The 72,089-nt window shown below is 36.1% G+C and overlaps 1 protein-coding gene across 1 annotated transcript; it reads right to left on the minus strand.

Annotated features, from left to right (window-relative positions):
- Positions 1-9,948: 9,948 nt before the first annotated feature.
- Positions 9,949-55,724, minus strand: LOC123561034 (high-affinity choline transporter 1-like). The gene is made up of 10 exons (XM_053516544.1): positions 55,612-55,724; positions 42,985-43,162; positions 39,799-39,906; positions 34,857-35,012; positions 32,631-32,779; positions 29,294-29,419; positions 28,232-28,385; positions 24,869-24,976; positions 22,889-22,995; positions 9,949-21,503 (listed from the first exon to the last, which is right to left on the minus strand). The coding sequence occupies exons 2-10, from the start codon at positions 43,157-43,159 to the stop codon at positions 20,898-20,900; spliced, it is 1,689 nt and encodes a 562-aa protein (XP_053372519.1). The 5' UTR covers positions 43,160-43,162; positions 55,612-55,724; the 3' UTR covers positions 9,949-20,897.
- Positions 55,725-72,089: the final 16,365 nt, after the last annotated feature.

Below are 72,089 nucleotides of genomic sequence, written 5' to 3' on the forward strand. Positions count from 1 at the left end.
TTTAATTGATGGCTGTATGTACTTGCATGCAAAAACTTAACCAAGGTGTGACGCCGACGCCGACGCCAGGGTGAGTAGAATAGCTAGACTATTCTTTGAATAGTCGAGCTAAAAATGACATTATGGTAATTATATTACAAAATCACTACTCAACATATCAATCAACATATCAGTAAAGGTCTGTTATTCCATTTTCATGTAATATGTCCCATTATTAACCGTTTAAAGGTATACTAGAATCAAATTTCATGACAACTAGAAAATGCTTTTGTAAAAAAGGGCATGTCTCCCCCAATGCAAAGTCCTATAGGCAAGAAGTCAATAGGGGTCAGGAGCAAAAGTCAAAGAGACACTGATGGTTGGCTGCAATAGGGATCATCTACTTGGCATGTCCAGTCATCCCGCTAAATTTCAACACTCTTGGCCTAGTGGTTCTCAAGTCACTGTTCAGGCTCCTGTGACCTTGACCTTTGATCAAGTGACCTCAAAATAAATAGGGGTCATCTACTCTGCATGTCCAATCATCCTATTAAGTTTCAACATTGTAGGTCAAGTGGTTCTCAAGTTATTTCCAAAAAATGATTTTACATGAACAGGCCACTGTGACCTTGACCTTTAATAGACTGACCCCAAAATCAATAGGGGTCATCTACTCTGCATGTTCAATCATCCTATGAAGTTTCAACATTCTGGGTCAAGTGGTTCTCAAGTTATTGATCGGAGCTGGTTATCAATGTTCAGGCCTCTGTGACCTTGACCTTTAATGGAGTTACCCCAAAAACAATAGGGGTCATTTACTCTGCATGAACAATCATCATATGAAGTTTCAACATTCTGGGTCGAGAGGTTCTCAAGTTATTGATTGGAAATGGTTTTCCATGTTCAGGCCCCTGTGGCCTTGACCTTTAACAGAGTGACCCTAAAATCGTTAGGGGTCATCTACTCTGCATGACCAATCATCCTATGAAGTTTCATCATTCTGGGTCAAGTGGTTCTCAAGTTACTGACTGGAAATGGTTTTCAATGTTCAGGCCCCTGTGACCTTGACCTTTCACAGAGTGACCCCAAAATCGTTAGGGGTCATCTACTCTGCATGAGCAATCATCCTATTAAGTTTCAACATTCTGGGTCAAATGGTTCTCAAGTTACTGACCAGAAATTGTTTTCAATGTTCAGGCCCCTGTGACCTTGACCTTTAATGGAGTGACCCCAAAATCGATAGGGGTCATCTACTTTGCATGTACAATCATCCTATGAAGTTTCAACATTCTGGGTCAAGTGGTTATCTAGTTATTGATCGAAATGGTTTTCCATGTTCAGGCCCCTGTGACCTTGACCTTTGACGGAGTGACCCCAAAATCAATAGGGGTCATCTACTCTTCATGACCAATCACCTTATGAAGTTTCAACATTCTGGGTCAAGTGGTTCTCTAGTTATTGATCGGAAATGATTTTCAATGTTCAGGCCCCTGTGACCTTGAACTTTGACGGAGTGACCTCAAAATCAATAGGGGTCATCTACTCTTCATGGCCAATCATCCTATGAAGTTTCAACGTTCTGGGTCAAGTGGTTCTCTAGTTATTGATCGGAAATGGTTTTCAATGTTCAGGCCCCTGTGACCTTGACCTTTGACGGAGTAACCCCAAAATCAATAGGGGTCATCTACTCTTCATGGCCAATCATCCTATGAAGTTTCAACATTCTGGGTCAAGTGGTTCTCTAGTTATTGAACGGAAATGGTTTTCAATGTTCAGGCCCCTGTGACCTTGACCTTTAACGGAGTGACCCCAAAAACAATAGGGGTCGTCTACTACAGCAGCCCTACAACCCTATGAAGTTTGAAGGTTCTAGGTCAAATGGTTCTCCAGTTATTGCTCGGAAATGAAGTGTGACGTACGGACGGACGGACGGACAGGGCAAAAACAATATGTCTCCTGGGGGAGACATAATTACAGTGAGTGTTTCCTTCACTTTGAGTTTGGCACCATTTCTCAACAAGTCAGTTATGTAACGGCTAGCAGTCGGCCTAACCAGTTTTCCTGGATTTGGTACCAGTACTCATCTGTTCTCTGCAAGTAACAGTTACTTCCCCACATTAATCAGAGACGGAGGACTGAATTGGTTCCAAAAATAATGACTTTCATCATCACAGAGAACATATGCCGTGCCTAGGGATCACCCTCAAAACCACCTGATCCATAATCTGCACTCACCCTAATGAGCTAAGTGGGAGACATGAACAATTACTATATACAGATCATGTAATGTAATTTTCAAGTTTATGTGTAAGAACAGTATCAGGTTTAAAATAGTACACACTAAGTACACATATATGTATAGTTAAACAGTATAAAAGTGTGCTACTACTAAAATGAACCGTCATAAAGACAGTGTGCTTGACTATTCAAGCATGCTTCCTAAGTTAGTGTGAGAAATGTAAAGGGAGGGGGGTATATGTATGTGGGTGTATGAGGGATACTCTAAGAAATCATTAGAAATATATGTAAGCAACAAATGTATAAAAATGCAGCCCGAGTGATATAATAATGTGCATCTGAATGGAGTTGATTTTAATAATGGAGAAATCACCGTTTGAGAAATATCATTTCGATTCTAATCCATTTTCAGAGAATTTAATGTACATCCTTGACGATATCTACCAAATCTACCCTCTTTTGTGTGGGTTTCTTTTCCAGCGCACAGCCTATAACATTTGAGGCTTTGACATAATAATCCTGACATACAAAATGTGAATTATTGTGTAAAAATAAATTATGAATATTTCAGTCTTTTTTCTTTAATAGGAAAACAACTTGGGCCATGTTAGAATATGAGATATAAGTGAAACTGAGAAGTTTGCCATAAAACTTTAACCCAAACTGTTAGAAAATCTTCCCCCAGTGACCTTCACCTATGATGTACCTGGCTTTAACTAAAAGATGTCTGACCCTGTTTAACCTGAATGCAACAGTGTAAGCGAGGCCAATGTTGACCGTGATGCTGTTGCCAAAGCAGTACAAAAGCTCTCTTTACTTTTTTGAATGTCAAGCTGAAAAGTGGACATTTTTTTGACAATCAGCTGTTAATTCATAAAACATATTATAAATGTGCCTTGACATACACAATCAATTTACATTTTTTGTAATGCTGAAAATATCTGAAGAGGTTTTTCTACATTTGAAGTAAACATACTAAGATAAACAAGAGGGCCATGATGGCCCTATATCGCTCACCTGTTATCATTGCACTTGAGGACAAGAAGGTCCTCAGTAAAAATATTTAAGCCCAAAGGACAGGAACAACAAAGGGAAGAAATTTAACCAAAAAGAAAAAACAATTCTTACAAGGTACAGATATGTCAAAATGCACCTAAAAATTGGAGGTACCATCCATGTTGTACCACAGAAAAGTGGTCTCGATTTTTCCCTACGGCCAATAATAAAAAAGTTACTAAAAATGAGCTATTTATAGTAACATAAAAGGGAAGTAATTAAACAAGAGGACCATGATGGTCCTAAATCGCTCACCTGTCCCAACATGACCCAGTTTTGAACTGAGTATGACGTGGTTTTTTTTCTATTATTTGACATAGTGACCTAGTTTTTGAGCTCATGTGACCCAGTTTTGAACCTGACCTAGATATCATAAAGATGAACATTCAGACCAACCTTCATACAGATCCCATGAAAAATATGGCCTCCAGAGAGGTCACAAGGTTTTTTCATTATTTGATCTACTGACCTAGTTATTGATGGCACGTGACCCAGTTTCAAACTTGACCTAGATATCATCAAGGTGAACATTCTGACCAATTTTCATGAAATCCATTCAAAAGTATGGCCACTAGATAGGTCACAAGGTTTTTCTATTTTTAGACCTAATGACCTAGTTTTTGACCGCAGCTGACCCAGTTTCAAACTTGACCTAGATATCATCAAGATGAACATTCAGACCAACTTTCATACAGATCCCATGAAAAATATGGTCTCTAGAGAGGTCACAAGATTTTTCTATTATTTGACCTACTGACCTAGTTATAAAAGGCACATGACCCAGTTTCAAACCTGACCTAGATATCATCAAGGTGAACATTCAGACCAATTTTCATGAAGATCTTGTGAAAAATATGGCCTCTAGAGAGGTAACAAGGTTTTTCTATTTTTAGACCTACTGACCTAGTTTTTAACCACAGTTGACCCAGTTTCGAACTTGGCCTAGTTATCATCAAGATGAACATTCAGACCAATCTTCATACAGATCCCATGGAAAATATGGCCTCTAGAGAGGTCACAAGGTTTTTTTATTATTTGACCTACTGACCTAGTTATTGATGGCACATGACCCAGTTTCGAACCTGACCTAGATATCATCAAGGTGAACATTCTGACCAATTTTCATGAAAATCCATTCAAAAGTATGACCTCTAGAGAGGTCACAAGGTTTTTCTATTTTTAGACCTAATGACCTAGTTTTTGACCGCAGCTGACCCAGTTTCGAACCTGACCTAGATATTATCAAGATGAACATTCTGACCAACTTTCATACAGATCCCATGAAAAATATGGCCTCTAGAGAGGTCAAAAGGTTTTTCTATTATTTGACCTACTGACCTAGTTTTTGACCGCACGTGACCCAGTTTCGAACTTGATCTAGATATCATCAAGGTGAACGTTCTGACCAATTTTCATGAAGATCTTGTGAAATATATGGCCTCTAGAGAGGTCACAAGGTTTTTCTATTTTTAGACCTACTGACCTAGTTTTTGATGGCACGTGACCCAGTTTCGAAGGTAAACATTCTGACCAATTTTCATGAAGATCTTGTGAAAAATATGGCCTCTAGAGAGGTCACAAGGTTTTTCTATTTTTAGACCAACTGACCTAGTTTTTGACCGCACGTGACCCAGTTTCGAACTTGACCTAGATATCATCAAGATGAACATTCAGACCAACTTTCATACAGATCCCATGAAAAATATGGCCTTTAGAGAGGTCACAAGATTTTTCTATTATTTGACCTACTGACCTAGTTTTTGACCGCACGTGACCCAGTTTCGAACTTGATCTAGATATCATCAAGGTGAACGTTCTGACCAATTTTCATGAAGATCTTGTGAAATATATGGCCTCTAGAGAGGTCACAATGTTTTTCTATTTTTAGACCTACTGACCTAGTTTTTGATGGCACGTGACCCAGTTTCGAACTTGACCTAGATATCATCAAGGTAAACATTCTGACTAATTTTCATGAAGATCTTGTGAAAAATATGGCCTCTAGAGAGGTCACAAGGTTTTTCTATTTTTAGACCAACTGACCTAGTTTTTGACCGCACGTGACCCAGTTTCGAACTTGACCTAGATATCATCAAGATGAACATTCTGACCAACTTTCATAAAGATCCCATGAAAAATGTGACCTCTAGAGAGGTCACAAGCAAAAGTTTAAGCACGCACGGACGCACGCACGGACGGACGACGGACGCTGCGCGATCACAAAAGCTCACACTGTCACTTTGTGACATGTGAGCTAAAAAAAATATTGTAAGTGAACAAAAGAAGGCTCTGCCAAATAAATCTGTTGACATAAATGAAATTTCAGATCAGTATCTTCATTAGTTACAGAGATATACCCATTTTAATTTGAAATATAGGGAGGTAATTTGACAAAAAATCAGTCCATAGTTATCGACCCTGATTGTCTCAGTCCAACTAATGACAATAATGAAATTTCAAATAAGTCCTATACTTACTAATATAAATCCATTTTGATTACAATCAGGGGAGGTAATCAGATAAAAAATAACTATGGAACCTACGATTGGATCTGATTTGTCATGGAATCTAAGATTTATTGTTGTTGAAGATATTTTGGAAGTTTGTATCAAATAACACCATAAACGAAGTCTCTATACGGCTGCAAAAGCCAAAATAGCCAATTTTGGACCTTTAAGGGGCCATAACTCTGGAACCCATGATGGAAGTTGGCCAGTTCAAAAAAGGAACCAAGACCTAGTGGTGATACAAGTTGTGTGCAAGTTTGGTTAAAACAAGTGAATGAAGTATTGCCATGCAATACAAAGTCCCCTACTGGAAGGCACCTAATTTTCTCTACTGCAGTATAACATAATGAACTGATATCTGTCAATGATGTATAAACAATGTTGTACTATATATACAATATGTAATAACAAAACACTTGGATTAAAATTTATATATATAAAAACCTATAGTTGTTTTCATATTGAATTTTTTTGGCTGATTATAAAAATGTTATCATGTAAGTTATTTATAGTAACAACAAAGGGAAATTAATCTTTAAAAAAAAAAAAAAAAAAAAAAAAAAAATCTATATAATATAAGTCCACAAGAAACTCTTTACCAGGTAGAGATAGGTCAAAATACACCTAAAAATTGGATGTAACATGCATGCTGTACCACAGAAAAGTGGTCACGATTTTTCTCTACCGCCAGTAATAAAAAAGTTACAATAAAATCTATTTATAGTAACAACAAAGGGACGTAATTCTAAAAACAAGGGTGCCTCATGGTGGTGAACATTTGGTCCAAGTTACATCAAAATCCCTCCATGCATGAAGAAGAAATGTTCCGTACAAAGTCATTCTTGAATTTGACCTTTGACCTCTAAATATGACCTTGACCTTAGACCTAGGGACCTGGTTCTTGCGCATGACATGTTGTCTCATCCAGGGGAATATTTGTGCCAACTGATATCTAAATCCTGCTTTGCATGACAAAGTTATAGACCGGACAGGAAAAAAATCCTCTTGACCTTTGATCTCAAAGTGTGACCTTGACCTTTAAGCTAGGGTACTGGGTGTTGCGCATGACACGTCGTCTCATCATGGGAAACATTTATGCCAAGTAATATTGTAACCCCTTGATGGATGACAGAGTTCTGGATCGGACAGGGAAAAAACCTTATTGACCTTTGACCTCCAATTGTGACCTTGACCTTTAAGCTAGGGGTCTGGGATTTGCGCACGACACGTCGTCTCATCATGGGGAACACTTGTGCTAAGTGATATTAAAATTCCTTAATGAATGTCAGAGTTATGGACCGGACACGAAACAGACCCTGTTCATGCTATGTTAACATTTGACTGCTAAGTGTGACCTTGACCTTTGAGCAAGGGGTTTGAAAGTTGTGCACGACACATCGTCTTATTATGAGGTACATTTGTGCCAAGTAATATTAAAATCCCTTCATAGATGGGAGAGTTATGGACCGGACAGGAAAAAAGCCTTGTTGACCTTTGACCTCAAATTGTGACCTTGACCTTTAAGCTAGGTGTCTAGGTTTTGCGCATGACACGTCGTCTTCTCATGGGGAACATTTGTGCCAAGTAATATTAAAATCCCTTCATGGATGGGAGAGTTATGGACCGGACAGGAAAAAAGCCCTGTTGACCTTTGATCTCAAAGTGTGACCTTGACCTTTAAGCTAGGGTACTGGGTGTTGCGCATGACACGTCGTCTCATCATGGGAAACATTTATGTCAAGTAATACTGTAATCCCTTGATGGATGACAGAGTTCTGGATCGGACAGGGAAAAAACCTTATTGACCTTTGACCCCCAATTGTGACCTTGACCTTTGAGCTAGGGGTCCGGGTTTTGCGCATGACACGTTGTCTCATCATGGGGAACATTTATGCCAAGTAATATTAAAATCCCTTCATGGATGGGAGAGTTATGGACCGGACAGGAAAAAAGCCCTGTTGACCTTTGACCTCCAATTGTGACCTTGACCTTTGAGCTAGGGGTCCGGGTTTTGCGCATGACACGTCGTCTCATCATGGGGAACATTTGTGCCAAGTAATATTAAAATCCCTTCATGGATGACAGAGTTATGGACCGGACACGAAATTGCGGACGGACGGACGGACGGACGGACAGACGGACGGACGGACGGACGGAATGACGGAAAAGCGCATTCCTCTAGTCCCCGAAACTGGTTTTCAACCAGTAGGGGACTAATAAAATCATAAATGAAGCTGCTTTTGTACAGACAAGGTCAAAATAGCTAATTTTGGCCCTTTCAGGGGCCATAACTCTGAAACCCATTATGGGATCTAGCCCGTTCAAGAAAGGAACTGAGATCTTACAGTGACACAAGTTTTGTGCAAGTTTGATTAAATTCAAATCATAAATGAAGCTGCTATTGTGCAGACAAGGTCAAAATAGCTAATTTTGGCCCTTTCAGGGGCCATAACTCTAGAACCCATAAAGGAATCTCGCCAGTTCAAGAAAGGAACCAAGATCTTATGGTGATACAAGTTGTGTGCAAGTTTGGTTAAAATAAAATTATAAATGAAGCTGCTATTGTGCAGACAAGGTCAAAATAGCTAATTCTGGCCCTTTCAGAGGCCATAACTCTGGAACCCGTAATGGAATCTGGCCAGTTCAAGACAGGAACCAAGATCTTATGGTGATACAAGTTGTGTGCAAGTTTGGTAAAAATCAAATCATAAATAAAGCTGCTATTGTGCAGACAAGGTCAAAATAGCTAATTTTGGCCTTTTCAGGGGCCATAACTCTGAAATCCATAATGGGACCTGGCCAGTTCAAGAAAGGAACCAAGATCTTATGGTAATACAAGTTGTGTGCAAGTTTGGTTAAAACTAGAAAATGCTTTTGTAAAAAAGCACATGTCTCCCCCAATGCAAAGTCCTATAGGCAAGAAGTCAATAGAGGTCAGGAGCGAAAGTCAAAGAGACACTGATGGTTGGCTGCAATAGGGATCATCTACTTGGCATGTCCAGTCATCCCGCTAAATTTCGACACTCTTGGCCTAGTGGTTCTCAAGTCACTGTTCAGGCTCCTGTGACCTTGACCTTTGATCAAGTGACCTCAAAATAAATAGGGGTCATCTACTCTGCATGTCCAATCATCCTATTAAGGTTCAACATTGTAGGTCAATTGGTTCTCAAGTAATTTCCAAACAATGATTTTACATGAATAGGCCACTGTGACCTTGACTTTTAATAGAATGACCCCAAAATCAATAGGGGTCATCTACTCTGCATGTTCAATCATCCTATGAAGTTTCAACATTCTGGGTCAAGTGGTTCTCAAGTTATTGATCGGAACTGGTTATCAATGTTCAGGCCCCTGTGACCTTGACCTTTAATGGAGTGACCCCAAAAACAATAGGGGTCATTTACTCTGCATGAACAATCATCCTATGAAGTTTCAACATTCTGGGTCGAGAGGTTCTCAAGTTATTGATTGGAAATGGTTTTCCATGTTCAGGCCCCTGTGGCCTTGACCTTTAACAGAGTGACCCTAAAATCGCTAGGGGTCATCTACCCTGCATGAACAATCATCCTATGAAGTTTCATCATTCTGGGTCAAGTGGTTCTCAAGTTACTGACTGGAAATGGTTTTCAATGTTCAGGCCCCTGTGACCTTGACCTTTCACAGAGTGACCCCAAAATCGTTAGGGGTCATCTACTCTGCATGACCAATTATCCTATTAAGTTTCAACATTCTGGGTCAAGTGGTTCTCAAGTTACTGACCGGAAATGGTTTTCAATGTTCAGGACCCTGTGACCTTGACCTTTGATGGAGTGACCCCAAAATCGATAGGGGTCATCTACTTTGCATGTACAATCACCCTATGAAGTTTCAACATTCTGGGTCAAGTGGTTCTCTAGTTATTGATCGGAAATGGTTTTCAATGTTCAGGCCCCTGTGACCTTGACCTTTGATGGAGTGACCCAAAAATCAATAGGGGTCATCTATTCTTTATGACCAATCATCCTATGAAGTTTCAAGATTCTGGGTCAAGTGGTTCTCTAGTTATTGATCGGAAATTGTTTTCAATGTTCAGACCCCTGTGACCTTGACCTTTGACCGAGTGACCCTAAAATCAATAGGGGTCATCTACTCTTCATGACCAATCATCCTATGAAGTTTCAACATTCTGGGTCAAGTGGTTCTCTAGTTATTGATCGGAAATGGTTTTCAATGTTTAGGCCCCTGTGACCTTGACCTTTGACGGAGTGACCCCAAAATCAATAGGGGTCATCTACTCTTCATGACTAATCATCGTATGAAGTTTCAACATTCTGGGTCAAGTGGTTCTCTAGTTATTGATCGGAAATGGTTTTCAATTTTCAGGCCCCTGTGACCTTGACCTTTGACGGAGTGACCCCAAAAACAATAGGGGTCGTCTACTCCAGCACCCCTACAACCCTATGAAGTTTGAAGGTTCTAGGTCAAATGGTTCTCCAGTTATTGCTCGGAAATGAAGTGTGACGTACGGACGGACAGACGGAAGGACGGACGGACGGACGGACAGGGCAAAAACAATATGTCTCCTGGGGGAGACATAATAAAATCATAAATGAAACCACTATCGTGCAGACAAGAGATTGTTAACACACGCACGGACGCACAGACGACGGACGAAGGGTGATCACAAAAGCTCACCTTGTCGCTATGTGACAGGTGAGCTAAAAACGTTAGTGAAAGATAGGCAATAGGATACCTTCAAATGAAGAGTACACTGACTTCTTAATACTTTACTGTGATAGCAGTAACACAATCTAAACAAACTTTCTAACCATAAATCATATACATGCGTCGGTACCAAACATGAATGTACAAGAGATATTTTACAAAATGAAACTTTTATCAGCATCAGGTTTTAACAAAATATAAATAGGAACCAGTTTCTTGCTAAATACATGTACTGAATATGTACCACAAACTTCAAACAGATAACAGATTTTAACTTAATTCATCAATGAAGGACAATTTCTTGCAGTATACATAAATGGTTACTAACTTAACTGAGATACTATTTCAAAAGATAGGTTTTTGACAAAATATACTAAAAATTGTTACATTACAATGCCCAAATCAAATGAACACATTAAATAAATACTGGTCATTTATGTTGCTGAATGAAAAATGAAACAAGCAAAAACAAAAGAAACTTCTTGTTGCTTTAAATCAATCTAGCCATACTGTGACTATGAATAGAAAATATAACAAGTATTATTAACAAATAAAGCAACATTAATAATAAACAAGAGGGTCATTGACCCTAAAGTGCTCACCTGAGTACAAGGCTTCAAGTGTGTTTGTATAAGTACAGAGTTAGGTTTCTTCTATGTTAGCCTATATTATATACATGTCACACACACTTTTGAACCTAGGGCAATAATTTGAACAATTATGGTAGACATTACAAATCTGATATCACATGCCAAATATCAAGGCTCTAGTTATTACTGATTCTGAGAAGAAAAGTGACCACACACCCTGGCAGCCATGTTTTTGACGAATAATTTGAATAATCTTGGTAGAGGGCCACACAAGACCCACTTGTGCAAAATTATTCTAATATCGGGCCAGCAGTGTCACACAATAAAGATTTTTAAAGTTTCCACTATATACATATAGGGAAAAGTGACCACGCCCTCTGGCGGCCATGGTTTTTGACGAATCAAAATAATTTGAATAATCTTGGTAGAGGGCCACACAAGAACCATTTGTGCAAAATTATTCTAATATCGGGCCAGCAGTGTCACACAATAAAGATTTTTAAAGTTTCCACTATATACATATAGGGAAAAGTGACCACGCCCTCTGGCGGCCATGGTTTTTGACGAATCAAAATAATTTGAATAATCTTGGTAGTGGGCCACACAAGAACCATTTGTGCAAAATTATTCTAATATCGGGCCAGCAGTGTCACACAATAAAGATTTTTAAAGTTTCCACTATATACATATAGGGAAAAGTGACCACGCCCTCTGGCGGCCATGGTTTTTGACGAATCAAAATAATTTGAATAATCTTGGTAGAGGGTCACACAAGAACCATTTGTGCAAAATTATTCTAAAATTGGGCCAGCAGTTTCACAAAAAAAAAAGATTTTTAAAGTTTCCACTATATACATACATGGAAAAGTGACCACGCCCTCCGGCGGCCACATTTTTTGACGAATCAAAATAATTTGAACAATCTTGGTCGAGGGCCACACAAGGACCATTTGTGTAAAATTTTTCTAAAATCAGGCTAACAGTTTCACACAATAAGACTTTTAAAGTTTCTACTATATATATATAGGGAAAAGTGACCACGCCCTCTGGCGGCCATGTTTTTTGACAAATCAAAATATTTTGAACAATCTTGGTAGAGGGCCATACAAGGACCATTTATGTAAAATTATTCTAAAATCAGGCCAGCAGTTTCACACAGAAGGTTTTTAAAGTTTCCACTATATACATATAGGGAAAAGTGACCACACCCTCTGGCGGCCATGTTCTTTGACGAATCAAAATAATTTGAACAATCTTAGTAGAGGGCCACACAAGGACCATTTGTGTAAAAGTATTCTAAAATCAGGCAAGCAGTTTCATAACACAAGATTTTTAAAGTTTCCACTATATACATATAGGGAAAAGTGACCACGCACTCTAGTGGCCATGTTTACAATTTGAAAATCTTGGTTGAGGATGACATAAGGAACATTTGTGTGAAATTATTTCAAAATCGGACCATCGGCTTAGGAGGAGATGTCGTTTTTTGTAGACATTTTTCTATTTTTAGCTCTGGCAGCCCCTATGTGCAATCAATCGGACCCGTCTGAACAACTTTGGTAGAGGACCACCCAAGCAACATCACGGCCAAGTTTCATCAAAATCCATTCAGTGGTTTTGGAGGAGATGTCATTTAAACACAATGGTTGACGATGGACAACTTGACGCACTCACGGACGACGGACACAGCCTGATCACAATACCTCACCATGAGCACTTTGTGCTCAGGTGAGCTAAAAAGTGTAAGTTTTGCCCCATGCAAAGCCAGAACTATGAGAATACTCAAAATATAGCATGCTGATATATAAAGATAATGTAGTTTCACAAGATGCTAGGCTATTTGAGATTCTTCCATATGATACTATTTCAAACAAAAAATTTCAAACCTCATAAAAGGCAATACTTTCGTAAACTGTCAGAGATATCAAACCTAACTTAGAATGGTCATTTCATGATCCCGAAGACTTATGAAGAGTCTGAAAGCATTCTGAAAAACATGCTGCAAAACTTCCAGAACTTGTCCTGTGATTATCTCATTATGCCAAAGATGTGAAAAATTCAAGAGAATTTGATATAGTATGTTTTAAGAAAGCTGCTTAAACTACATGTATAACCAAATGTTAAAAAGATGCAAAACTGTGATGAAATACAGTTTAGAGTTATGTTATTTATTTATAAAGCTTAACACCTGACAAGAAAAGTGACCTAAAATCTCTTATTTCTAAGTGCTACATCAGAATTATGAGCGAAGGTCTAGGTCACATGTTTAATACTTCATCTCTTTATGAGCAGCACTTCTGCTTTGATGGATGAAATATTTATGAAGTAGACACAAAACAGACCCTGTTGACCTCTGACTTCACGTGTGACCTCGGTCTGTAAGCTAGGGTTCTTGAAGTTGCATACAACATATCTCATTGCAGTAAATGTTTGTGTCAAGTTATTTAACATGTATCCATCTCTGCATGTTAAAGTTACCTAAAATCTTTGGACTCTAAGTCTGACTGTGACCTTTCAGGCTTCGAGTTAAGGACCTGGCTTTGCGCACTTTTCCTTGACTTAATCTGCGGAACATTTGTGCCAAGTAGTGTCAAAATCCCTTGACGGATGGCAGAGTTATTGACATGAAAAAGACCTAGTTATTACCATGTTAAATCTTTAAACTCCAAGTTTGACATTCACCTTTAAGCTAGGGGTCTTGGTATTGTACACAACATGTTGTCCTATTATGGGAAACATTTGTGCCAAACAATATCAATATCTCATTAGGCTGACATTAGGGACTGGACACAAAAATATGGGCAGGACAGACAAAACAAGAACTACTCTCGAAGAATTGATTGAAGAATGGGATCAAAATATTACCACAGATTTTATGACAAAAGAAACAAGAGCTGTCGCTAAAGGTGACAAATGCCCACGCAGCGCCTTGACGTTGGCTCCTGTGACCTTGACCTTTGACCTGGTGACCCCAATGTCAGTAGGGGTCGTGTACTTGATGAGTACTATCAGCATGTGAAGTTTGAAGGTCCTGGGTGCAGTGGTTCGCGAGTAAAGTGCCTTCATGCAAAAAGTTAACGTTGGCCCCTGTGACCTTGACCTTTGACCTGGTGACCCCAAAGTCAGTAAGGTTTGTGTACTCAATGAGTACTATCAGCATGTGAAGTTTGAAGGTCCTGGGTGCAGTGGTTCACGAGTAAAGTGCCTTCATGCAAAAAGTTAACGTTGTGACTATCGAACAAACGGACAGTTGAAAACTAATATGCCTCCCTTCGGGGGCATAAAAAATAGATTAGACAAACCATGTTCCTGTATTTGTGAATTTCATTAAGTCTTGCACTAAATGGCAATGTGTGACCATGTTGTAATGAAGTGTTCAACGTTTCAAAGTAAACAGTTTAAACAAAATATGGAATGGTATGAAAAATTTAACTGATTTCCAAGTCCAAAAAGGGCCATAATTCAGCCAAAATAGTTATCAGAATTATGTACTCTTGCCTACAGATGGAAATCATGATGATAAACAAGTGTTCAAAGTTTAAAAGCCGTATGTCAAATAATTTTGACAAAACGTGGACTTGTACGAAAACAGAACCAATTTCCAAGTCCAAAAAGGGCCTTAATTCAGCCAAAATAGATGACAGAGTTATGTACTCCTGCCTACAGATAGAGACTATAATACTGAACAAGTGATAAAAGTTTCAAAGCCATAAGTCAAACACTTAACACAAAATATGAACTGGTACAAAAAACTTAACCAAGATTTCTAAGTCAAAAGGGGCCATAATTCAGCCAAATTCCTTGATGGAGTTATGTACTCTTGCCTATAACTGGACATGGTGATGGAAAACAAGTGTTGAAAGTTTCAAAGCTTTATCTCAAAAGACTTTGTCAAAATGTGGACTGGTACGAAAAACTTAACCAAAATTTCTAAGTCAAAAGTGGCCATAATTCAGCCAAAATCCTTAATGGAGTTATGTACTCTTGCCTATAACTGGACATGGTGATGGTAAACAAGTGTTGAAAGTTTCAAAGCTTTATCTCAAAGATTTTGTCAAAATATGAACTGGTACGAAAAACTTAACCTTGATTTCTAAGTCAAAAGGGGCCATAATTCAGCCAAAATCCTTGATGGAGTTATGTGCTCTTGCTTATAACTGGACATGGTGATGGTAAACAAGTGTTGAAAGTTTCAAAGCTTTATCTTAAAAGACTTTGTCAAAATGTGGACTGGTACAAAAAACTGAACCAAGGTCTGACGCCGACGCCGTGGTGAGTAGGATAGCTCTACTTATTCTTCAAATAGTCGAGCTAAAAAGCACAACCTAGTCACCTCAGCCAGTCTTGAGTTAGTAAAGGACTGATAACAGAAAGAGTGAAACACTGTAAATCAGGAGTTATCCACCTTGTCTTATATATAATGAGGAACAAATGTTCTAAGTTTTGAAACAAATCCATGTGGTAATAACAAGACTTAGTGAAAAAATGACAAACAAGAGGGCCATGATGGCCCTATATCGCTCACCTGAGTAGAGTTGCTAGCTTGAACAAATTTCTTAGCTAAAGCTTTAAGATCTAGGCCTTCTGGTTTATTTTTAGCAAATTTATGAAGATTTCCCTATGCACAATCAAGTAACCCTGGGGCTGGGTCAATTTGACCCTCGGGGGTCAAGATTTGAACAAATTTTGTAGAGGTCCACTAGGCAATGCTACATGTCAAATATCTAAGCTCTAGGCCTTCTGGGGTTTTTTTTTAGAAAATTTTGAAGATTTTTCTATGTACAATCAAGTAACTCCATGGGGCGGAGCCAATTTGACCGCGGGGGTCATGATTTGAACAAATTTTGTAGAAGTCTACTAGGCAATGCTACATGTCAAATATCTAAGATCTAGGCCTTCTGGTTTATTTTTAGAAAATTTTTGAAGATTTTCATATGTAAAATCAAGTGACCCCTGGGGCGGGTCAATTTTGACCCGGGGGACATGATTTGAACAAATGTTGTAGAAGTCCACTCGGCAATGCTACATGTGAAATATCTAAGCTCTAGGCCTTCTGGTTTATTTTTAGAAAAATTTTGAAGATTTTCATATGTAAAATCAAGTGACCCCTAGGGCGGGGTCAATTTTGACCCCGGGGTCATGATTTGAACAACTTTAGTAGAGGTCCACTAGGCAATGCTACATGTCAAATATCTAAGCTCTAGGGCTTCTGGTTTTTGAGAAGAAGATTTTTTAAGATTTTCCTATGTAAAATCAAGTGACGCCAGCGGCAGGGCCAATTTGACTCAGAGGGTCATGATTTAAATAAATTCTGTAGAGGTCCACTAGGCAATGCTACATGTCAAATATCTAAGCTCTAGGCCTTCTGGTTTATTTTAAGAATTTTTTTTGAAGATTTTCATATGTAAAATCAAGTGACCCCTGGGGCAGGGTCAATTTTGACCAGGGGGTCATGATTTGAACAAATGTTGTAGAGGTCCACAAGGCAATGCTACATGTCAAATATCTAAGATCTAGGCCTTCTGGTTTATTTTTAGAAAATTTTTGAAGATTTTTATATGTAAAATCAAGTGACCCCTGGGGCGGGGTCAATTTTGACCCGGGGATCATGATTTGAACAAATGTTGTAGAGGTCCACTAGGCCATGCTACATGTGAAATATCTAAGCTCTAGGCCTTCTGGTTTATTTTTAGAAAAATTTTGAAGATTTTCATATGTAAAATCAAGTGACCCCTAGGGCGGGGTCAATTTTGACCCCGGGGTCATGATTTGAACAACTTTAGTAGAGGTCCACTAGGCAATGCTACATGTCAAATATCTAAGCTCTAGGGCTTCTGGTTTTTGAGAAGAAGATTTTTTAAGATTTTCCTATGTAAAATCAAGTGACGCCAGCGGCAGGGCCAATTTGACTCCGAGGGTCATGATTTAAATAAATTCTGTAGAGGTCCACTAGGCAATGCTACATGTCAAATATCTAAGCTCTAGGCCTTCTGGTTTATTTTAAGAATTTTTTTTAAGATTTTCATATGTAAAATCAAGTGACCCCTGGGGCGGGGTCAATTTTGACCCGGAGGTCATGATTTGAACAACTTTAGTAGAGGTCCACTAGGCAATGCTACATGTCAAATATCTATGCTCTATAGCTTCTGCTTTTTGAGAAGAAGATTTTTTAAGATTTTCCTATGTAAAATCAAGAGACTCCTGGGGCGGGGTCAATTTTGATCCCGGGGTCATGATTTGAATAAACTTGGTAGAGGTCCACTAGGCAATGCTTCACACCAAATATCTAAGAGAAGAAGATTTTTAAAGTTTTTCCTTTCGGTTGCCATGGCAACCAGAGTGCTCCATGGAATTCAATTCTTTGAATAATTTTGAAAGGGGGCCACCCAAGGATCATTCCTGTGAAGTTTGGTGTAATTCTGCCCAGTGGTTTTCAAGAAGATTTTTTTACAAATTGTTGACGCACGACAGACGACGGACATCAAGCGGTCACAATAACTCACCTTGTCACTTCGTGACAGGTGAGCTAAAAAGTATCAATACTTGAACCAACTAGAGATGCTTTTGAGAAAAGCGCATGTCTCCCACAACTGCCCATATGAAAAATGTTAGTTTCTCTAGATGTTTTAGACGAGTGGATCCAATTAGATGGTCTGGATGGGTGGATCCAATCAGTAATTAAAGGGCCATAAATCAAAAGTGCCTGGGCGGATTTGGCTAGTTATCGAACTTGGGTAAGGTCTTATGGCCAAACACATTTTGTTCAAGTTTGGTTGAAGATCAGATGAGAAATGTTTGACTTAGAGTGCGGACAAGAGTAAAAAGGCCGATTTTTCGATAATTCAAGGGCCGTAACTCCAAAATGCCTGGACCGATTTGGCTAGTTATCGAACTTGGCCAAGGTCTCATGGTCAAACACATTTTGTTCAAGTTTGGTGAAGATCGGATGAGAAATGTTTGATTAAGAGTGCAGACATGAGTAAAAAGGCCGATTTTTTGATAATTCAAGGGCCGTAACTCCAAAATGCCTGGACTGATTTGGCTAGTTTTCAAACTTGGCCGAGGTCTCATGGTCAAACACATTTTGTTTAAGTTTGGTGAAGATTGGATGAGAAATATTCGAATTAGAGTGCGAACAAGAGTAAAAAGACCGATTTTTGGTAATTCAAGGGCCATAACTCCAAGACGCCTGGACCGATTCGGCTAGTTATCAAACTTGGCCGAGGTCTTATGGTCAAACACATTTTGTTCAAGTTCGGTGAAAATCGGATGAGAAATGTTTGACTTAGAGTGCGGACAAGCTTTGTGACAGACACACACACAGACTGGAGTAAATCAATATGTCTCCCACACCACTGTGTGGTGGGAGACATAATTATCTGGACATGGATGAAGACACTGGATCCAGGGCAAGAAGGATAGCTCTCCTTACTTTTTGTATAGTCAACTTAAAACTGAGATCTTTCGTTTCATAATAATTATTATGCTGCTTCTGTTGTATACTTTGTAAGGTAATACTGACAAAAATTTAGACAATATGGCAACTTTTCAGCTTTTGACAGTACTAGAAGATTCCAGGTGCTTATTTGGGCATTACGTCAGGCAGACAGGCACCCGAGTAGAAAAAACAAACTTTTGTAAACCAGGTGACTGATATCCTCACATGAACTGTACAGCCAAAGCTAGGGGGTGAAGTACAAGTGATTAAAATTCAACAGCCTTAACTCTCCTTTTATTGAAATGAGAATCTGATTCTGCAGCTGTACCAGTCGTTAAGGATGTATCAGTAAAATAAACATTTATTGTCAGCACTTGTGGCTAAAGATTCAAGTCTGCAAAACTTTTCTATGCTATGTAAATATCTAGAATTCAGCTAGAATTCTGAAATAATACTTTGTTTTAAATTTGATACATGAATAGGTATTACAAACTTTTAACAGAAAACAGATTTTAACTTGATTCATAAACAATAAACTATGGCCAATTTCTTGCCGTATACATAAATGGGTACTAACATTTCAAAAGATTGGTTTTAGACAAAATTATACAAAAATTGTTAATACAATACAATGCCTAAATTAAATGAACACATTAACGATGATCATTTATGTTGCTGAATGAAAAATGAAACAAGCAAAAACTAGAGCTATCACTAAAGGTGATGAATGTACCCCCCGCATGCACTGACACAGTATATTGCAATTTGACGCACACAAGATTGCATAATTATGTAGACTGTATGTATACAGACTGTATGTATACAGTATAGTAACAAAAAACAAAGTCCCTTAACTATGCAGAATATTTATCTAAAAGAATGTAACATGCACCATGCACAACTAGGGTTTGTACTGATCACTTGTGTGAAGTTTCATTAAATTGTGTGAAAGGGTTTGGTAGATTAGGCACGCACAAGATTGCATATGCAGACTGTATGTACATAGTATGTTAACAAGAAACAAAGTCCCATAACTCTGCAATTTTTGTCGCTGAAAGAACCTAACATGCCCCATGCACAACTACTGTTGTTACTGATCACTTGTGTGAAGTTTCATTAAATTGTGTCAAGGGGATGAGGAGAGATGGTGCGCACAAGATTGTGTCTATGTATATAGTATAGTAACAAAAAAACAAAGTCCCATAACTCTGCAAATTTTTTTTCTGAAAGAACCTAACATGCCCCATGCACAACTACTGTTGTTACTGATCACTTGTGTGAAGTTTCATTAAATTGTGTCAAGGGGATGAGGAGAGATGGTGCGCACAAGATTGTGTCTATGTATATAGTATAGTAACAAAAAAACAAAGTCCCATAACTCTGCAAATTTTTTTTCTGAAAGAACCTAACATGCCCCATGCACAACTACTGTTGGTACTGATCACTTGTGTGAAGTTTCATTAAATTGTGTCAAGGGGATGAGGAGAGATGGTGCGCACAAGATTGTGTCTATGTATATAGTATAGTAACAAAAAAACAAAGTCCCATAACTCTGCAAATTTTTTTTCTGAAAGAACCTAACATGCCCCATGCACAACTACTGTTGTTACTGATCACTTGTGTGAAGTTTCATTAAATTGTGTCAAGGGGATGAGGAGAGATGGTGCGCACAAGATTGTGTCTAAGTATATAGTATAGTAACAAAAAAACAAAGTCCCATAACTCTGCAAATATTTTTTCTAAAAGAACCTAACATGCCCCATGCACAACTACAGTAACTGTTGGTACTGATCACTTGTGTGAAGTTTCATTAAATTCTGTCAAGGGGATAAGGAGAGATGGTGCGCACAAGATTGCGTCTACGGACAGACGGCCAGACGGACAGACAGACAGACAACCTGAAACCAGTATACCCCCCCTTACAACTTTGTTGTCGGGGGGTACAATAAAAGAAACTTCTAATATTAATCTAGCCATACTGTGACTATGAATAGAAAATAGCGCAAATATAATCAATATATAAATCAACATTAATAATAAGTGCAAGTTTTACCCCATGCAAAGCCAGAACTATGAGAATACTCAAAATACAGCATGTTGATATATAAAGGTAATGTAGTGTCACAAGAGCTGTCTACTGACAGCAAGCTGGGCTATTTGAGATTCTTCCATATAATATAGTTCAAACCTGAAAAAAGGCTACATTTACATAAACTGTTGGAGATATGGTACTGTTCTTTTTGAAATGTCTAATAATAAATCAGGCACATATTTAAAACGATGTTGGTGAAATACTAGGGTAGCTTTTTAAACTGCAGAAAATAGCTTAATGGCAGTAAAATACTTTAAATAAAGTAGTTCAAATCTTGTCAACAATGAGAAATTTCACAATACTGATACATGATCACCATGATGTCTGAATATATCTTTTTGTATTCTCCCTTCACTTTGATCATGTGTGGCATCTTCCTCTTCTTTCTGATCACATGTCAAGTCATGTGACCTTTCTGTAGTGTCAAATGGTAAATCATCTGATGCAGCACTGTAAGTATAACTTTGTCGACTTTTAATGCCCAAAACATCAAATTGCTCTGGTAAAATATGTTTACTGAATATAAAGTTTGTCAAAAGAGACACTAATAAAATTGTAAAGAATGAACACAACATTGAGAACGTCCGGAATGGAAATACTTGGCCCATTTCATCACTGTACCATGGGTAATGTATAAAACTGTCAAATTTTAAATAATATTCTCCGGCACCTAAACGGCAAATAAAACCGACTAGAAAACCGCATAATGCCCCATACGAGTTTGAAAACTTGACGAAAAGTGCACATGTCAACTGTGGTAAAACAATAACAAACACAATATCGGCAGCCAGTATAAACATGCCATATATAATTGGAACAAATATTGATATCATTGTAGCTATAACTCCAACCACAAATATAGCAGTACGCTGTATCCATAGTAACTCTTTTTCTGAAGCCTGAAATGGAAAGTAGAATTCTGATCCAAAGGCATAAACAACATACTGGGGAATGTTGAATCTCTAAGATCCACTTCCACAACAGCAGATGTAAATCATTTTATACATCTAATTTTAATCAAAATTTAAGTTATTTGTAAATTAATGAAATTATCAAAAGGAAACATTCACTACTGCAGTCACTGCAGCTTCAAATCTGTATAGCTCTAACAAGAGGGCGGTGGTAGCTCTAACTCACCTAACCTTGACTGTTTAACCTTGAATATATATCATGAACTGTAACAATAGTGTTAATTATAAACTAGTGGCTCCTAAAAGGGGCCACATGCCACCATTTGAATAAATTTGGGAGAGGACTTTAAAATGATGCTATAGAACAAGTCTTATAAAGATCCACCAAGCAGTTTATGAGAAAAAGTAATTTAAAGGCATTTCTACTTTTAGCTTTAGCTACACCTGAAAAGGTCCAAGTGCCTCATCTGAACAAATCTGGAAGGGGACCTTATACTGATGCTACTGACAAAGTTTTATTAAGATTCATCAAGCATTTCATGAGAGAGTGTTTCAAGGTATTTCTAATTTTAGCTCCAGCAGCCCCTGAAATGGGCCAAGCATCCCCATTCTGAATAAATTAAGATGAGGACTAAAAACAATGCTACAAAGCTCCATCATGGGGATCATAAGAAAAAGCTGTTAGAGGTATTTCTAATTTAAGCTATAGCAGCTCCCCAAAGGGGTCCAGTGCAACTAAATGAACAAAATTGGAAGAGGACCTTATAATAATGCTACAGACCAAGATCCATCAATGGGTTTATAAGAAGAAGTCATTCAAAGGCTTTTCTACTATAAGCTCATGTGGCCCCCTAAAAGGGCCTGAGCATCCCAATATGAACAAATTTTGGAGGGGACCTCTTAATGATGCTTTAGACCAAGTTTTTATGGATATCCACCAAGCGGTTCATGAGAAAAATTTGTTTAAAAGTATTTCTATTTTTAGCTAAATTGGCCCCTAAAAAGAGGACCACACCATTATGCTACAGACAAAGTGTGATTAAGATCCAACAAACGGTTCACAAGAAGAAGTTGTTTTAACGTTTTTCTAGTTTTAGTTCCATAGGCCTAAAACGAGTCAAGTTGAACCTGTTGAACAAATGTGAGAGAGGAGCATGTAACGATGCTACAGACCAAGTATGATCATTTTTTTCAGAGGTGAAAATATTTATGTAATATTTTTGATGACGGATGCAAGACAATGGTCGATGGGACTTTTCTAAAAATAAAGTAGTTTTACTGAAAATCTCTGTTTGTTTAAATGTTGCCTTAAAATTTTGCCATACAAATTTCTGAGTCCCTGCAAGGAACTTCAAATTAAAATATGCAAGTACCTTGTGTCTAAAGATATGTTTATAAATATTGTAAGTAAACATGGAGCTTGATCCCAGTACAGCACTATCCATCGATGACATCACAGCCGCTGATATAGCTCCTAAACCTGCAAAAACAGAAATGATAAACTCTAATTCTGCAAGTATTCACAGTCTATGCATATAAAAGTGGAGGACAAAGTCTATATATACACATTAGCCCGTGACAAAGTCAATGTATATATAAGCCACGGACCAAGTCTATGTATATACAGGCTGATGATACAGTCATTGTAAGCCAAGAGATCAAAGTACAGTAAACCTCACTTATAAGGAACAACTTGGTACCTCTAAAAAATTTTCCTTATAACAGAGGTTCCTTATATCTGTATAGCGGACTAGTTCCTTGTAACCGAGGTTTGTATGACAAACATAATTTGTATAGCGTACACTATTTGACTGACGTTTGAAAAAGGCTATGTGTTCACACTCCGGGCCGACCATGAATCTTTATGTGAGAAAGTAGCGTATCTCTGTCCATTTTTATATTCATCTTGCACAAAGAAATTCAATACTTAAAATGACCAAATGATAGCAGCCAAGGGAATATATTTCGTATCGCATCCATTTGAAAACAATGTGAACCAATATTGTTTAATTAATTCGGGATCGTCTATGAATGAAAATCAACACAATCAAGTCCTGTGACTGTCCGGCAACATTCTGATTTCAATCATCATTAATCCAATTATCGCGATTAGCGGCAAATTCAAAACTCCTAAGTACGCTGCATGTTAAAAACAGAATTATTTGTGATTTGTCTCGTGTTGATTAGATTACGTAAACATACAATAATACCTTAATCCACCATGCATCTATTGGAAAACGTGCATCACTGATTGGCCAGGAGCACAAACAGTCATCGTAAACTCTGCCTTTAGGTTGACAGGTGTTTTCCATTGTGTATTGAGCACCCGTCACGGGAAATCAAGCTTGGGATTTTCTAGCGTCCTTTTTTCATAAAGTATGCGTCTAAATATGCAGAATTAAGCGTGTAGTATTATTTGGTTACTTTTTGTATCTACATATGTAGGAATATAACTAAATAAATAGTGTGCTATCTATTTTAAAGACTGAAGCATAATACACAATCGTCTAGTATTTAATAAATGTTAATGATGATATTATATATTTTTTTTTTATCATATCCGTTAATTAACAAACTAAAGATCACAGAAATGAAATAATTTGTGTTTTAGTGCATGCGACATTACTTTGACGTCATCAGCGTTATTTTCGGTTTTTAATAATTTTTATTCTTTATGTCTGTTCGCTATAACCGAGGGTTTTTCCACTGAATTTCATACTTTGGGACAGGAAAAAGTGTTCCTTATAACTGAGTGTTCCTTATAACCGAGTTCCCTATAACCGTGGATTTTTACATTGAACAAAGAAGGAATTAGAACGGGGAATTGAAAACTGTTCCTTATAACCGAGTGTTCCTTATATCCGAGTTCCTTATAAGTGAGGTTTACTGTATAGCAAAACACCAGCCACTCAAACCTGCATGAAGATGAGCAAAATGTTAGGAGTTATCCAGGGCTCCAAGTGATTCAACAATATGAAATAGACCAAGTTGGAAGGAAATTCACTTTCACTGTCAACACACCTTTGAATAAATTGTCAAAGTACCCTTGCAGCCTATTGACAGGTTACACTAGAAAAAAAACTACCAAAACTATGGAAGTTGGTCTGATTACTGTTCAAATGATAACCTTTACAATTTTGAGAACCTGATGAAGTGAGTGAGCATCAACTAATAAATTCACATTATATAGCTTACACTAAATTCAGTACACTCATTATGGTCTGTTTCTGCAGTATTTTTATAATCAGAGGATAATAAAGTAGAGTTATCTCTCAACAATGTTCCTTATCTCAAACCATACTTCTCAACTGTAAGAGGCAAGACAATGGGACAGGTCATAAATTTAAACCTACCTAATACAGAGACAGTCTGTGGTGTGAATTCATACAAAACATATGGTAAAATCATGCTTCCTTTACCAATCTCCATTGGTGAAACACCCAACCTTGTTGTATTCCAATCTGCAAAAATTGAAAAACTGAGATATATTTTCATTGTATCAACTGTTGATATAGTATCAACTACCGGTATAACCAAAGTTGTTTACCATCAGTACAGCAGGAGTCTCCCTCACTGCTGTAGTATGTGGTATCATATTTAAGTTAAGTTTATCATTTAATTTCAACAATATTTCAGCATAATAAAATCAATTTATTATATGAGCACAGCTGTACAAAACCAACTTCTAAGCTTCAAGAGCAGCAAGTATCCAGATCAGTGTACATTCCATACTATTCGTTTATCCCCTAAATGCTTCCTGTTTGTTTATCAATTTCAGCACTGGCATGTAACTGATAAGCAACAGTATTGATCCAGATCAGACCACACTGGATGTGCGCATGGATGTACCGTACTGTCGCAAAGCCCAACTGTTGGCTTTCATATAGCAACGCTCACAACTTCTATTAACTTGTTTTTGTTCCTTGATATCTGACAGATACAGGGTACTCACGGATAGGTTCTTATGTGTCAATCAGGTATGTACACACAGTTATACATACACATGATATACTTAATCATAACACACTGAAAGACATATGAATACTGAGAGACAATAAAGATTGTAAGGTGACTAATTCTCATGAGTTCCATGGTTGCATAAATCCATGACATTAAGTCCTAAAATGAAATATAAAATTCCTATTCATTTGATCTTTGAAACTGAAATTCATATTCAAAGTAAGCATTTCATGCCCATAAAATAAAATGGTTTCACAATACCCTGAAATCCCGAAAATAAGCCGCAGCTTATTTTAAATTTTCGTAAGGATTTGGTGGCTTATTCTCGAGACAGGCTTATTTTTGAGTCCGGCGAACTTTCGAGTGTATAATTTTATATCCGGTAACGATTTAAAAACCGGCATATTTTCGAGTGCCATTTTTTTCATACCGGTATTTGATTTTTAGTAAAAACATTGATGTCGGTAAATACTTATACTTCTGACATAATTACCCATAGAAAAAGTTTTGTCTGGCCTAACAAACAAATACACCTATGTTTCAATCGCCAAACCGTGAACGGGTATGAATAACTTACACAATACGTGACAAACACAGCATTGTGTTATCAATTTAACAGTTTTATAGGCTTTCTTATATAGCGGTATAATTACATGTACAATGATGTTTTACAAGTTGTAAAATATGGAAACGCCAAAGCAGAATCGTAGGAGCTATATGAGGTAATCCAAACTGAAACTTGTGTCTCATTACAAAACGTTGTCAGTTGGAAATGTTAAAAATAAAGTAATAGACACAGCCCGACATTTTAACATAGAAGAAACTAATGTTAGACGTTGGCTGAAAGCTCAGGCGGACATTAAAAACTCCCTAAAGGGTTCTAAAAGTACCAGTTCGGGACGGAGAGCTTTATTTCCAGACATGGAATCTCAGTTACATCATGAATTTCTTGAAATTATACAAGAAGGACTGAAAACTAAAGCTTGGTGGTTCAAATCCCGGGGAAAGGAACTTTGATACAAAAAGGTGAACGGCTTATTTTTGAGTACGGCTTATTTATGAGCCCTTTTTGCCTGTAGTGAAATGGTGGCTTATTTTCGAGACCGGCTTATTATCGAAACCGGCTTATTTTCGGGATTTCCGGGTATTTCAAGTATGTAAGAATGTATTCATATTTACATTTAATGTTTCAACTTTGGAAAAATTATGTTTCTTACCATCTTTTGTCTCTATTTATCAATACTGACTTGACCAACAAGGACCATCCTCATATTTAAAAGACAGCATGGAAGTAATTTTGTATCTTTATACAGTATATTCAATATTCTACTTTGGAATTTGCCCTAATGTCTGTGTAACCTTATTGCCGTATATCTGAATGATCTCCCTTGAAACACACATTAAAGAAACTCTGACAGAGACAACTTAAATATGTATGTAGTTGACACATCCTATATATGTATGTAGTTGACACATCCTATATTTGCATGTAGTTTACACATCCTATTTGTGTATTTAGTTGACACATCCTATATATATGTATGTAGTTCACACATCCTAGTTGTGTATTTTGTTTACACAACCTGTACGTGTATTTAGTTTACACAATCTATATGCGCATTTAGTTTACACTTGTATGTTTAACATATCAAGCAGCCAGTTTCACTCTCAATAAATAAACTCAGCTTATACAGATATAAACACAACAGCAAAATGCTCATTATTTCTTAAGTCCACTTCAACCTAATAAAATATTTTTGAAAACAAACTCTCTGGATGTTACAACTGTTTTTTACATATAGGTAAAGTCCTTTATTTCTGTATTCCATACAATCAAAGTTGACTGCGTAAATTTAAAACTAACTAGATGTGTGTCCATATGACATAGGTGTCACAACTTCTTGTCAGTATATGGTTTCGTGACTCTAGGTGAAATATCTTTATATATGCAACAAAATCTTTTAAGCACTTTTTGTCTATTTTTCACAAAAGGAAAGAATCAAAACTCTGCTCTGGCTGAGTGAAATCCCAAACAGAACACCAGGTGCACAACTTTACATCCTATATGACAATCTCCTAATGTTTTAGGACTCTAATTCAAATATTTTTAAGATACATTCAATACAAACTTGTATGCTATTTATGCATATATTTTACTTAATCAAGGATCATTACTTTGGTCTGATGGGCAGAAAGTCCAATAAAAATCCAGGTGCACAATTCAATTGCTGAATTATATTCCTATTATATTTCATGACCCCAAGTCAAATATATTTTAAGATACTTTAATGTCCTTTTATTCATATTTTTGACTTAGTCAATGGCCATCACTCTGGTTTGGCTGGATAAAATCTTGTAACAAAATACCAGGTGCAAAACCTCACAATCATGCTGAATAATATTCCTGTAATGTTTCATAATCCTAGGTCAAATACTTTTTGAGATACATGCAAAACAAACTAAGGTTCTTTTTATGCATATTTTGACAAAGTCAACGGCCATTTTTAAACTCTTGTCTGGCTGGGTGATATCTCTATTAACACTAGGTGCACAACTTAATATGCTAAATAACAATCCCGTGAGGTCTGATGACTGGGTCAAATACTTTTTCAGATATGCATGACACAAATATGCAAGGACAGACAGATGGACAAGGGCAACTGTAAGCGCCCACCAAAAAATGATACTTTGCAAAGACTCAATGCACAGGACCAACTTATAGCAGAAATTGAAAGAATACAACATTGTTACAATACCTGCAGCTTTTCCGGCTGCCCCTATCAGCACAGATGGTATAACCAGAATCAGTGCCGATAATCCACCAGCCATCGACAGAATCTGGGCCTGTTTGCCAGTTTTCACCGACAAAACACGCTGAAAGTATGCTTGCCAGGGTATTGTCCCAAATGTCTGAAACACAGTCCATAAAACATTAAATGCACCGACCTCCAGATCTTACGACAACAAAGAAAAGATTTCTTTTTAGATATTTGGATATTACTGCTCTATTTTTTAAGGCTTTGAAACTTAGTTACTTCCAGGTTACATGTTATGAAAACACATAAGAGTTAAGTTGTTTTTACTAATGTTTACAAATTTCTCTGTGGTGTATTGGTCAAGAAAGTAGGACATTTTTTATTGCTGAGGCAGTCTGGGTTCGATTCCTGACTCGTATGTATTTATTTCTTGACTTTGCATCTTTTAAGATAGTTTGAAAAAAAAAACAATGTTCTAATGTTCATAATATGACCAAACTTCAATTTTAAAGAAAATCATTTTTAGCCCAAATCTGGAGTTCAGTCCCTTTAACTCAATACGTGGTTGTTAGATTTAACACAATTTTCTTTCTTTCATTTAAATTTCACCGTTTTGCTGGATTTAAATTTGAAAACGGTATTTCAGTAAAGAAAGGAAGTCAATGCTTTTAGATTTCTAACCAATATAAACTTGCTCTCTATATGCAAGACACAACTTTCCCATATAAAAGTAGTTGTGGAAAGTTCAATTTTTATTTCAATTTTGTACAATTTGTACTCTTATTGTCGTTTATTTAAAATGTCATTTAAAAGAATGAGATGACAGGAGTACTTGATCTGGCTTATCTGTCCTACACCTGCAGTCTATGGCTAATTCAACACACCTACGATCTATTACATCATCAAAACCCATGTTCATAAACATTATAAAATACTTTGTTACTAAAACAAATTCAATCAGCTGTGCTCTGAATACACTGTCTATCTGGGCAGACAAATCTATTTTATTTGATAATATATGATCTAAAAGCTGATCAAAGGATACACAGTACATGACCTTACCATAGCAATGAGAAGGTCAATCCATTGTGCTGTAAGCCCACTGTCCACTTGGCCAAACCATTGTGCAGTATCTGGTGAAATACTACCCACATTGTCATTGGTGAGAACAAATGGCACACTCAATACCTGAAAATATATATTTAGTTTCAGGAGTTGAACAGGAACTCTGTGGCCAAATGGCCAAGGTCTCCAGACTTCAAGCTAATGACCCTTCACCACTTCTGGTTTAAAGCTTGCAGTAACTAAGAATTCTTTCATGAGAGAATCTTGCTGGCTTGCTGAATCTGTCATTCAAGCCATGTTCATATTCATTCCTGCAATAATGTCTGGAGGGGCGCTAGCAATCTTCCTCTACCAGTAACCATTAAAGCCAGAAAGTAGTTGTCTGATCTACAGAACACATGTCAAACAAGAACTGTCCATAAGCCAGCCACTGCTCAACTATTCGAATTGTTGTCCCAGAAGCAGGAATAGTACCCTAAATGTTAAAATGTATATAGAGTTTCAATCCAGTATCTGCTTTAGTTTTGGAGACACTAACTTGCATGCAAAATTTTAAACAGAAGTTTTTAAGTTCAAAAGGGGATATAATTTTGCACAATACATGTCAGAGTTATAGGACTTAATGCTATGACCTAGTTTTATAAATTCAAAGAAACATGTGAAGTTTCAATTCAATACCCTGAAATCCCGAAAATAAGCCGCGGCTTATTTTAAATTTTCGTAAGGATTTGGTGGCTTATTTTCGAGACCGGCTTATTTTTGAGTCCGGCGAACTTTCGAGTACATATATCCGGTAACGATTTAAAAACAGGCGTATTTTCCAGTGCCATTTTTTTTCATACCGGTATTTAATTTTTAGTAAAAACATCGATGTCGGTAAATACTTATACTTCTGACATAAATACCCAAAGAAAAAGTTTTGTCTGGCCTAACAAACAAATACACCTAGGTTTCAACTGCAAAACCATGAGCGGGTATGAATAACTTACACAATATGTGACAAACACAGCATTGTGTTATCAATTTAACAGTTTTATAGGCTTTCTTATATAGCGGTATAATTACATGTTCTATGGTGTTTTACAAGTTGTAAAAAATGGAAACGCCAAAACAAAATCGTAGGAGCTATACGAGGCAATTTAAACTGAAAGTTTTGTCTCATTACAAAACATTGTCAGTTGGGAATGTTAAAAATATTTTTAACATCATAGAAGAAACTAATGTTAGAGGTTGGCTGAAAGCTCAGGCGGACATAAAAAAACTCGCCAAAAGGTTCTAAAAGTACTGGTTTGGGACGTAGAGCTTTATTTCCAGACATGGAATCTCAGTTACATCAAGAATTTCTTGAAATTAGACAAGAAGGGCTGAAAACAAGCTTGGTGGTTCAAATCCCGTTGAAAGGAACTTTGATACAAAAAGGTGAATGGCTTATTTTTGAGTACGGCTTATTAATGAGCCCTTTTTGCCTGTAGTGAAATGGTGGCTTATTTTCGAGACCGGCTTATTATCGAAACCGGCTTATTTTCGGGATTTCAGGGTATCTGGATTAGTTTTTGAGATAGTAACTTGCATGCAAAACTTTAACCAGGATTTTCAAAGTCCAAAAGGGGACATAATTTGCCCAAAATACATGTCAGAGTTATGGGACTTGATCCTGTGAGGTTGGTTGTTGACCTAGAAAAAAGTTTCAAAGCTATATGCCTTTAAATAATAGCTATATGTACTTGCATGCAAAACTTTAACCAGGATTTTGTAAGTCCAAAAGGAGGCATAATTTGGCCAATACATGTCAAGAGTTATGGTACTTGACCAAGAGAGGTTTGTTATTGATGTAGAAAAAGAAAAAAATACTTTCAAAACTATATGCCTTTAAATGATAGCTATATGTACTCACATGCAAAACTTTAACCAAGGTGAGATGCCTACCCAGACACCAGGGTGAGTACAATAGCTCAGACTATTCTTTGAATAGTCGAGGTAACAAACAAAATGAGAAAGTTAAGGTTACAGCGTATTTGCTTACAATAATTATGTCCTGCTAATATGGTGTAACTTTAATATACCAGAAATGTGATATATTTTAGAGAACGTATGGCTGTAAAGATATACCCGGTACAATAAATGGTATATAGAACATAGCTGTCGTTTTGCTATACAGTTTACAGCAGGAAATTATCATCTTGACAAATGTTACAGTTAAGCAGAGACAGGTACAATAATAGTCAAATTTATTCATAAAGATTATTTCAGTGCACTGCTTGCAGTCACCATACAGTGGTGTTTGTGGTTTAACCACTGTTTCCATATATAGATTTGTTGATTAATAACCAAGAGCCTAAGAATGACAAATTCATTCTGTATGTTAATGCACTGTAATAGCCAAAATTATTTTATAGCTGTATCATTTCTGTAACACATTTAAGACACAAACCAATACCAAGACATCACAAAGCCACAACTTACAGAATAACATCACATGAAATTCATCATTCACATGACCCTATGGTTTATTACAGCTTGTGGTTTCACTGTGGTTAGCTAGTACTATAGACACTGGCACACATTTACACCATTGAAATACAAATGTAAAAACATCTGGTGCATTCCAAGCATGAACATGTAGAGTTGTTTCCCCTTTCATTTTGCAATATTTAATTTTACCAACATCTTTTATATGAAACACTACTTTCAAGATGGAATGGTGATGTTCCAAGTTCTATATGCAGTAGCATGAGCCCCTAAATTACTTACAACATTACTGCTGTTCATAAGGAGAAGACATGTAGCTAAACTGAATTGACCTTTTCATTAACCTTTACCCTGCTAAATTTGTAAAATGGACTGGTTCATCATTCTATTTGGGCAGTACCACTTATTATTCAAAGGGGCTGTTCACTGAAAATTTACTGACTGAATAGCGAACAGTGCATAGATGTGCAGGCAGATCTTGGTCTGCACTGGTTGCAAAGGCAAAACCACTTGCCGCCAGCAGGCTAAAGGTTAAACAGCTTAAACAGGTTAAACTGAATGATTGGCCATTCCATTTTAGAAATTTAGCTGGGTGAAGGTTAATGACAGCACACTCCGTTAGCCTTCAACATAATTCCAGCTTACATACAGAAACTAAACCAAATTTGAGTCTGAATGCTTCAGTCACAGAGTGTTTGAGAAACATACTTCCATGCAATACTTCCACAGAAGTTATAATAACAGACTCAGAATGCAGTTTGTCATTGGTCTATTTCAAGATAGACCTCAAAATCAACAAATCAGATACTGCAAAAATGACACTGGTCTCGTAACTTAGATATATAACCTTAGACCCAGACCTTACCAGTCCAAACGTGATGAAAGCCAGTTGTACTATATCAGTATAGGCCACGCTGATCATCTGCCCAACCATCGTGTAAGCCACGGTAACTCCAGCTGATGCTACTATGGCAACAGTAAGGTCAAGGTTAACTATCACACTTAAGCTTGTTCCTTCAAAATACAAAAGTAATGTCTTAGCTGACTGAATTATAAAACATAAATATCAACAAGAGATGTCAGAGCACAGCAACACTCGACTATTCAACAGCCTTGTCAATTGAATTTATCACATGTTTGACGTTGCGGGAGTGAAATAAAGCCGTTATATAACAAGAGCACCACCTTGCAGGTGCAGACGCTCATCTGATTTTTTGTCTCTGTATAATGGAAATATTGTCCTCCTCATGATTATCTTAGTCCAAAAGGGGCTATAATTCTTGCAAAAAATGCAATGTAGAGTTATGGTACTTGCTGTGCAGAATCAGCTTTTAATGGCAAATAACTGCTTCAAGTTTTAAAGCAATAGCTTAGACCGTAAAGGAGAAAAGTTGACCTAAACTCAAAACTTAACCAAGAAATCTGATATTTTCTAAGTCCTAAAGGGGCCATAATTCTTGCAAAAAGCAGGATGGAGTTATGTTTCTTGCTGTACAGAGTCAGCTTTTGATGGTGAACAAGTGTTGCAAGTTTCAAAGCAATAGTTTTAATAGTTTAGGAGAAAAGTTGACCTAAACATAAATTTAAACTTAACCATGAAATCTGATATTTTCTAAGACCAAAAGGGGCCATAATTCTTGCAAAAAGCAGGATGGAGTTATGTTTCTTGCTGTACAGAGCCAGCTAATGATCGTGAGCAAGTGTTGCAAGTTTTAAAGCAATAGCTTTGACAGTTTAGAGGAAAAGCTGACCTAAACATAAAACTTAACCAGGCAATGCCGATGCCGGCCAAGTGATGACAATAACTCATTTTTTTTTTTTAAAAATCAAATGAGCTAAAAATGATAATACACTTATGTAATAAAGCTTTGATGTCAACATCGTTTAAAGAATAGGAGACGTTGGTCAAACTGCCTTGTTTATAATAGTTAAAGAAAGTAGATTCTTTTTATGTTTCAGCTGGAAAAGCTAACATGTGATAAAAAGAATGTTACATTTGTGATTTTCCACATTGAATTTATTAAACAAGGTGAATAAAATGCTCGGCAGAACCTTGCATTTTATCATTTTATTCAACTCGTTTAATAAATTCAATATGAAAAGACACTCGTGATATCCTCTATGAATATAAAAGTTGAAAAAGGGGCATAATTTTGTAAAAATGCAAAACAGGGTTACGGAACATGTACAGTGCATATCAGCTCATGGCAGTGGACAAGTGTGTGAAGTTTCAATCCTTTCCCACAAGTGGTTACTGAGATACCAGCTTACATACAAATAATTAACCAAATCGGGACGCTGACGCATGGGTGAGTCCAATAGTTCAACCTATTCTTTGAATAGTAGAGCTAAAAATTATTAAATATCAAAAATCAAAATTAACAGATTAAATATTCACATACTTCAGAATCAGGGGTTGATTATCAATCTTCTGATTTATTCCATTCAGTAGATCAGACAAGCTCTCTTCCTGTATATATATATAAAGCTTTGCCTACTTTTGTGCAGGTCAAAAAAGCACCTGTACAGAAAACTTACAAAATGTCAAGATAACCATCACAGACTGGGGGCCTCCTAGAGGGCTGAGTGGTTAAGGTCGCTGATTTAGAATCACTTGCCCCTCATCGATGTGGGTTCGTGCCTCACTAGGGGCATTGAATTCTTCAGGTGAGAAAGCAATCCAGCTGGCTTACTGAAGGTCGGTGGTTATACCAAGGTGCCCACTCATGATGAGAAAATGCACGGAGGGGCATCTGGTGTCTTCCTCCATCATCAAAGGAGACAGCATACAACCCTAATCTACCAGTATAGAAAGTATACAACCCTGGCTTATAGCCCAGTGCTGACAATAAACAACCAGGTCCCAGGTCTTACCCAGTGCAGACCATATACAACCCTGACTTACCCAGTGCTGACAGTGTACACCCCTGACTTACCTAATGCTGACAGTGTACACCCCTGACTTACCCACTGCAGACCATATACAACCCTGACTTACCCAGTGCTGACAGTATTCAACCCTGACTTGCCCAGTGCAGACCATATACAACCCTGACTCAACCAGTGCTGACAGTATTCACCCCTGACTTACCCAGTGCAGAAAGAATGGATGCTGTCCAGAAGAGATCACCACACAGTGAAGCTAAGTACACCAACATCACAATGACATTTCCAAATCTCTCATGGAACGGATCCAACATTGTCATGTAGCATTTATCCCTCATTGGCTTCGCATATATAAGACCACCTATATGTGTGTAAATAAAAATCACAAATATGCAAAATTTATATTACAATAATCATTTTCACTAATGGCAGACAAGTGAGAACTATGTTTTTGACAAAGGTTGGCAGGAATAGAGAAAATCTAGGTGTATGATATCAGGTTTCTCAAGCTTGAGGAAGCGCAATAAGTTATTACTGCATACTCAACACAGGGTTACAACCTTTATGCCACTGCTGCTTCATGAACTGTCTATCTATAATGGTCATATGCAGGGTTTTCCCTGACGCACAAATCCTGCGTCATAGTCGCACTTTTCTGATAAATGACCCGTAAAAATAAAATCTGTGCGTCACAGTGGACGCAATTTCTTGAAAATCTAAATCAGGCCAATTGTTTACAAATAGCGATTTTCTGAAAATGTACTTTCAGTTTCATAATTATATGCAGACTGTGTCACCAATTTTCTACATTTGTGTCGATTCACATTTCACAAATTTAATACCCAGTCTGATACTTTGACTGATTAACACTTTGTAACACTTGTTTTCGCTGCTCCCTAATACTACCAGTAGTACCAGTGTGCTGTTTACTAAAAAAAATGGCTCAAAAGCAATATGCAAGCTGACGATGTTTATGATGTCATCGGCAGCAAGTACAGTAAGACCAAGTGGTTCAAATCAACTGTTTCTACTGTAATACTGCCTGGTAAAAAGTAGCCCTGTTGCCGGTAATATGGCGCACCTAAGAATTAACTTAACTCTATTACACAAAATACGCAAACAGTAATTAAAATACATCTCTTACAACAAAGAACATCCTTTACTTTATACGTCTGCACGTTTGCAAAGAAAAATACGTTCAAACGTACTTGTAAAAACGTCTGGGAACACACCACCCTCCGATCTGCATCTATGTTTACTTTGACGGTAATATGGCGCATATGACATCACTGTGTGAAGTAATCAACTGATTCTGCTATTGGCGCGTGTACCGGTATTTTAAGTTTCCATATGCAATAGTGGAACCCCGTTATGTAATGATGAGTCAACTGAACTAACATTTATACATATCGTATATTATGTATATGTAAAAATTACATCTAATATTTGAAATAGAAAACAGCTAAAATTATAGTTACTTCCCCACTATATGTCTAGGCGTTTTGCTTATATACGCGGTTGCGAGTATCGATAGAAGTTTGACATGTATGACGTAAAAACATTTCGTCATTTGTTGAGTACATGCATAAATATGGCCGATATTGGAGGAAGGTTCTGGATTTCTGCAGTTTAAATGACTGATAGTGCAACAAATAGGCCTACTTACCAAGGAATGTTGTTTTATAGTTAATATATTTTATATTTTCCAAAATTGTTATACACGTTGTGCAAGGTTAGTCGATTTTTATGACTTCTTGACTGCGCAGTTAAGACTTGCTCACATAGCTGAACGTGTTTTTGTTCAGCAGGTGCGTTGAAAACGACTACGTCCCACGCATTTTACACGTATTTTTAACGGCGACGTTATTTGCACCGTATTACCGGCTGCGCCATATTATTAGCTTTCACTGTACTAAAACCTATTTTAGCAATTATATAAATAGAAGTCAAACATCAGCTGTTTTTTGTCATTTTATTCAGAGACAATTATGAGGAAAGACTTAAATCTGTATAATCACTAATATAAGTAAAACAAAGTTTTATTCAAAATACTTAAAGTATATCTGTATGACCCCCAAAATTTGGAAATGACCCCCAGATGTGAAACGTTGGGGGTCACAATGACCCTCATTTTCAAAAGTCAAGGGAAAACACTGCATATGTGAATCACTGTAAATATGTAAGGTATATCCTTTCTTTTCTCTTTTGCACAGTTTAATGCCATTTTTGACATATTAAAGGCAATTGTTCAGTGTTCACTTAACTGCACAAACAGACATCATCACCATCTGTGCAAAACTCACAACCTTTGGCCTGGAAGTCTTTGGCTACTGCATGCCCAAAAAGGCAAGTGGAACAGAAAAGAACTGAATTGTTTTATGGGCAAACATTTTCTAACACACCTTCAGTACTGCAGTTCTGATGTCAGTACTACAGTTCAAATTAACATATCAAGATATTTGCAACAGACTGATAGAACTGAGAAACAAGAGGACCATGATGGTCCTGAATCGCTCACCTGTCTCCACATGACCCAATTTTCATGAAGATCCATTGAAAAATATAGCTTCTAGAGAGGTCACAAGGTTTTTCTATTATTTGACCTAATGACCTAGCTTTTGAAGGCACATGACCCAGTTTTGAACTTGACCTAGATATTATCAAGGTGAACATTCTCACCAATTTTCATGAAGATCTCTTGAAGAGTATGGCCTCTAGAGAGGTCACAAAGTTTTTATACCTACTGACCTAGTTTTGACCACACGTGACCCAGTTTCGAACTTGACCTAGATATCATCAAGATGAATATTCAGTCCAACTTTCATACAGATCCCATGAAAAGGTGAACATTCAGACAAATTTTCATGAAGATCCATTGAAAAATATGGCCTCTAGAGTGGTCAAAAGGTTTTAATAATTTTAGACCTACTGACCTAGTTTTTGACCGCAGTTGACCCAGTTTCGAACTTGACCTAGATATCATCAAGATGAATATTCAGACCAACTTTCATACAGATACCATGAAAAATATGGCCTCTAGAAAGGTCATAAGGGTTTTTTATTATTTGACCTACTGACCTAGTTTTTGATGGCACGTGACCCAGTTTCAAACCTGACCTAGATATCATCAAGGTGAACATTCTGACCAATTTTCATGAAGATCCGTTGAAAAGTATGGCCTCTAGAGAGGTCACAAGGTTTTCCTTTTTTTAGACCTGACCTAGTTTTTGACCGCAGTTGACCCAGTTTCAAACTTGACCTAGATATCAACAAGATGAACATTCAGACCAACTTTCATACAGATCCCATGAAAAATATGGCCTCTAGAGAGGTCACAAGGTTTTTCTATTATTTGACCTACTGACCTAGTTTTTGATGACACGTGACCCAGTTTCGAACTTGACCTAGGTATTAACAAGGTGAACATTCTGATCAATATTCATGAAGATCCATTAAAAAGTACGGCCTCTAGAGAGGTCACAAGGTTTTTCTATTTTTAGACCTACTGACCTAGTTTTTGACCCCAGCTTACCCAGTTTCGAACTTTACCTAGATATCATTAAGATGAACATTCAAACCAACTTTCATATAGATCCCATAAAAAATATGGCCTCTAGAGAGGTCACAAGGTTTTTCTATTATTTGACCTACTGACCTAGTTTTTGATGGCACATGACCCAGTTTCAAACTTGACCTAGATATCATCAAGTAAACATTCTGACCAATTTTCATGAAGATCCATTGAAAAGTATGGTCTCTAGAGAGGTCACAAGGTTTTTCTATTTTTAGACCTACTGACTTAGTTTTCGACCGCACATGACCCAGTTTCGAACTTGACCTAGATATCATCAAGATAAACATTCTGACCAAAGTTCATAAAGATCCCATGAAAAATGTGACCTCTAGAGTGGTCACAAGCAAAAGTTTACGGACGGACACACGCACGCGGACGGACGACGGACGCCGCACGATCACAAAAGCTCACCTTGTCTCTTTGTGACAGGAAAAAATGAATAAATTAATTAAATTTGGCTAATTATCCAAGGTAGTGGCTGAAAACTTGAATAAATGCAATGCTTGACACTTCAAAGTATTAACGAATCTAATAAAACTACTTTGATAACTACAAAATGAAACTGGTTTCAAATTTGCAATGTAAGTAATGTAAGGACAGAAAGTAGGACAAAATCTAGATTTTAATCATACACCAGTAAAGAACCAGTACATCTAATTACACAAACAGAATATACTTAACATATATTAACCCTTGAAAAAAGCAATGAAATATTACTATTTAAGTATGTTAAATTATCTTTAACTGTATCATGTAAATCAGCAGTAGTTTATCAGGTGTCTCAAGTCCATAAAGAGAGAAACACAACCTTACAACCTTATCATCTTTGAAGCGATCTAGAGCTGCTAATATTTATCAAGCAATTATCACCATGTTATACAAGAGATATATGATATTTAATCTTCATAATTTTCACACCTCATGAAAATTACATTTTTTATCGCCTCAACTCTTTATACATGTGAAAATATACATGGGTAATAAGTCAATGATCTTTACTTGGATTACATCTCCAGGTCAAGTCATCTAAAAAATTTACATGTATTCTGTAGTGTTCTCTTTTCTGAGTTCTGTCCCTTGAACAAATGTGTTCATCAAAAACTGGTGTGCTTTTTCCAGTTTGTTCTTTTCCATTGTGATATAAAAATATATATTTTGTGCCTGCATCAGTCATCTTTCCACCTTCTAATGGTGTACCAGTACCTGGAAGGGGAAGACCCCAGGTGCCCCTCCAGCCAAAGTCAGAATAAAGGCTGACTAATGACAACAACAGCAAGGCCTGAACCCACATAGATGAAGGGTCCATTGTTTTATATAAGAGGGATATCTGAAAGGAATTATCAAGACATTCTAACCAAGTTTCATAAAGATCGGGTCATAAATGTGGCCTCTAGAGTGTTAACAAGGCAAATGTTGACGCACGACGACAGACGTCGGACAATGACCTGTCACAATAGCTCACCTTCAGCACTTTGTGGTCTGGTGAGTTAAAAATCCCTGTAACACTTTTTCATATCATTACAAACCTAAAATCAAAGAAATAAAATGAAATTCTGCTCAAGCTAGATCATACCTGTCATCAGGCCTATAAATATGCCTAGCGGAGCTAGGGTCCAGACCAGACCATCTGTTGCTATGGATTCAGCTGTTCCATTGATGTAACCCCCTCCAACAGTTGTGGCTAAAATAAATAAACAATACCAACAATCTTTTAAAGCAAAACTATAAAACTGCTGCAAAACACATCAGTTAATTTTGTGTCTTGGTTAAAATTTATAATGTAGAATGTCTTGGAAATATACTGGTCAAGCATGGCGATTGGTAAAACAAATGGATGCACCCTGAAATTACTGTAGCGTAAGGGCCTTTTCAGTCACGGATGTTGTCTTAAGGAGAAAATTAATGTACCCGTGAGGTCGGAATATAACAAATTAAGAACATGTTACGTATTTCATTTGAAAATGAATTTAATTAGTGCAGTGCTAAATGATATATTATTTCTTAAACTAGAGATACTTTTGCGAAAAGCACATGTCTCCCACAGCTGCCCCTATGAAAAATGTTTAGTTTCTCTAGATGGTTTATATGAGTGGATCCAATTAGATGGTCTGGATGAGTGGATCCAATCAGTAATTCAAGGGCCATAATTCAAAAAGGCCTGGGCAGATTTTGCTAGTTATGGAACTTGACTAAGGTCTTATGGCCAAACACATTTTGTTCAAGTTTGGTGAAGATCGGATGAGAAATGTGCGACGTAGAGAGCAGACAAGAGTAAAAAGGCGGATTTTTCGGTAATTCAAGGGCCGTAACTCCAAAATGCCTGGACAAATTTGGCTAGTTCTAGAACTTGGCTGAGGTCTCATGGTCAAACACATTTTGTTTAAGTTTGGTGAAGATCGGATGAGTGTGGACAAGAATAAACAAGAGGGCCATGATGGCCCTATATCACTCACCTGAGTACCATTCAAGTTTGGACATTGAGCACATAGGCATACACATTAAATATCATCAGGATAAACATTTTCTAGTAACGGTCCCTTTTGACCTAGTCAGGGCCAATTTCCATATCAAGTTTAAGGGTCCTAGGCTCAAATACTGCATTTTTGTACTAACATTGAATAACATTTAAAACCAATCTCATTAGATGCTGCTGATATACATTCATTTACATAAAATAAAGGGAGGTAATTTGTCATCAATTCAGTCAAAAGTTATCTACCCTGATTGTCCAAGTCCATCTGATGGCACAATGACATTTCAAATCAGTATCTTCATTGGATACTGAGATATACCCACTTTAATTTGAAACAAAGTGAGTTAATTTGACATAAAATCATTCCATACCATCTACCCTGATTGCCTCAGTCCAACTAAAGACAGTAATGAAATTTCAAATGAGTTCTATAAACATTTACCAAGATAAATCCATTTTTATTAAAATCAGGGCAGGTAATCATGCATTGGTATATGCATGTAGAAGATACAAAGTACAAGCCTATACAACAATATATTAGTAAAGTATTCATATCGAAAACTGTTCAGATAAGAGTTATCTAATATGACTATTATAGTATTTCTTACCATGAAAGACATAAATGATATTTCAAACCAATCACTTTAGAAGCTGCTAAGGTGTATGAATTCATTTAGATAAAAAATAAAGGGAGGTAATTTGTCATAAATTCAGTCAATGTGTTGACATAAATGAAATTTCAGATCAGTATCTTCATTAGTTACGGATATATACCCATTTTAATTTGAAATAAAGGGAGATAATCTGAAATAAAACCAGTCCATAGTTATCTACCCTGATTGTCTCAGTCCAATTAATGACAATAATGAAATTTCAAATAAGTCCTATAAGTACTTCCTGATATAAATCCATTTTGATTACAATCAGGGGAGGTAATCAGATATAAAATAACTCTGGAACCTACGATTGGAGCTGACAGATTTGTCATGGAATCAAAGATTTATTGTTGTTGAAGATATTTTGGAAGTTTGTATCAAATCAAACCATAAATGAAGTCTCTATTTGGTCGCAAAAGCCAAAATAGCAAATTTTAGACCTTTAAGGGGCCAAAACTCTAGAACCCATGATGGAATATAGCCAATTCAAGAAAGGAACCAATATCATGTGGTGATACAAGTTGTGTGCAAGTTTGGTTAAAATCAAATCATAAATGAAGCTGCTGTTGTACAGACAAGGTCAAAATAGCTAATTTTGGGCCTTTCAGGGGCCATAACTCTTGAACCCATTATGGGATCTGGCCAGTTCAAGAAAGGAAATGAGATCTTATGGTGACACAAGTTTTGTGCAAGTTTGATTAAATTCAAATCATAAATGAAGCTGCTATTGTGCAGACAAGGTCAAAATAGCTAATTCTGGCCCTTTCAGGGGCCATAACTCTGGAACCCATAAAGGAATCTGGCCAGTTCAAGAAAGGAACCAAGATCTTATGGTGATTCAAGTTGTGTGCAAGTTTGGTTAAAATAAAATCATAAATGAAACCTCTATCGTGCAGACAAGAAATTGTAGACAGACTGACGGACGCACAGACGACGGGTGATCACAAAAGCTCACCTTGTCACTATGTGACAGGTGAGCTAAAAAGCTGATTTTTCGGTAATTCAAGGGCCGTAACTCCAAAATGCATAAACTGATTTGGCTAGTTGTCAAACTTGGCCGAGTTCTTATGTTCAAACACATTTTGTTCAAGTTTGGTGAAGATCGGATGAGAAATGTTCGACTTAGAGTGCAAACAAGAGAAAAAAGGCCGATTTTTGGTAATTCAAGGGTCATAACTCCAATACGTCTAGACCGCTATGGCTAGTTATTAAACTTGGCCGAGGTCTCATGGTCAAACACCTTTTGTTTAAGTTTGGTGAAAATCGGATGAGAAATGTTCGACTTAGAGTGCGGACAAGCTTTGTGACAGACAGACACACAGACAGACACACACACACACAGACTGGAGTAAATCAATATGTCTCCCACACCACTGTGTGGTGGGAGACATAATTAGTTCTGTTGCCATGGAGGACTATTCATAATGAGAATTGGGTTTAAATCATTGAAGAAAACATGCAGTAAAAGTATTTTCTTTCATTAAAACATGTTTAACATATCAAAATATCTTTCTCTGGCAATACCAAATCTTAAATTTCAATAAATGCTACACCATACATGAAAATATTGCATCTTGGGTCACCTCGTAAGCGATACTTCCATTGAAACAAACAAATACCTTCTATTTACCTGTCATTGTGAAAATTCCAACAACCGTGCTGATATTTCTGTCAGCAACAATGGACGATTCCATCTGACTGGTTCCATCATTCTGTTTCTTCCTCCTGGCTGCAAGCACTCCAACGACAAAGATCACAAGATAAAACACCACCAGGACAACCAGTCCAGCTACATTAACACCCATTACCTGAATTCAGTAATGTAAATAGCATATAATTTTTTATTGACAATGGCATCACCTGTTGTCTTCCTCATACTTCGTACAGCATATCTGATACAAAATTCAAGTATTTTTCAAGAAATTTTCAAGAACTTTTTTCCATCTTTTCTGTTAGGAAATTGCAAATGAAATCGGTTGGGAACATTTTCTGGTACATGTACCAAGTATTTGTTATGATTACATCTCTGATAATGAATTTATGTTGACATTAAAGCATAAACTTGCTATGCTGACATTTTATGAATGTATATTTTGTGTTTTGTTTCTGCAATTTAGAGTCATTGGCAGTCTGCTGTGTATTGAAACAGGTGTCACGGTAAATACCTCCTCAGGGTTTCAGAAATCTGCAAATTTATTGGTAGCCCATTGGGCTACCAAAATTTTCATCTGGTAGCCCGATCATTTAGGTTTATTTGGCAATGGCCATTTCGGTTTATATACTATGTGCTTCTATACTACAGTGGATGGAATGATTAAATTATTAGAGGTTTCATAATTTTAACCATACGCACATTGTTATAAATAAATTTTGTTCTCTTAAATAGCAATTATCATTACTCCTTTTTCTCCCTTTTATCATTTTAAAAGATAAAACTACATGTATATAAACTGAGAAATATTACCAGGAGTACTCATGATAGTTATTGCAACATGACAATATAAAAGGAATGCAAATCAATTTTTATAAACTTGCAAATTCCTTAAGAGCTGTACGACTATGAATTGTAATTTATCTCAGAATTATTTAAAGTTGACATAATAATTCTGTCTGATTCTAAACATCTGTCTGGTTTAATAAACGGACTAGAACCTTGTATATATCGTCTCTCAGTTTCTTGGCACTGTATATTCACTTATCCGAAATTATGTTTGTCCAAAATTCTGTATACCTTCTGATATTTTGCTAAATCAAGGTCGATTTTTTTGCATGTTAGACAAGTATTTAAATGGAAAAGCATAAACAGTCAGTGTAGGCACTAAACTGTCTCAAAATCAAACATCTGTTCTTTCTGATCGCTCGATAAATATTGAGGTCAACGAAACCGAAACTACACTTTGGCAGGTGGCGCTAAAATGACATAATTTTAAGACTGGTTTGCATATTGTTTTAAACAATACCGATCAGCGACCTTGACGTTATTGGATCAGTCTAAAATCACTCGTGCACATGATTTTGTAAACATCTGCCTGCAGGTACGATTATACGGTTAATTGTTTGCCGATTGTGACAGTAGGTAGTAAGATAATTAAAGCCCCGGGCATGTATCTCTTGATAAACAAGGGGATTATAGACAATTATCAAAATTGTATTTGAAGACTAAATGATTGATTTTCGGGCTACTCGATACGGAGTTTCAAGGTAGCCCGGCGGGCATGCTCTGAAAAAAATTAGTAGCCCGACAGAATTTTCTGGTAGCCCCCGGGCTGCGGACATGGGATTTCTGAAACCTCCGGTATATATCCCTAGTGAAAAAATCAATGGAATTCCAGTGGAATGCTACATAAATTCCACTAGAATCTGCTATGTTACTGGAATACCAGTGGAATTACCAAATATACCACTGGAACTGGAATTTGAAATACCAGTAGAGGTGGAACTCCACTGGAACTGGAATTTGAAATACCAGTAGAGGCGGAACTCCACTGGAATTTGAATTTGAAATACCAGTACAGGTGGAATTCCACTGGAATTTGAATTTGGAATACCAATACAAGTGGAATTCCACTCAACTGAATTTCATGATTTTGTGAATAAAATAGCACCAGTTTTGGCGGAAAATTAATGGTTTTTATATAGTTTGAAATTCTGGACCAGATTTATGTGAATAGCATGGTATCAGCTACAGTAAGTTCCTTATATATGTTGAAAACAAAAGAAGTTTAAATCAATTATAAAATGTGATATTTTTTCTGTTTCTTTTATTCATATAATTCTAGTCAGATGCAGTCATATTTTTGTCATTGGTTTTCATGACTTTTATTCTTATACATGTAAATATTTTGATCAGTTCTTGATTCAATGCTTCTTACTTTGTCAAAATATGTGTTTTTGTGCCCCCACTATGAGTGGTGGGGGCATATAATTTTAGTCTAGTGTCGTCCTTGCATCTCCATCCCTTTGTGTGTATGTGTGTAGGGAAAAAAAATGTGACGCGCCTAGCTTTAAAAGTATTTAATAAAAATTGATGAAATATTGCATAAGTCTTTAACATGATATGAACGTGTGCACCTCCTATTTTTCGTCTGTCTCTGCTCCCTATGTCTAGAGTTATGGCCCCTGGCGCACCAAGCTCAAAAAGTATCTGATATAAATTGATGAGTCTAAATTATTATGATATGACCTTGTGCACCTCCTATTTCTATTTTCCAGCTGGCAATGCACCCCTCTCCCAAATTCCAGAGTTATGGCCCCTGAAATAGTGAAAAATGCACATTTTCATCTTGTGATGATGCACCTACCTCAAAAGGAATTTCATATAGATTAATGAAACCTTGCATGAGTCTATAACATGATATGAACTTCCGGGCACCTCCTAGTTTCGTGGCCACCGCCTATTTCTAGAGCTATGGTCCCCTAAAATAGTGACAAAATGCACATTTTCACCTAGTGTGTCACCTGGCTCATAATCTATTTGATATAAATTGATAAAAACTAGCATGAGTCTTTATCATGATGTAAACGTGCACATCTATTTTACACATGATGATGACACCAACATCCAATTAAAAGCAACACTGCAAGATATATATTTACCTAACGCAATGATTTAAGTTACATGATAAATGTATATCCACTCACAGACAGCGCCATCTGTCAGAATCATCATCTGTCCAGTGTCCCTTGAATGCCCGCCAGTTGCAGTGGGAAAAATGCTGTCAATGCAGTGCATTGTTTACCATTGAATTTCATTAGATATCATTAGTACCATTTATATTCATTGATTTACCATCGATTTTCATTAGATATCATTAAAGTACCATTTTTTTCATTGACTTACCATTGAAAAACAATTTATTTTCCATTAGAATTCTTCCAGGTGAGAGTTGTGGATGTAATTTAACTAGAACAAAAAGGCTTTCCACTGCCTTTAGGGGTGGGGGTCATCAGCATTTCACTGGAATTGAGATGATATTCTGCTTGTATTCAGATGGAATTCCACTGGAAACTTGATGGAATTCTACTGGAGTCTTGATGGTATACCACTGATATCTTAAGTGGAATTCCACTGGAATCCTGATGGAATTCTACTGGAATCTTGATGGTATACCACTAGTATTTCAAATGGAATTCCACTGGAAACTTGATGGAATTCAACTGGAATCTTGATGGTATACCCCTGGTATTTTACGTGGAATTCCAGTGGAAACTTGATGGAATTCAACTGGAATCTTGATGGTATACCACTGGTATTCTAAGTGGAATTCCACTGGTATTCTGGTGGAATTCCACTGGTATTTTTCAACGGTATTTTGGTGGGATTCCACTGGTATTCCAAATGAATTCCACTGGAAAATAATCGCTATTCCAGTGGAATACCAACACTATTCCGTTGAAAAATACCAGTGGAACTGAGATGGAATTCCAGTTGATGTTCCAGTTGTATTCCAGATGTTCATTTTCACTAGGGTATGACTTTTTTGGATTTTTTAATATCTTCATTTTCCTAACAGTAAAATGCAGATACAGGGTAAAGCTTAGAGGGATGACAACTATAAAATATCAGATCATAAAATAAGTCATCCTGATAGGCCAAATGAGTAAGGCTAGGATGAGTAGGATAGCTCTCCATATACTTCGTATAGTCGAGCTAAAAACGTGAATATTCCAAAAATGAAATACGAGGAAAGAGGATATCTTATTTTTTGTCTTTTTCAGGCAGCAGTGTCTAGGTAGCCTAAAGGTCTAGGTAGCAGTCTCTATATCTACATATCGTATATGAACATGTAAGTCAAGGTAGCCTGCTTTTTAATAAACTGTATTATATAGGATCATTATATTACATGAATAAATTACATTTCTTGTGATTTATTTACTATTTGTGATTTACCTGTTTATTTTGCCATATTTACGCACTCATATCATATCAGCCGACATTTTGTTATGTCATCAACAAATGATCAGAGTGTCGTTACCGTCACCGGCATGTTGAAATGGCGTGTTTATAAGTTCTTAGAATAAAGTTTTTAATGATTTTTTGTTGACTGTTATATATTGAACAAGAGCTGTCTCCATAGGATGACATATGCCCCCGATGGCACTTTGAATGAATAGTTATGGCCGATGTTAGAGTTTAGGACCTTTGACCTACGGAGCTGGGTCTTGCGCGCGACACGTCGTCTTACTGTGCCACACATTCATGCGTAGTTATTTTAAAATCCATGCATGAATGACAAAGATATGGACCGGACACGCCCATCAATGCACTATCATGAAAAATGACCTTTAACGTCTAAGAGTGACCTTGACCTTTGAGCTACGGACCTGGGTCTTGCGCGCGACATGTCGTCTTACTGTGGTACACATTCATGCCAAGTTATTTGAAAATCCATCCATGGTTGACAAAGATATGGACCGGACATGCCCATCAATGCACTATCCTTTAATGTCTAAGTGTGACCTTGACCTTTGAGCTACGGACCTGGGTCTTGCGCGCGACACGTCGTCTTACTGTGGTACACATTCATGCCAAGTTATTTGAAAATCCATCCATCGATGACAAAGATATGGACCGGACACGCCCATCAATGCACTATCCTTTAATGTCTAAGTGTGACCTTGACCTTTGAGCTACGGACCTGGGTCTTGCGCGCGACACGTCGTCTTACTATGGTACACATTCATGACAAGTTATTTGAAAATCCATCCATCGATGACAAAGATATGGACCGGACACGCCCATCAATGCACTCTCCTTTAATGTCTAAGTGTGACCTTGACCTTTGAGCTACGGACCTGGTTCTTGCGCGCGACACGTCGTCTTACTGTGGTACACATTCATGCCAAGTTATTTGAAAATCCATCCATCGATGACAAAGATATGGACCGGACACGAAAATTGCGGACAGACTGACAGACCGACAGACTGACAGACGGACAGACGGTTTAAAAACTATATGCCTCCCTTCGGGGGCATAAAAACATTTTTGATAGATGATGTCAGATAGATGATGTCAACTGTCGGCGATCCTTTAGAATTAGATCTTTTGATACGTAATTATCTTTCACATTTAGTATGCGCTGCCTTAAAATAAAGAGCTCATATGATCAAACAAACTATTAGAACCAATCAAGATTACTGACTAACAGGGCTTTTCATCCTTATATAACAGAGGCCTATAAAAGGCCTCTTCCCAATCCAAAAAATTACTATTTTTTCCCAACTGTGGCAGAGATATTTCCCAAAATGCAAGGTAAGATTTCCCAAAATCATGCAACAGATGGTTAAGATTTTGTTTAAATTTTATTATTTCCAGAAGGTGTTTGTCTGGTATCAACTTTCTGTCACACTATAGCCTAACAGTGCACAGAACCACATGTGAGGCATTACCATTCTAATCTGTTATGTTCCATGGCCTGGATTTTATTCAGTGTTTCAGGGGAGATAAATTTTATTCGTCTTTCGGTGTTTACTTCCGGTTGATTATTTTACCCAAAATGGACAATTATCTCGCATAAATTTCCCAAGTTGAAAGGCCAAGGCCTCTTCCCAATTTCCTGATGAAAAGCCCTGACTAATAAACAAATTGGCGGAGAAATTATGTAGTAGTTAATTAATTAAAGATGCACATAGAGGTGCGAAAGTGACGATCACTTAAATTTATCACTTAAAAAAAGGCGCACGAAAGGATCAAACACTGGTATGTTCAGTAGAGCCGCATCATTTAATGTACTTTGATGCTCTTTGTTTTGCCCTTTTCGTTGTTTTTAACTGTTTTTGTTTTGTTTTAAGAATAAATCATGGTATCTCAAATATGTATCAAGTACTTTTTAGAAGGTATAAAAACTCACGTTAGCAGTTCACATGTCATTTGTGTTAAATAAAACAAGAAAATTTCAACTGCCAAACTTTGATAAAACACAGCTCGCAAGCGTAAAATTTACAGTTCATTATTTAGGGCCAATTATTTAGGATAAGATACAATGTCTTTTTCTTTCTGTCCGTTCGTCCGTCTGTCTGTGTGTCAACAAAAAACAAGAAACCTTTAATAAATCATGTCTGCATTGATCATGCTCGCAAGAGTAAGATCATTTAGGGCCTTTTCTTTAAAGATAAAATGTCATGTCTGTCTGTTTCGATAACGGCACTCTGATCATTTGTTGATAACATAACAAAATGTCGGCCGATATGATATGAGTGCGTAAATATGTCGAAATAAACAGGTAAATCAGAAATAGTAAATAATAAATCACAAGAAATGTAATTTATTTAACTAATGTAACGATCCTTTACAATACAGTTTATTAAAGCCGACTACCTTGACTTACATGTTCATATAATTATGATATGTATATATAAAGCCGGCTACCTAGGCCTTTCGTCTAGGTAGCTGGAACCGGCTACGTAGATCTTTGGTCTAGGTAGCTAGCCTTTTCAGGCAAGTCAGTAAAGAAATCATAACTGACATTTTTTAAGCAAAACAGTTAATTTCAAGCTGCGACTGAGAAGACAAATGGTATGTTGTACACTAAAATGCAAATTTATTGATCCAAACGTCTATATAATTCACAGAGACAGGTAGTTCTGTTAAAATTCCACACGGTCAAATGTTATTGTTTGACGGCTTCGGATTGGTTGAAAAAAGTGTAGGGAAACCCATAGCATTCAATGAGACATCAGCTGATTGGTTAAAAATGCTGCCTTGAATCATGAAAATATCCTTAAAATCTTGAAATCTGTGCATTTTGAAGCATTTTTTAGCTGCCTGGTTATATATTTAACTCTGAAATTAGCAATTTAGTGAAGTAAGTACTAGTCGGAAATTCACCACTAAATTCCATGCACAGCTGTGGGTTGTTGTCTTTGAATGGAAATAGAAAAAAAAAGGAGGTGTCTATCGGCACGACCATCGTGCCGATTATTTTTCTTATTCCCACGACGGTCGTGCTGATTAGTATTCTTATCCGCACTACAGGTGTTTCGGTAGCATTTCTATTTTTTTGGCGTAGTATTTTAGTTTTAACAAGAGGACCATGATGGTCCTGAATCGCTCACCTCTTCCCACATGACCCAGTTTTGAGTATGACGTCGTTTTTTCTATTATTTGACATAGTGACCTAGTTTCTGAGCTCATGTGACCCAGTTTTGAACTTGAATTAGATATTATCAAGATAAAAATTCTGACCAACTTTCATGAAGATCCATTGAAAAATATGGTCTCTAGAGGGGTCACAAGGTTTTTCTATTATTTGACCTATTGACCTAGTTTTCGAAGGTACGTGACTCTGTTTTGAACATTATCTAGATATCATCAAGGTGAAAATTCAGATCAATTTTCATGAAGATCCATTGAAAAATATGGCCTCTAGAGAGGTCAAAAGATTTTAATAATTTTAGATCTACTGACCTAGTTTTTGACCGCAGTTGACCCAGTTTCAAACTTGACCTAGATATCATCAAGAAGAACATTCAGACCAACTTTCATACAGATCCCATGAAAAATATGGCCTCTAGAGATGTCACAAGGTTTTTTTTATTATTTGACCTACTGACCTAGTTTTTTATGGCATGTGACCCAGTTTCAAACTTGACCTAGATATCATCAAGGTGAACATTCTGACTAATTTTTATGGAGATCCATTCACAAGTATGGCCTCTAGAGGTCACAAGGTTTTTCTATTTTTAGACCTACTGACCTAGTTTTTGACCGCACATGATCCTGTTTCGAACTTGATCTAGATATCATCAAGATGAACATTCAGACCAATTTTCATACAGATCCCTTGAAAAATATGGCCTCTAGAGAGGTCACAAGGTTTTTCTATTATTTGACCTACTGACCTAGTTTTTGATGGCACATGACCCACTTTCAATGTTGACCTAAATATCATCAAGGTGAACATTCTGACCAATTTTCATGAAGATCTCATGAAATATATGGCCTCTAGAGAGGTCACAAGGTTTTTCTATTTTTAGACCTACTGACCTAGTTTTTGACCGCACATGACCCTGTTTTGAACTTGACCTAGATATCATCAAGATGAACATTAAGACCAATTTTCATACAGATCCCATGAAAATTATGGCCTCTAGAGAGGTCACAAGGTTATTCTATTATTTTACCTACTGACCTAGTTTTTGATGGCATGTGACCCACTTTCGAACTTGACCTAGATATCATCAAGATGAACATTCTGACCAATTTTCATGAAAATCTCATGAAATATATGGCCTCTAGAGAGGTCAAAAGGTTTTTCTTTTTTATGACCTACTGACCTAGTTTTTGACTGCACGTGACCCAGTTTCCAACTTGACCTAGATATCATCAAGATGAACATTCCGACCAACTTTCATACAGATCCCATGAAAAATATGGCCTTGAGAGAGGTCACAAGGTTTTTCTATTATTTGACCTACTGACCTACTTTTTGGTGGCACGTGACCCAGTTTCAAACTGGACCTAGATATCATCAAGTTGAACGTTCTGACTAATTTTCATGAAGATCTCGTGAAATATATGGCCTCTAGAGAGGTCACAAGGTTTTTCTTTTTTTTGACCTACTGACCTAGTTTTTGAGGGCACTTGACCCAGTTTCAATGTTGACCTAAATATCATCAAGGTGAACATTCTGACCAATTTTCATGAAGATCTCATGAAATATATGGCCTCTAGAGAGGTCACAAGGTTTTTCTATTTTTAGACCTACTGACCTAGTTTTTGACCGCACATGACCCTGTTTTGAACTTGACCTAGATATCATCAAGATGAACATTAAGACCAATTTTCATACAGATCCCATGAAAATTATGGCCTCTAGAGAGGTCACAAGGTTATTCTATTATTTTACCTACTGACCTAGTTTTTGATGGCATGTGACCCACTTTCAAACTTGACCTAGATATCATCAAGATGAACATTCTGACCAATTTTCATGAAAATCTCATGAAATATATGGCCTCTAGAGAGGTCACAAGGTTTTTCTTTTTTATGACCTACTGACCTAGTTTTTGACTGCACGTGACCCAGTTTCCAACTTTACCTAGATATCATCAAGATGAACATTCCGACCAACTTTCATACAGATCCCATGAAAAATATGGCCTTGAGAGAGGTCACAAGGTTTTTCTATTATTTGACCTACTGACCTACTTTTTGGTGGCACGTGACCCAGTTTCAAACTGGACCTAGATATCATCAAGTTGAACGTTCTGACTAATTTTCATGAAGATCTCGTGAAATATATGGCCTCTAGAGAGGTCACAAGGTTTTTCTTTTTTTTGACCTACTGACCTAGTTTTTGAGGGCACGTGACCCAGTTTTCGAACTTGACCTAGATATCATCAAGGTGAACATTCTGACCAATTTTCATGAAGATCTTGTGAAATATATGGCCTCTAGGGAGGTCACAAGGTTTTTCTATTTTTAGACCTACTGACCTAGTTTTTGACGGCATGTGACCCAGTTTCGAACTTGACCTAGATATCATCAAGATGAACATTCTGACCAACTTTCATAAAGATCCCATGAAAAATGTGACCTCTAGAGTGGTCACAAGCAAAAGTTTATGGACGGACGCACGGACTGACGGACGGACGGACGACGGACACCGCGCGATCACAAAAGCTCACCTTGTCACTTTGTGACAGGTGAGCTAAAAACTAGCTATTAAAGCACCATGTTCATTGTTTAAGATATTAAATCAATAGACTTTAAATTTAAAGTTTAATTAGATATTAAAACAACACTGCAACAAATGTATAACATTATTATATTAGTAAAATTAATTGAATAATTCATCAATTGCAAATAAATCAAAAGAATGCACAGAAAACATATTCTTGCATTCATTAATAATAGTTAGTTATCATACTTGAATGCTGTGATATTACTTTTTTACTAGGTTTTAATTCAATAAATCGTGCGTACGTGATTCAACATAATGCGGGTAAGTCCATGCTAAAATTGTCAAATAATTTAATCGGCACTAATTATGTAGATGTGATTAGCATGAAAAACTTCAGAAAAGATTGAAATGCTACATATGTTTACAGTACTTTTAGTTGTATCAATAACAAAAATAATTGACATGACTTTTCAGACACGATCATACGAGTAACGAAAATAATCTCCACTACCGTCGTGTGAATAACCAGGGTTCAAATTTAGACAAGCATACAAGCTAAATGCTAGTGCAATTTGAGAATAGCTAGCGGGCTTGGAATGTACTAGCTAATTTCAGCTAGTCAATAATATACCAAGTAAATGTCTTCAAAGCTTGAATAAAGTTTGTTCTGCGGGTATACATTTTTCTGCATGAAAGGAATGTTATCATTTATGGTTATAAATGATATTTCATTGTTCAACAAAACTCTGATATATTGCATGATTGCAGCTTGCATCAAGTTAACATGGAAGGATTCGACTTTAGCTTGTAAGTGGATAAAAATGGCACTAGCTATTTTAAGCTAACAGAATTTTTTTTTGTGATCGGCTACTAACAGAGATTAATCAGTAGGTTTTGGCCAGTAAAATATTATTTTGTTTGTTTGTTTTGGGTTTAACGCCGTTTTTAAACAACGTTAAACCCAAAACAAACAAAATATTAATAAAGTAATTAAATATTATTGTTTAACATTAGCTGGTATCTTTTCGTTTTACCTAGTGAACAAAAAAAGGGCACTAGCTACTTCTAGCTAGTAGAAAATGTTGCTAAATTTGACCCCTGATAACGAAAATAATCGGCATGACGGTCGTGTGGATAAGGAAAATTATCGGCATGACTGTCATGCGGATAGCCTCGGCAAAAAAAAAATGGATCGGGCATGCCCATATAACAAGAGCTGTCAGTTGACAGCGCGCTCGACTATTCTCAGTGCTTGATAGTATAATATAAGCTATGAGTAAAACTTTAACATTACAATAAACATATTCTAAGTCGGAAAGGGGCCATAATTCAGTCAAAATGCTTGACAGAGTTGCCTCCTCCTTTTTACAGACTGGGGTCATGATGGTAAACAAGTATGCAAAATATGTAGTCTAAATAATGAGACCTAGGGCAGACCGATTTTACATTTTGATATTTTACGTTGTCTACCTAGAGGTCTCAACCAGAAACAATCAAAACTGTGGTGGAAACTGTGGTCAATTGAAATTACGATTTATCAGTAGTCACGATTTTTCTTTAGCCCAAACTGCTTACCTGTTGTTTTAAATCATAAATAGTAAATAAAAAACATAAGAACAGGACATATTTATCAAGAATTTCTGTTGTAAAAAATTTAAACCTCTAACGTTTCAATGTCTTCATGTAATGGCGGTCGGAGGCGTGACCAATGAAAACGCTTCGTGTAGTAATGTGTTTTACCGTGATCGCCATTTTCCAATATGTAGTACACTCGTGTTAAACCTTGGCATTTTTTAACTGCCATAGTTTGAATTTTTCTCAAGAAATCTCGGTAATATATACATCATTGAAAAGGAAAAATTACAGGCTTTCTATGTATGTATTTCTTTTTTTTATCCATTGCATTATTATAACATAATTCCTGCCCAACGGATTCCATTGGGTGTTACTAGCAAAGAAGAGGACAGTGCTACCACATTCTTTACCTTTTCTGGTTTGTACTCGGAGGCGGATAACGACAAGTCAAAATAATATAACAATATTCAACTCTCGAGTACAATTATTTGGACTAGCAAAATATGAAAACAATAGCTCAATGGACTTTGAAAATATTTGGGGTGGTATGCAAACTTTAACATTACAATAAGCATATTCTAAGTCGAAAAGGGGCCATAATTCAGTCAAAATGCTTGATAGAGTTGCCTCCTCCTTTTAACAGACTGGTGTCAAAATGGTAAACAAGTATGCAAAATATCAAAGCAATATCTCAATGGACTTTGAAAATATTTGGGGTGGTACGCAAACTTTAACATTTGTGTGACGCCACGCCCACGCCAGGGCGAGTAGGATAGCTCCCCTATAATTTCTTCGAATAGTTGTGCTAAAAATGGTAATTTTTTGTGTCTGGAAGACTATTTGACAGGGTAAATGACACCTCATGTGTCAACAAAAGTTTTGAGGGGGTCCTTCAGAGTTATCTCTTACAATGTAAGCGTATGGAAAAATTAATAACAGAGTCTGACCACAAATAAATTATATTCAGGTCACGAAAACTAATGATAATTTGAAATGTAGTTGCAATTAGCGAATAAAATAAATTCATATTTCACTGAGATTAATCAGGCATTCATACAATATGGTGTTTTGAGTTGTCATGGTATGAGCTTCCTTTTTTCCTCCAGAAACGTCAGATATTTCATAAATTTTGACACATGTTGCGTGCACATAAATTAATCCAACGACAGCAAATCAAACTAAAGTAACGAAACTAATCTACCAAAAAGGACGTTTTTTACACCATGTAGTATGTTTTAATGAGAGATGTGTAAAACTTGGTATTTTAAAGTGTTCAATTCCATGTCTCACTGCTTGTACCATATCTGCATCTTGTCAAGGTTTGCAGCAAGGACTAGGAATCTGCGAGTAAGTAAATAGGAAGGTAGATATTTCTGGAGTTAGTTCTTCGCTTTATCTATTTCTATTATATAATAATAATTTTATTTGTGCACTTCATGTCAATACAAAATATATAGTCTAGCATATTACATAATCACAGTATTTCTCAGATATCACAGTTGTAACAAACAAATGTCATCTATCACATAATAATGATAATAATTTATCACAGGATGTTATTGTTGTTCTGATAACATATAGTGACTGAAACAAAATGTAAATGATATCGATATCACAGAATGTAATACTTATTTCAGTACATATAATTATAAATAGCAGACAGTGCACAGGATTGCCCGTAAAGCTTCGGCATTTACATGCAAAAAAAAACTTATTTCCAACGGGGTCCCTGTTGTCACATTTAGATCGTAAGTGACTTATTACTCTAACAAAACTGTGTCACATGATGGTATAAAAGATAATAGGTAAGGGTAGATTTCTCGGAAGCACAGAGCATCAAAAACACAGCCCCAGAGCCACGCATTTGCCAACAACAAAAAGAAGCTGTAATGGAAAAATATTTCAGACGGGTTGCTTCAAACATCCAACAAGTACATATATTAATTCATGCAAAATATTGATGGAGGGAAAGGAAATAGTAAAGGGCGAAATGGGGTCGGTGTGTGTAGGGGTGGGGGAGGAACCCGAAGGGGAAAGTTGAACAAGGACGAATATACAAGGGAATGTCATGTTCTTTAGAAACAGTCGCACTACAACGTAAACCACAATAGCGCAGACACTCATGTACCAAAGATAAACATACAACTACGATCTACTGAATAACATAGAAAAACGAACAAGCAACACATAAGAAAACAGTAGGGCACCGTTATAGACTCACAAGCATACAAACGCACCCACACAAGTAGGAAAAAAAACAATCAAGTAACGTCTTAGGATTCGGCTGCCAAAACAAAGGGGAGCCACGAAAACTTACTAAAAGTAACGGGGGAGAGGATGCAAAAAGTAGCGTAAATGCAAGGGAAAGGAGCGGGCAATAAGGGGAGTGAGACGGAGGAAAAACGCTTACAACAAACAAGAAAACATACGCAACAGACAATACCAGACAGACAAAACAACCAGTTGAAATTAGGGGCACCACGAAAAGTGACAATGAAATCACAAGACAAAGATCTTACGTTGTTATAATACATATCATAGAGTGGTTGATACATTCCATTTTAAAACAGTATACCTTTTTGAATACAAAGATTTTAACACGCCATGATCTTAGTGTGACGTTACAATTTAGGTGTTTGTGTCATTAGCATATTATCAGGAATAATGTATATCTATTTATGTCCCTGATATTATATAGGCCTACAAAATCTATATATATATATAAAGATTTCTCATCTCTTTACATTTCTGTTGATAGATGTTTCTTTAAAAGTTTCTTAAAAGTAGCCTTGGACATTTTTATGTCAGCTAGTAACTTATTCCAGTCATTGATTCCATTGTGATAAAATGAATTTGCTCTAAACCCATCGATTTTAGATTAGATCTGCTCTCGTAAGAGTGGATATCACTGCATTTGGTAAAGTGTTCTAGCATGCAACTGGGAGACTTGTTATGGAAAATCTTGTAGACATGATTCAGTCTCAAGTGTCAACACCTGTATTCAATATTCAAAAAAAAAAACAAGATCTTTAAAATCTGCGATGCAAAGAGATGTTCTACGATGATAGTTATGAATAGTTTAACTTGGAATTTTGAGGCAGAGGAAGGGAGTTGGCTTATATAAATGAGACAGGGGAGGAGCCCAAAAACGGCTTTGGGGACCATGGAAGTTTTAGTTTAATCATATTTTATTGTAATCATCACACAAGACATTATGGTAATGTACATCAAGACACTATTATACAGATACATATGTAAATATATATATACAATAGCAAACTATCATTATACAAGACATATATATTACTACTGTACATTAGGAAGTATTCAGTAACTTTGCGAATGTGCGATAATACAAAAGGGTTGGACCACAAGTTTTACCAACATTAGAAATCGGTCCGTCCCTGGCTGTCAAATTAATGTTAGATTAAACTAAATGGCGGATTTTTTGTTTGGTCTGGAATGGAAAAAATATATATGCTTAACAAAATATAATTTTAAGTTATAAACTTACTTATATAGAAGAAGAGTTAAGACAGTAAATTTAATAGAAGAAAAGCAGGGAAAAAACAATCGAAAGAAAAAAAAACAACAACAATAAAACTAACATGGAAGTGACAGGAACTTCTTCAAAACATTTAAGATGACAGTCTGACTTCTAATAGTCAGGAAGGAGCCTGTCCAGTTTAAACTTTGAGGAGAAAGGCCATATTCTTAGAGACTGTGAACTAGTTTGATATGATTTACCTTGTCGAATGCCTTACTTATAAAATCTTTAAACAGATCCTTTACAAACATGGAAGGCAACCAAGGAAAGTAATAGCACATTTGGTTTAACTTCATGAGTTTGTTTAAGAGAGGTAATGAAAAGTGCAACACCTCTCACGCCCGCTAGCACCGACTTAGTTATAAAATTGAATGTACTCCATGATTCCAAAGGAATAGAAAATATAACAAAACTGAGTCAAAATCGGGGAGACATTTTACAGCCGCATAACAGCACTTAAAGATTGCTGTTGTGATAATCAATAAAATCTATAAGGAGATTCTTTGGAAACATATAACACAACCAAGCAAGCAAACAAAAGACGTCTTTCTGAGAGTCTCTATTATGACGCTTTTTTGGTTGTTTTTGAAAGGTGCGTTCACGTCTTTATAGAGACGCTTTAATTAAGTCTTTTTGGAGACCTCATTTTTACGTCCTTTTTGTTTTTGAAAGGTGCATTTTTAAAAGCCTTTTAAAGACGTCTTTATGTGATTGTAAAGCGCAATAGAATATTTTATATTTTACGCAATATAAACGCCATGTATTTGTATGTATTTGTATATGTTGTTAAAATAGATGTTTTATAAATACACCAGTCTTATAGATCAAATCTTATTGATGAATATAATCATTAAGTTATAATAATGTTAAAGTATTGTACTCACTTCTTTTAGATTACCCTTCTGTACATCAGTGTACATGCTGTATAAACTTATTCTGTCTTTACAGCTTAACCTCTATCAGATATTAAGTAAACCAACACCAGGATACAGTTAACATGTGTAGAGAGACAGATCCTTTGTTACCATGGTTACGAAAAGGTGTTATGTATTCTCAATGAATGCCAGTTTTAATCATTATAATATTGCTTTCCTGAATATTTTAACGAGTAAGAATATGACAATAATTAAAAGTAATTTCACAATTTCTGAAAATAGACAACAGCCCAATAACAATTAGTAGCATTTTTACGAAAATGTAACAAACTATCATTTACAAGTTTAAGCTTATTTTCATGGCTTTTAGAACGCTGGCAAATACATTGTCTATTAAAATGCAATTTAAAAAAATGCTATACCCGCCACTTCTATTATGAAGTAATGAAATTTTCAAACTTTAGATCCAACATACATCTACTATTACTTTTTCGAACAGTTTTACTGTATATGTTGTAAATGTTTGTGCATATTAGACGAATGAAAGCCTGAATTTTATCATAGAAAATAAACCGTCATTATTATGGCTTTAAAACGTCTTTTAAAAGACATCTTTATTTGGTAGGCAAAACGACATGAAAAATACGGTTTTTTTTTTCTGATCGCATACGTCGCGACCATAAGACAACCAAATAATGACGTCTTCAAGACGTCTTTTGTTTGCTGAGAAGCAAAATAATAGCAGAAATGGTTTGATTGAGACTGTGTAAGAGACGTTATGGAAAGCGCAATATATCCGTCACGCCCGATAGCACCGGCATTGGATTTCTACTATACATAAATTAAATATCAAAAGAACCAGACAGTATAGCAACAATTTAAGTCAAGGACAATGAGGTCGGTTTGGTTGCCAGAAGCGATGTTGTTAACAAGGCAGACTGTAGGTTTCGCAGGAACACGTCTCTCCACACCATGTTGTTGAAGATCATTCAGAGTAATGTGAGAGCTAAGTGTGGGGATAGTTGGGAAGCAACGGTATGTTCTAAGGTTTTATAAAGTATAAAAATGAAAACAATTTTGAAGAACATTGATCAAAATCTGTTTCCCCACCTTATGATCGTTCGTGCCTGCATTTTTGGCCACTGTACATGTATGTTTTCAAGTGCATGCACTTACGACTTTGACTAGCTTGTTACATAAGTACATAACACTAAGACCATTATAATTAGATATACCTAGGCAATTTCTGCATATGACTAAGATTTTGCGAAATACGACCTCCAAAAATTTTCAGCTGTTTTCTGTTTACAATAGATACTTTGCCACGGTACAAACCCTTAAAGGGATATAAAAAAACAGCATTGACAACCGACGATATAAGCTCAGAGTCTATACTGTCTCCTCTCTGGAGTTCCACGGGAGTCTTTTTTTTTTTTTTGGTCTTTTTTTGTGGGTCCCTTGTGCCTGCAATATATCACCTCTTACTAATATTCAGTCTAATGTTTGTATTTTTGCAGAGGACGCTGCAATAATACACGTCACTTACTTCCATCAATCATTCAAAAACCCTCAACAATGAGCTTAAACATAAGAAAAGTGAGAGCTGGACAGGAAATATTGAAAAAATATATATATAGATGTACCCCACCACAATCGTGACCTAGTTCATGCGAAAAAAAAATAGATCTCGTTTTAAGCGAGGTTTTGTAATGTCACAACCGAGAATATTTTTGAGTGACCTTGGGAAAAGTGAATGTTTCCTTTATATGCTCGTTTGGAAACAAAAAATAATGGAACGTTTTACTAGTATGTCTCGTAGCATTATCAGTTCGTCCGTTCATCAACATTGTCCATTTCTGAAATCTAGGTTAGACGGTATAACAGCTACGATTTCCAAACTTTACACAATAATAAAATACTGACTGAGTAAGATTCTTATTGGATTCAGGCTCAGTGACTTTAAGGTCGAGGTCACATGGACCCCACAAAAAATGTATTTTGTTGCATTTCCATCTAACCACCTCTCTTTTTTGTACTTTTCAATAATTGTATGTTAGGTAATTTCCTACCCGATGCCTGTGATTTCGATTCGAAGAAAAGCTTTTTGCTAAAGTTTTCATGCGGTGAGCGAAACCGTAGAAATGAAAAATCGGTGCTGAAACATATTTACTTGGAATTATAAGAATTAAATTACTTTTCCGGTGTTCTGTAAATTCTGCTTTTAACCCACATATTTTATTTACCGTAAAGCCCATTCAGGACTTTATTGAGTGTATGCGTTATTCGGCAGGGCTTTCAATAAACGGTATATGGCATCCATTCTCATGCTCTGTGTTTAGTAAAAACTAATTCATTATAAATGTTTATCAAAGCTGGAAGAAAGATTGGAAATTCCGCTCATTTAAGTTTTTGGACTTCCAAGCGGCTCATGATGTGACACTGTGCCGAAGGGGGCACGGACATGTACTTCACAAGCATTAAACATTACATATAATAACTCCGCTTCGAAGAAATAAAGCGCTGACATAACCTGTAAAGTGACTCTGAATCTTACAAAACACACGGAGGGAGTGGAATTTTGTCTTGCATCTTGCATAGTGGTACCCATAAAGTTAGGCTTTTTGTGTTCTGATTTAAGACAAGTTGTTGAATACGTTGGTGTACTTATACTTAAGTTTGACCCTATGCTATATGTTTTATATTATACAATTTGGTATTTTGTCTTCGCCATGTGGAGTTATTTTATTGACACTATCTTGACTAACTTGTTGAAAATAGGGTAAGTACGAGGTTGGCATGCCCTAAACGCACTTCCTCCAGTTTCCTCTATATATGATACTGACCGCAGTCACGGCAGCTCAATGACCGAAATCGAATTATAGCTATAAATTTAAGTTATTAACCATGTTTAAATGTTGATTTCCTTGTACAGTATGATTTACAATTTTTCATTTAACAGATCACTTCTGCTTATATTTGTTAACTAAATGCTTATATTTCGTTTCGTTAAGCTTTTAAAACTTAACAAATACGCAGATTTTACGAATCTGTGATGCAATTATTATTCCTCACATATGTATACCTGTTTCTGTTACTACTATATGTAGATATAATATACATATGTGTTTGCATTTCATTTATATTTGGAATTGATATTCAATATTCATCTTAATATGCAATTGTGATTTGTACATTGAAGTTATATTGTACCTATTGTTTTGTAATTATGCTTTGAAAATTGAAATGTTATATTATAATATGTACTCTTCAATCTTTGGAGGCAATAAAGATATCTATCTATCTATCTATATATCTATCTTCTTTGCGATGCATGGCTCTGGCCGTGTTTAGTTTGCTCTGTTCTACCGTAAAATCTACCCTTACCTTTTAATTTTGCAAAATCACTACCTCTCTTACATGATTATTATAATACAATTTATTCAATTTGAAGGTATCATGAAATATAGACACATAACTTTTGTTTTGTCCATAAATCTATACTCACCAACGTAAGCGGTCGTTTAATTTGAGGTAATAAAACATATCATGAAAATATGATAAATACCTTAATTAAAATATTGCGCTACTTTTGTTTAATTTATTTTCATGATTTATTCTTTCTAGGTATTGAGTACTCTGTCTTTGAAAATGGCCAAGGTGTGCTACTTATTTCGAAATGTTATAGGAAAATAAATGATAACAATTAAGTAATGCAGATGTACACTTGGGACTTTACTTCTGTCCTATCTAAAACCTGGGGTTTTGTTACGTTGCTCTGTTGTATAGCAATTTTCATGTCGATAAAACTCATTTGTACTATATGAATTGAATATGAATCAAATATACACTTTAATAGAATCGACCGGACAGAATTATTCAATAAGAGAGATACGTACCACGTTACTAAAGATTTAACCAGTCTCTTCTGACTATAATAATTTTCGAGTCTTCTCTCTAGGGCGGTTATTTATTAAGCCAGACAAAAGATTGAACCAACAGCCACTCACTGTAATAAAGTCAATGCATAGATGGGAGTTCCCGGCGTCATCGCCACTTCTGGAAATTCCATCTTACAACCGGGCCGTTCTATGAACGTCTAACGCACTAGATTTATGTAGTAGAGACCTGCATTAATAATATATCGGATAAAAGTTAAAAAACAGTCACAGTTCTTCTTTGTTGTTATAAGCATACTTCTAGATTCAGAAAAAAGTTTTCTTCCAAACGATACATGTTGTGCCATGTGTGCTGCAGATGGTGAAACAAAATCATCAAAGCTATGCATTGTAAAACGAGGTCTTGACGTCTTTCCTGTTCAGGGACGTAAATTTTCCTCACTTTGTTTAAGTGCGTACGCTATTGTAAGAAATATTGCTATTAAGAAAGAGATTCATTGTATTATTTTTCTTTTTAAACGCAAGAACATTCATGAGGTAGCTTGTTTCAAAGTATGACTCATATAAGGATCGAAAATCCCGCCAACAGGTATAATATTATCGATAACGATGTACATATGTATGTATAATACAAAAGAAAAGAAGCAAAGAAAGAAATCAAGTGCATTTTATTTATCTACGGCTAACATGACATGGACTGAATTCGTATCGATGGTGCCAAGATTACGAAAACCGTTCCCGATACTCTACAGGAAAGACTTCAATTAGTTCTTGATCCGAACAGTCATTGGCTGACGGAATGTAATGTAAGGGGGGTAATTACGTGTATCGTACACATTCTGTATTTGCTAGACAGTATTAAGGTAATCAATGTGTTTTGGTTTGCTATTACGATAATACAAATTAGCATAATACTTGGGCAGTAACCATTTTTTACAGAACATCCTACTAAGTCATTGGCATATTCACGTATGAATTAATATGTTTCTGTAATCCCTTTGTTTGCTGCATAAACACCTGTAACAGAAGTGATTCTTGCAGTTTTATACCAAATTTACCTTCTCTTTATCAATGTTTATTGGCGTTTTAGTGTTAACGTACATTTTAAACAACTATAAATGAATTTACTCCGCTTGTATTAATTTTTCCTCAATGATTTATTCTTGTATTGCCTTGCACAGAACACCTGTAACTCTAATTATCATAAGAGGCTCCTATAGTTTTATACCTCATATACATTTGTTTTATCAGATTTTAAAAGATATGAATATGCACCTGCATTATTTACTTGTTTACCTTATCTTTTTTCAAGAACTGAAGATTATCTTATCTTATCTTACAAAACTAATTCTAAACATCTCATCACATATCAGATTTGACCTGATATTAAATGTCTTTTTGATATACGCACAAGTATTTTTTATGTTTGTGCCGTTTTAATAATCCAGGTTTTCATTGAAATAAAGCACAGCTGAAAAGCAAAATGTCTATCAAATAATAATAACATGACATTGTAATCATGTCCTATTTTCTCAATCATTCCTTAATGATGAAGTATTGGATATTTTATTTAATCAGTATGACTTTGATGTCTGCGAAAATAATCTTTTCTATAACAGAAAAGTATAGAAAAGACTATTTTCAGTACTACACAATTATTCATGTAGTGCAGAAAATGAGTTAGGTATTTAAAAACACTAAAACAACAGTCACAATAATGTCTAGTCTGCTATTAATTGTTTGGTTGCATTCTATGCTTCCAATACAGGATTTGTAGATTTTATCAATTATCACAACACCAGTCAATTAAGTCTCTTCGTGGTTTGATTGTAACATATAGCCCGCTGTTCTGTATTTTAGAGTTATATGGAAACACGTATTAGATAATAATATACAATTATTGCCGTTTGGTGAGGTCGATATGTGGATTTATAATGCATTATTAATAATGATGCTTATTTTCAGTGGATGCACTTTGATATATTCCACATTTGATTTTGAAACCTTCGTGCACGCATGATTGGTCAAGTTACAAACATATATGATAAGTTTGACCTAACTGTAACTTCGTGACAAATGCTATTCAGAATGTGATTTATGACTTGATGTAGATAAACTCTAGGAGAGGTTAATTGTAAACATTTGTTAAAGGTATCAAATTATTGTAGGTCATTACACAAGTTGAATTACCTGGCAGAGTCGTCGATATAAAAAGTTAGTAAAAAGATGATAATTTCTCCATATGTGTTGAGATAATTTATTGAAATATCGTCCTTGTAAAGTTCAGAATTTTTAATTTTCCCATAGGATATATCAGCTTTCCAAAACTTTTAACGATAATTTATTGTTCACTTTTGCAATTTGATACATACATGTATATTATACTTTTTTACTTGCATGATCAACATTAAATAATAATCCTGTTCTTGAATGCGTAAGGGGTGTTGCACATTTCATACACTCATTAAACATGATTCTGCTATATTTTACTTGGTTGTATTCAATGTTTCAAAATGATCTTCTGTAGATTTTATCCTCTAAATCGCGCGATTCACATAGAAACCGGAGGTCGTGAGTTCGGGGCCTCGCTCAATGATTCGTAAACATAATAATGCTGACAACATACTAAAAGCCAAGGAAGCTCCTGAAATTGAAGCGTGTTCTGTATCCCAACAGTCTCCTTGGGTCATGGCACAACCTGGAGAATATTTGACTTAGTATTTAGTTTTAGGGAAGATACTATAAGGAGACTTCGCAAAGTTTAAGTTAATAAAAACTCCTATGGGTGACTTTGATTTAGAAATGCTATTATAATACTTTGGCAAATTCATTATTATACCCCAAAAAATGATGAAAGTTATAAATATCCGAGTAGTTACACTAAGTTACTTAACCTGTATATCCTAGTCAGGTATTGTGACTTGATATACTGTAGCATCTCATTTCAGACCGTTGGTGGTTAAGTGCTTTATTTCATATGTTAACTGACTAAAAAAAATCCGTGAATGGTGTTAGAATATTGTTGGTAGAACGTGTAAGAAATAAGATTGACAGGCGTGATTGTATATAATGTAACAAATGTGATTTATTAAGACCAGTTTCTATTCATCTCTTAAAACATGATAAATCATTTTATGACTGAATAAGATTGAGATAAGGCAAGAGGTGTTAATAAAATGACCACACCAATTGTTAAAAAAAATCTAAATTCTAAATAAAATGCAAGTTTATATATTCTCCACCCTAGTTATATAATTTATTATGCGTAGTTTATAGTTTATAACAAATCTAGATGCAGTGTTAAGTTTAATTTATCTGGATGAACACATTATTATGGCATTAAATCAAACTACCCATTGAAAATTTAGAAAGGAGAGAGGAGATAGCCTTTTTCTATTTCATAAAATGAGCACTTAATGTAACATATTCATTATCAGAAATATAGTTTGCATGTTTAATTGAAGAAATATATGTATTGATGTTCCACCAGAATTACCCAATAATCTGTATAAATTTTGATAATAGGGAAGCGTAAAAACCTGAATCAGCTAAAATCACCTTACCTCGTGGGACCCCCCCCCCCCCCCCCCCCCCCCCACACGCGCGCGCGCCCGAATGCATAGCATAACGTCACGCTGTGCAAAATATCACGCCAGGAAAAATACTTCTTCAAATTTGTGGGACTTTCAAGATTATAATAAAAACAGTAATGGTAGTGCAAAAATACAATGAATCAAAAGTGCGTTTAAAAAAGTAAAGGCCTACTTTCTTAAAAAGTACAATTCAGTCATGTGAGCAAAATTATGGATCATATTTCTGTTGTGTGACATTTTAATTAATGCTTAAAAAGTATAAGACACTACCACCAATTATGACAGGTTGGAGGTGGCATGATATAGTATTCATTTAAAAATCCACACATGTCATGTGTCTTTTAGTTGACTGTTCCAGTGAGATTTCCCTTAAATCATTTGTGTGTCTAAAACAAAGAGTTATGGTAATTTGTTATGTAAAAACTGATAATACATTCATATACATTAGATATAAAAGTAACTAATTCCGAAAGCTTTGTAAAAAGCATAGTGTGATTAAATATTACCCATTATGTTTTAGGTATTGCACTAAATATATTCCTAAATATGTTGCTTTATTATTACAAATGCAAGCGTGCTGTAAAATCTGCCAGCTTACTCCAGTATCGTGAAATATATATATTTAAGTTTATTTATATTTGCCTGCTGTTGGGTTATTCTACGGGAAGAACAGTCCTCATTTAAAATATGTTGGTTCATACATCTCTAATTTAATTTCTTACTGATACGTTTGCATGTCATACATACATGTAACTACATAGGAAAAGATGTTTGACTTTGTGTTGTATCACAATAAATAAGAAATATACATGTGTATACATAAAAATAATATATGTATATAGACAAAGTGTTTAACCCTGCTTCCAGGTCATAAAGTATAACTCATGTATCTGATTGGCGTTTCTGGCGCAATCTTAAAGTGAGAAGTCTTAGAATTAAAATGTGAGGTCTGTATTTGGTTGTTGTTTCTAGCACAATCTCATACTGACTTCTTACATCAATTGTATTTTTATAAGAACATATATGTAAAACATGTTTAACATGAATTCACACGCCGTTCATAGTATAATATGTAATGAAGATCAATAATTACATTGATAAGCATTGTTCTACTGCATTATTTTGTAGTCTTGATTAGTGAAGGTATTCGATAAAAGAAAACACATATGACTGTGTTGTTAATGACTTTTAAAAAGTCAAAAACTATTTAGAACAGCGTGAAAAAGAAATCCGTATGTAGATAAAACAGTGGAATCAGTCAGATAATCTAGGTTTTGAATGTTTTGCCTTGTTTTATTTGGTGGTTTTATTTCTGCTTTACACTGTGCGGTTGTGAAATCATCTTTGACTCATATTTACTGTCTCTATACTTTCATGCATCTAACGGTTATGCAAACCAAACTAAAACCAATATATGTTCCATATATACAACTTTATAATAAACATGCTTTTTACCTACATCTCGTTGAACAAATAGCTTACCTGTTGCAATAAAACTATCTTTGTAATAAGTAAACATGACAATATTTTAACATTTTCTGTTTGAACTCACACATAAAAATGATCTCGAACCAGGGTAAAAAGTGCCTATATTTCTATACTGTACTATTTTCAATATTTAAGGAGTAAGTCAAGGCAGTTTGATTATACCAGAAAGCAATTTTACTTGCTTTAAATTTTTATCTGAGACGTTTTCAGAAGATGAAATGCTAATCCATTGTCTTAGCATTATGTCGAATCAAACTTCCATTACATTGACTCCTCATCAACCGTTTACTTTTTTGTATGTATTACAATACTTGATTCGGAAATACGTGCGGCTTTTGTTGCGTTTGATAATCACAGTGATTCTGCTTTTACTTCTGTAGCCGTGTTGATAAAATAAAACAATTTATAGCCTAAAAGGTTTTACTTGTTTGTTTTGGGTTCAACGCCGTTTTTCAACAGTATGTCAGTCATGTAACGGCGGGCAGTTAACCTAACCAGTGTTCCTGGATTCTGCACCAGTACAAACCTGTTCTCCGCAAGTAACTGCCAACTTCCACACATGAATTACCAGAGATGGATGACGAATGATTTCAGACACAATGTCTTTTAACTAGAATCCTTGACAACATAGTTTCGACACTATATTTTACAGTGTCAGTCCGAAAAGGATAAAACTAGAAAAGAAACTGTTTATGGTTTATGAATTATGATTTGTTAGTCTGTGTCACCGCAAACAGTATGCAGCTGTAACAATTAATAACAAAAATAAGGTTGTTATTCTTATTGTGTTATATCTCTGTCTGGGTCAGGAAAAGGTAGGTTTGGAGGTAACTCGGCGAGCTCTAGCCTTTGGTTACAGAATGATTCTCTTTTGACGTTTATTTCATACCAGCACGACACAGTGTGTTGACGGACATATGTCCTTGACAGAACAGAATTAGAAAAGAGAGAGCTGTTAAGTTTTCAATCTTATGTGACTATGTTAAAAGATTTATTGGGCCAATCCTTTTATCATAAATGTGACGTATAAAACAAGTGAAAAGCAGTATGACTTACATAACGTACATACAGGCCTGATTTATTGTGTTGATAAAACATCAAGGCTATTATAATTATTGCTTTTAGTTTAAAAGAATATATAAATGTGAAATCACAGAGTAACATTGAAATTTTGAATCAGGAAAAGTTCAATACAAAAAAGCTATAAATATTATCTGAAAAGTAGATCCCTCGAAAGCACCGAGAGCAAGGCAAACAGTGAAAATTGCAGACTCGGTTTTATTGAGTCTATTCATGAGTAGTAATAGAAAATGCAACACTGCCCACGCCCATCCCCCCCCCCCCCCCCCCCCCCCCCCCCCCCCCCCCCACCAGCACCGGCTTAAGCAGTATTCAATCTTCAAATCTAAATAAATTGAAATCAATGATCCCGAAAGACCAGAAAATATAATAACACTGAGTTAAGTCGGGGCGACTTTTTACGGCTGCCACACGGCACTTAACACCTGCTGTTGTGAAGTAAATATAACTGAAAAGTAGATCCCTCGGAAGCACCGAGAACAAGGCAAACAGTGAAAATTGCAGACTCGGTTCGATTGAGTCTGTTTATGAGCAGTAATGGAAAATGAAACACTGCCCACGCGCCCCCTACCAGCGGCTTAAGCAGTATTTAATCTTCAAATCTAAATGAGTTGAAATCAATGATCTAAACACAGACTGACAAAACTGCGGGTGCAACGTGTTTTACCCGCCCGCTTAGCTCAAAAGTCAGAGCGCATATCTACTGATCGCAGGGTCGTGCGATCGGTCCCCGGGCGGGGCTATGTTCTCCGTGACGATTTGTTAAAAGACATTGTGCCTGAAATCATTCATCTTCCACCTCTGATTCATGTGGTGAAGTTGGCATTTACTTACGGAGAACAGCTTTGTACTGGTTCAGAATGTGGGACCATTGGTTAGGTTAACTGTCCGCCGTTACATAACTGAAATACTGTAGAAAAACAGCGTTAAACTCAAAACAAAACAAACACAAGTAACGTGTTTTTGTTAGAAGTCAGAAGCAATCATCTTACAAAATATTCAAGATAGCTTTTTATATAGGGAAAATCACAAAATGTTTGAAAATGTTTAATTGCAATAAATCGTTTACTTCAAGATTGCCTGCACACAATAAAAAATAAGATTAAAGAATCGTAGCTACTTTGTTACAACATCTACACCTTGAAATGTACCTTATTTCCCTCCAGTCTTATGTTAACACTAAATTAGTTAGTAAGCAAAAATATATTGCCTACCACAGTATGTGATAGGTTCAGTGTACGGTCATATGAAATAATATAAAAGTCAAAGAGAAAACATTTCTGTTTCTAAATAATAAAGTTTGAAGAAATTTCTTCTTAAAACCCCTTTTATTCATTCATTTATTTATTTTGTGTTTACTTTTTAGATAGAATATTCTATAATTTTGTAATTCCAACTTCTGCGACATTTTTGATTTATGGTTATTCCACGTACTATGACTTGTCGTAATATCAATGAGATTTTTATACTATATATATGGATGTTTTGACATGTGCTACAAATGGCTTATCACAATGAAGATCTATCTATATCTGCAAGCTTAAAGACAAAACAGATATGTCATATAAATATTAAAATCAGTAAATTATAAATAAAAAACAAAGCAATCACTTGTTTTAAATTTATAAATGCTGTGCTGCATTATATTTCTTAGTTCCAATGCTTGTCATTCCAGATTGCCAATATATGAGCCGTGCCATGGGAAAACCAACATAGTGGGTGTGCGACCAGCATGGATCCAGACCAGCCTGCGCATCCGCGCAGTCTGGTCAGGATCCATGCTGTTCGCTAATAGTTTCTCCAATTCCAATAGCCTTTAAAAGCGAACAGCATGGAGCCTGACCAGACTGCGCGGATGCGCAGGCTGGTCTGGATCCATGCTGGTCGCATACCCACTATGTTGGTTTTCTCATGGCACGGCTCATATGGATTTTACTAAACATGTTGCAGTTGTGTACTGTAGATACCTGTTGAATTGCGAAAGAATAATAACAGACAGGCCAAGTGGAATAATTTGACTTCAGTATGTCAGTAGGACCAGTTATGAATATTGTCATTTTTTAATTGCACGAAATGTGTGCTTGTTACTATACTCGGTATATTAGCCTGTACTACCAGCCTGTAAGCCAGATACAGACCAATATAATGGCTGCTCTTCCATACTGCTACGATGCACTTAACGTCACAGTTTTCTTTAGATAATCTGAAAAATATTTCATTTCATATTTCTAACGTCAATTGAGGTTTTGAAAACTTAAGTCTTCTGATATTCGGAAATCAGGATTCTGTAGGAAATTAAGGTATTTTAAACTTTCGACTTTCTACTTAGCTCAGCGGGTTAAAGCACCAAATTATTAATCAGTGATCCTCACAGTTAGTCCTTATATAAAAGATCTAATGTGTTTAGTTTAGCATAAAACTATACAGTTATGTTGCACATTTGGTTACTAAAGTCAGATACCTGATTTAATGTAAATGTCATCAGGTTATGTTACAGTTGACAAAAAATGGTAACAAATGGAATTCTTTTTAAAGAAGAATTCTCAATACAATCAAAGCACTGAGAGTACTGATGGGGCGGTGCATTTCAGCTGTGTTTGTAACATTCTTAGATGAAAGTCAAATATTGAGATAGGAACCTGTGGTTTGCGCAAGAGACTTCGTCTGACCGACGATGACACTCATGCCAAATATAAGATAGACTGCATGATAAAATGTGAAACGCCACATTTTATCAATTATATTCAAAGAGTTTAATAAATTCAACGTGGATAGTCACAAATGTAAGATGAATTCTTTTTATCATATGTTAGCCTTTCTTGTCGAAACACCAAATATTCGACTTTCTTCTGCTATATAAACAAGTCAATTTGACCGACGTCGCCTATACTATAAATCACGTCAATGTCAAAGCTTTATTACAAAAGTGTATTATCGTTTTTATTTAATGGCTGTATTACACTCCTGCAACGTCAAATATGTAATAAATCGAGAATATTAGGTTACTGTCATATAAATTTAAATTTATTAAGTGAGTCAGAGAAAATAAAACAAGA

Source organism: Mercenaria mercenaria, chromosome 10 (genome assembly GCF_021730395.1).
Source record: "Mercenaria mercenaria strain notata chromosome 10, MADL_Memer_1, whole genome shotgun sequence".
Taxonomy (NCBI): Eukaryota; Metazoa; Mollusca; class Bivalvia; order Venerida; family Veneridae; genus Mercenaria; species Mercenaria mercenaria.

Coding starts and splice junctions, on each gene's coding strand:
- LOC123561034 (XM_053516544.1), bottom strand. CDS start 43,159: ATGGGTGTTAATGTAGCTGGACTGGTTGTCCTGGTGGTGTTTTATCTT. Junction 39,907..42,984: donor TGGAATTTTCACAATGACAG/GTAAATAGAAGG, acceptor TATTTATTTTAG/CCACAACTGTTGGAGGGGGT. Junction 35,013..39,798: donor ATTTATAGGCCTGATGACAG/GTATGATCTAGC, acceptor ACACACATATAG/GTGGTCTTATATATGCGAAG.